This window comes from Brienomyrus brachyistius, chromosome 2 (assembly GCF_023856365.1).
Source record: "Brienomyrus brachyistius isolate T26 chromosome 2, BBRACH_0.4, whole genome shotgun sequence".
In the NCBI taxonomy this organism is placed as follows: domain Eukaryota; kingdom Metazoa; phylum Chordata; class Actinopteri; order Osteoglossiformes; family Mormyridae; genus Brienomyrus; species Brienomyrus brachyistius.
Genome location: NC_064534.1, coordinates 18,932,561 through 19,004,288, shown reverse-complemented (window position 1 = coordinate 19,004,288; position 71,728 = coordinate 18,932,561). Strand labels below are relative to the sequence as shown.

The 71,728-nt window shown below is 43.8% G+C and overlaps 4 protein-coding genes and 1 long non-coding RNA gene across 6 annotated transcripts; 2 read left to right on the top strand and 3 right to left on the bottom strand.

The window, feature by feature from the left end:
- Positions 1-14,794: 14,794 nt before the first annotated feature.
- Positions 14,795-16,824, bottom strand: LOC125716299 (uncharacterized). Its single transcript, XR_007384311.1, has 3 exons — positions 16,720-16,824; positions 16,343-16,420; positions 14,795-15,507 (listed from the first exon to the last, which is right to left on the bottom strand). It is a non-coding gene; the product is annotated as an uncharacterized LOC125716299 (long non-coding RNA).
- Positions 16,825-25,811: 8,987 nt separating this feature from the next.
- Positions 25,812-28,782, top strand: LOC125716250 (xenotropic and polytropic retrovirus receptor 1 homolog). The gene is made up of 4 exons (XM_048988374.1): positions 25,812-25,937; positions 26,290-26,341; positions 28,160-28,255; positions 28,356-28,782. The coding sequence occupies exons 1-4, from the start codon at positions 25,869-25,871 to the stop codon at positions 28,574-28,576; spliced, it is 438 nt and encodes a 145-aa protein (XP_048844331.1). The 5' UTR covers positions 25,812-25,868; the 3' UTR covers positions 28,577-28,782.
- A 1,656-nt stretch (positions 28,783-30,438) lies between these two features.
- Positions 30,439-35,031, top strand: LOC125718716 (xenotropic and polytropic retrovirus receptor 1 homolog). The gene is made up of 11 exons (XM_048992717.1): positions 30,439-30,444; positions 31,036-31,117; positions 31,588-31,775; positions 32,044-32,223; positions 32,508-32,676; positions 32,796-32,990; positions 33,343-33,518; positions 33,936-34,069; positions 34,169-34,375; positions 34,562-34,596; positions 34,675-35,031. Exons 1-11 carry the CDS (start codon positions 30,439-30,441, stop codon positions 34,725-34,727), a joined length of 1,425 nt encoding a protein of 474 aa, XP_048848674.1. The 3' UTR covers positions 34,728-35,031.
- A 1,290-nt stretch (positions 35,032-36,321) lies between these two features.
- On the bottom strand, positions 36,322-62,141 carry LOC125716106 (nucleus accumbens-associated protein 2). The gene is made up of 6 exons (XM_048988327.1): positions 61,896-62,141; positions 46,486-47,369; positions 44,502-44,678; positions 43,934-44,039; positions 41,822-41,919; positions 36,322-41,729 (listed from the first exon to the last, which is right to left on the bottom strand). The coding sequence occupies exons 2-6, from the start codon at positions 47,318-47,320 to the stop codon at positions 41,203-41,205; spliced, it is 1,743 nt and encodes a 580-aa protein (XP_048844284.1). The 5' UTR covers positions 47,321-47,369; positions 61,896-62,141; the 3' UTR covers positions 36,322-41,202.
- A 1,522-nt stretch (positions 62,142-63,663) lies between these two features.
- LOC125716259 (transmembrane protein 250) lies at positions 63,664-66,056 on the bottom strand. Of its 2 annotated transcripts, none has more exons than XM_048988385.1 (2): positions 65,653-66,056; positions 63,664-65,018 (listed from the first exon to the last, which is right to left on the bottom strand). In XM_048988385.1, exon 2 carries the CDS (start codon positions 64,820-64,822, stop codon positions 64,403-64,405), a length of 420 nt encoding a protein of 139 aa, XP_048844342.1. In that variant the 5' UTR covers positions 64,823-65,018; positions 65,653-66,056; the 3' UTR covers positions 63,664-64,402. The 2 variants fall into 2 exon arrangements, with proteins under 2 accessions (XP_048844342.1, XP_048844351.1); XM_048988394.1 differs by lacking the exon at positions 65,653-66,056 and adding an exon at positions 65,266-65,646.
- Positions 66,057-71,728: the final 5,672 nt, after the last annotated feature.

The following is a 71,728-nucleotide window of genomic DNA, read 5'->3' as shown; positions in this document are numbered from 1 at the left end:
CGAGTTCTTCAGAATGGGAAATTCACAATGCATTAGCACCGTAGCGGATTTCTTCAATCTCTGAATTTCCTACATCATTCTTACCTGCTCAGCACTGTTTGCCTCCTCATTTACCAAACATCAGCCTATCCAGAGACTAATAGCTTCGTTTAAATGTCTGATTAAGCCGATGCCCCATTCTTTCTTACAAAACATTTAGTCCATTCCTCCCAAAACTCACTCCACCCCCCAGAGAGCAGAGCTTCGTCCACATCCCTTCTGAAAAGGAAAATCCCGTATGCAAATAAAGGCTTTGGTGGATGGTGGGGACCGGGGACTGGTCAGGTGACTCAGGTTAATGCTGATGCTGGTTCCCTCCACCTTCCCCGTTCCCATCCACCCATATAAATAGGTGTGTCCTGGCCTTTCTTGACCCTCTATCAACACTGAGCAGACTCATACAGTAATAGCCACAATCCTATTATGATGTCACCGCTGGGCTGGATAATGAGAGAAAACAGAAACAGGGCAAGAAATGGTAATATGACTTTATGGGGCAGCATGGTTTCTAACACTAAAGTCTATTAGTAATGTCTAATATAATAGTGAGCATCATCACGTTGTATGGACGTGTGTGACTTTAAAGCCTTAAAGTCCTTTTTCTGAGTTAATTGTATTTGACCACTGCAAAGTGAACCTATCGCATTGTACAGCGTCCCGTGTCCCACACAATGCAGCGTGTTAGACGCAGGCAGTGCAACCCGACGCGGTGCACGGCCCTGGTGTGTAATAACCGCACACGCTGTGGGGCAGTCAGATCCCCTCTGCGCGCTTTTGTATGGCTAAAGAGCAGAGTGACACAGCAGGAGTGACCCGATTAATGCTAATTAATGCTAATCAGGGAAATAATATGATATGTAAGAAATCCCCATATATGATAATTTGTCATAGCAATTGCAAAAAGAGCCAGACCAGACTAATAGATGTTTATTTAAGGAACTGGCATAATATTGTGTATTTACTGAGATGTGACAGAAAGCATTTTTGTCCGGCAGATAAAATTGTACTGCAGTTAAAGAAAAGTGTGGTAAATATGACATCACTTAAAATGGGAGGCAGGGATGGACGACATTGGTATCAGCTGATAAAAGCTTAAAAAGTTCATGATCAGCATCGACAGATTTGAGAACGTTTGCCGATGAGCCTGGCCGATAATGTGATGTTTTAACTCTGCGCACATGACAGTATCTGAAACAAATAAAATTGCAGTTTGCAATGCTTGTGAAGCATCAGTGATGGGGGGGGGGTAAAAATATACGTTCTTACAATGCTGATTTCATTATGCATTCTAAGAGTCATCATCCCAAACAGCACGAAGACTTTCTGAAAGGGTGGAAAGATGAGATACCAGCCACCAGCAGCCCCTACGCCAGTCATTTGACAAAGCTGAAATATATAGCAGCGACTTTATTGGCATTTGAAAATCCAGGTATTTTAAATATATTGCTTTTACAGTATATAATACACTCCTGGAAAATTAAAATTAAGAGGCCACTGTATATTTTTAAACAAATAAGCTTTTTTAAATCCTAGTTTAATCCTGGTTCTTCTGGCAGTAGGCTATGCTGAGCAGCAGGCTGATTTCAGGTTCAAAATTTCTAAGACAGCAGTACACAAAAATAAAGTGAAGCAGGAGACACTGGGAACGACCAGAAACCAGGTAAAAGGCAGAAGCGACATTCTAATGCCAGAGATGACCGTTAACTTACCTGGCAGTGCCTCATAAATCGGAGGATGACATCAACTGCCCTTCAGAAGGAATTAAGTGGTGTGAGGTGCACTGCTAGGACAGTTCATATCAGGCTCCTATAAGCAGGACTGAAGTCCCATAAAGCAAGGAAGAAGCCCTTCGTTAATGAGAAACAAAGAAGAACCAGGCTACAACCAGACACACGCCCATACATTGAGAATTGAGTGAAACAAAAAATTGTGCTGTGGTCTCAGTTTTTTTCCAGAGCTGTAGATAAATAAATAATGCCATGAATTAACATGCACTAGAGAATTTATATTGCACGTCCACATAAGCAAAACCAGCTAAGGCAAGATATGTATAAAATGCATCATTAATTAAATGATGTACATGTCATGTCACTATCAAGTAATTATATTGTTACAAATTGATATAAATATCCATCCTTTCATTTTCAGTTTATTTAGTCAGTGTTAATTGTCTGCATTGACTTGTTCCAGGCATCTTTTATTCCTGCTGAACTCTCTATATTGATGTGTTGCGTTTTGCTCTGCCCCAGTTACCTGGAGTCTCTATGGTATGACTTTCGATTTGGAGTTCTTCGTAGTGCTGTCCTGTCCTCACACTCATTTTCTGCAAAAGCTGTAGCATGTTTTCAGCAATGCCAACTGTTTGCGAGACCCGGAAATCAATAAAACAGAGGTGGTCTTATGCATAAATGCCCGCTGTGTGTGCAGGTTTTCACTGCATCTCCCTAATTAGATTACTGATTGGCTGAAGAGTCGCCACACCTGGGTTTGAACAGCTGACCAGAAAGTTATCCCAAAAGCCTGTAAACACACGAGCCCTTTGCGGATAAGATTGGCCACCCCTGCAGTTAGGGACAGGACTATCTTTGTAACCTTTCTGCATGTGACATGCCCTTCTTCTGGTGATTCCTGTGGCATGCAGTCTGACCTGCGTATTACTGTCTGTCTTTTTATTATCCATTCAGGGTTGTTAGAAACAAGTCATTTTAATCACATGATTTTTATTTCAAACCTTTTGTTAGCTCATGGTTAGGCAGTGCATTTTACTGGGAGATTGGGAGAATCTCCACCAGCTTTGGTTAAAGGTTAAAATTTCCATGCTGAGCCAGAGGGCAAAAAACATCCACCCTGCAGAGGATGCTGAGTAGAGGGTATGCGGTGGAGCTCAGTGAAGAGTCAAACCTGCCACCCTCGTTACAAGAGCTACACTGATTATCCTGAGCTGGTACAGTTTACAAAAATGCAGGTTAAAACCCCCAGGTGGGTTCACTGTTGGTACACATGCACTGTATAAATGGGGAGAATGGTTTCCATTCAGACGTAACGTCTGCCAAATGGAATATTCCTGTGTTTTTAATGGAAACAAACAGCAGTCCCCATTGCATACAAATTGGCTTGGCCATTCGTGGCTTTCGCTTTCCAAAATGATGCTATTATTTACAACCAAATGTACTGCAACCTTGCTCTCTGACCAAAAGACAACAGGATCTCTGATGAATGACAAACACATTTAAACTGTGAGCTTATCTATTCTCATTGGAATAGTTTCATTGGAACAAAAGTATAAAAATATACACAGTATATCTCTTTAGCTAAATTTTGGACTGGCTGCTTATAAAGCGGAAAAAAATAATATTCTAAATGTATTTGAGGAAGTTGAAATTCTTTTGATGGATGTTCTTGCTGTTGCCGGTTTCGCAATATACTTCACAATTCCTATTGTCTATTCTTTGAGAACCTTTTTTAAATCCTATTCCTCTGAGTACTGTGCATATTTTTTTGTGGCTTAACCCAGTTCTTTGGGGTCAAATTGCTTTAGATTTATTGAAATGCACTGGAATGTCAAAGTCGAAGGCTGACTGTGGGTCATCTGTGCATGCTGATTCTTTGCCAGACGATGTTCCTCCCATCCATGATGATGGTTTCTGCACCCTGAAGTCAGCCTATCCCAGCTTGTTATAGGTGCACGTCCTCCAGTTCCATTTGGCTACCGCAATGCACTGCCTGCTGTATGCCATTCACCCCTTGGTACCATCACAGGGTCAACGTAATGCTAGTTTGGAAGACTGAACTTTCCCAGCCAATTCCTTCTTGGTCGGGAAACCAAACCATAAAACATGGAGCCCAAATTAATGTCACCGCCTTCCTGTTCTTATTGACATCATTCTCCTTACTGACTGTCTGTCTCCTATGATTCACCTTCCTACTCTAGAAATCAGGTCACCTGCCCACAGTTGCTGGCCCTAAGCTGTCATTTGGGGCCTTGGCATAAAAAAATTCCTCCAGGTATAGGCCTACATTATGGTCTGTTATGGTCCATTGGGGACAGGGGGGTGGGGGTGATGGTTGGAGTGGCACCAAACAGGGCTTTAGATATCTCCACTCAGGGCCCAGCACTCCTTCTCATGTGATGTGCACAGTGGAAATGAAAGCGTTTCCGTGGAGAAGTGAATCCCAGAACTTATCTTCTGCTTCTTCTTGGTAGGCACAGAGGAATTGTGAAAAGCGTAGACTTTGAATTAATTCTGGCAAAGAAAAAGCATTAGAGCGATAAACAGCATAAGGAGAAACACACAAATTAAATACTAATTATATGAGATGTATAATCACCAATGACAAGGGGAAGGAGCAGACGAGCCCCTCTGGTAATCTGATTAAAATATTTTGAGATAAAGTGACACTGGAGCACTCCTGTGAGATAAAATTAATGACTTCTGCTTTGTCCAGAAATAGAATGGAAAACGTTGAACTTCACACACTTAAAATTTTGCAGGCACAGCTATAGAGCGTGTTTGCTAAACATATATATATATATATATATAAATACATACATACATACATACATACACACACACACACACACACACACACACACACACACACACACACATATATATATATATATATACATATACATATACATACAGTATATACACATATACACACACACACACAACTAAAAAATTAAAATATATTATTCTAATCTGTATTTTTAAATCCTAGTTTAATCCTTGTTCTACTAGCAGAAGGCTACGCTGAGCAGCAGGTTGCTTCCAGGCTCAATGTTTCAAAGACAGCAGTACACAAGAACATGGTGAAGCAGGAGACACTGGCAATAACCAAAAACCAGTCAGATAGAGGGCAGAAGCAACTTTATAATGCCAGAGATCACTGTTAACTTATCTGGCAGTGCCTTGAAGGATAACCTGAAGTGACCTTCAACAAGGTGTGCAGTGCACTGCTAGGAGAATTCACAACAGAAGCAGGACTGAAGACCCATAAAGCAAGGATGTATATTTTACACAGGTGCATACCCATACATTGAGAAATTGAGCCGTGGTCTCTTAAATTTTTCCATAACTGAAGAAATAAATTAGCTTCACAGCTAAAAAGAGGTGAAAGGTGCAACTGGAAGCTGAACCACATGCTACCTGATGGCCACATGAAGTGTCTACTGACAGTTATCCTTTCCAAATGCTGTGTGACTAAGTACAAAATCTATCTGTTTGATGGCTCAGTTTGGCAATTGAAATAGAATTACTGCAGAAGCAACTGGAACTTTCTAAATCATATTTTCTGATTCATGTTAATGTTTTTTTAACCCCCATGGGAATATCCAGGCCAAAAACTGGGGAACATCAGTGCTGTGAATAAAAGAAGAAGCCATTCAGCAGTATGATTGAAATAAGCTACCAACAACCACACTTACCTGGCTAATGAAGATAACCAATCCAGCCAAAGGACGTCTGCCCCGTAATTCATGAAAATGGAAGGCAATGTGTGTGCAAGAGAATAACTGTCACGCCCGGCTCGTACGATCCTCGTGTGTGCCACGCCCCCTGATTATCCACGTGTGCTTGCCTGATCGTACCCAGCCGTGTCTAGTTATTTTGATCAGTCCTGTCTATTTAAGTCCAAGTCTTGCATGTATCCCTGGTCCGTCATTGATGTTCGTCGACGTCTGATGTATCCTGGTCCCTGTCGTCTGAATAAATCCCCAGTTTACAAGCAATGGACCAGGACCCTTCTCATATTGATATATTTATTTTAAGAAAATTGTGGGATTATTATTGCTTTTGAATGCAGAAAAAAAAATGTAAGACAAAAAAAAAATGCACTTTTTTTTTTATCATGGCTCTATAAAGGTGAGACCCCCCAGACAGTCCATATTTTTGCTCCCTACTGGATACTGGAAAGGAGCAGAAATGTGGGCTGTCTGGCAGGGAGCTGGGAGGGAGAAAAAACATGGACCATATGGGGGTCCCTAAGGACCAGGTTGGGAAACACTGATTTAGTTAATGCAAAAACTCATCTTTAAAATGGATGCAATGGTCAAAATTGATTAAGTCTTAATCATCATGCTGAACAAGCCAAGTAGTGAATACATCACAATCCATTACCTTTACATAAATCCCATACTTAATTCCAGCATATACCTCCCTTTTAGCAAGCATGTCCACTCTTTTCTGTTTTCGGTAATGTTAGCGTGCCCAGGGGGGGTGGGCAGCCAGTCGACCTTGGACCCCCAGATGTTTTTTTTCTCCCTACTTGAGAGTTTTTGGTTCCTCTCCTCTGTTGTCTCTCCATCTTTCTTCATTAATTTTCTTTACTTCCTTTTTTTCCCCGTTCTGTCGTTCCCTCTACTTCTGTTTCATGTATCACAACACAACCTTGTAAAGCACTTTGGGACAACTCTGTTGTGAAAGGTGCTATATTAAAATAAATTGAACTGAATTGACATAAACAAGCATTGCTGTGGCGTCCATCTCCCACACCAAATAATATCACTTCTAAGATGACTGCAGAAATATTGCACACGTCTATACTTTTTCTCCTATCTACTGTACAATGAACATGGTTACATATTTTATTTCTGGAGCAAAACAAGATCAGGTTTACAATAGCAGAGTAACAGGTGTAAAAGATGAATATTGATGGCAGGCATATTTTCCCAGTTTACTTCCACTAATTTCCTATCCAGAAGCTTATTGTTCTAACCATGCAGTCTCACATTTTCTCACTTTGTTGCATTTTACTAGCACAAGAAAAATAAACGAGGGACGCCGCCAAGCGAAGCAGAGGGATTTCGCAAGGATTTTCATTTCAGCAAATCAAAAGCCGGAAACAAAGCGCTAAGTGCTACAGACATCCTTTGTTTCGAACCTTTCAACACGCTGCACACAAAACGAGCAGAGCTGGCAATCATGTGGAGAAGGAGGCGTGCTGCTCGCTACCGAGCGAGGGCTCGTCACTCAATAACAGCGTGATTTCTTCAGCACATGGAGCAGCAGCAAATCCGTCGGCTTGCCCACTTTTTACCTCGTGCTAAATTAAGCTGTTTAAATTTTCATTTGGAATGGGCATTTGCCACACAGATCATATATGTTTTCAATACCAAAATTATCTGTAAAGAAATTGCACATCACATGCTATACAGTATGTTGGATCCATGTAAGTATCCATCCATCCATCCATCCATCCATCCATCCATTTTATAAAACCGCTTGCCCTATTCAGGGTCACGGGGGGTCCGGAGCCTATCCCGGAGGATATGGATGCAAGGCGGTGTTGAAATATTAACAGTAATTTTATTAGTTTTACAATACTCCTAAAATACAATTATCATCAAACAGTAGGGCACCAGAAAATCTTCAAAATAGCATAAGAAGAACACAATTATACTTTTTATCTTAGAGCCATTCATCTATATACTTCATATACTGTAAACATCATCACCATCACACATAATTCTAAATATAACTTAGTGTTGCCCTTGACAACAACCTCAGCCAGTCTCTGTACAGCTGTGTAGGACAACCCTGGCTTGTGTTTGGTAAAACAACTAACTGTGAATTGCACAAAAAAAATATTACAATAAAAAGTATGCATTATATTCATTTCGTAGCCTGATAAAATCAGAATACCAAATATAAGATGTCAGGTTCTTCCAGATTAAATTAACCAAATTAACTGGTTACACTAGTTACAGGCTCTAAATTGTAGTTTACTGGACCTCATACCTACAACAAAGTCTCTGTCTGTAACTAGAAAACACACATAAAGTATGTTCATCATTATCCAGTCAAGAAGTGTAATCTGGACTCATATTTTAATATCCATCCATCCCAAAACTTCTGTCTTCATTTATCATGTTAAAAATACGGCACTCAGCAGCTGGCCGTCTCCTTATAATCCCAAAATACCCATGACATGCATCGGTCTGGATTCAGACGACATCATAGCACTGAAGCAGCGCTTGTCAAAGTAATGAATGCTAAGTATCACTCCCTTCACTTTGGCAATATCTCTCTGTATAGCACTGATAAGGACAAACAATGCCCATATTTGAATGCGTGAACCTGGATAGCTACTGAACAGATGTGGATATCTCAGTAAAATCTTCAGTGCTACAAATGACAGACTGTTATCTCCATTCGAATAATATTCAGAGTATAAAGAAATCTGTATACAATACAGAAAATCTAACCCATGCATTCATTATCTCAAGGACATTACTTAAGGACAGTTTATAAATAATGTGCTTTACTTTTAATGCATTAAAAAGGCTTGTGCCAGGGTATTCTACGAATGTTATTCTCCCAGAATTTCATTCAGACACTGCTACTTATCATGTTGTTCCATTAATGTTGATCATAGGTGACTTTAATGTGCAACACATCAACTAGCTACATAGCTGAAAGACAATGCAGAATGTTATTGGACTTGCAAGCTACCTGAGAAGGCAACCAACTGTAACAACTCCAACCCAGCAAGTGCAGACCAAGTCCTGATTCTGACTGCTGTTTTATCAATCAACACTCACCAATCCAAACACCTAACCCTACAGGTAAGTCTTCTAGTCCTCTTAAAGGAGGAGTGATGAGGAAAGGAAGCTGAGAAACAAAGGCTATTTCTCAATAAACGTGCTCCCACCCTCATAGAATATGTATAGACCAACACACAGCTTGGTGGTCTATTTAAATACTACCCAACATTCCTGCGTTCCATCATTAGCAAGGTTATGTAAGTGAAAATGAAAAGTTATGAGGTCCCAGACTGAACTGGTCAGATTCAGACCAGGTCATGGCAGATCTTCATGAGCCGATCCCAGTACCATGGAGAGATCAGAGACACTTTCTACAGAATGTAACACTGTGGCCAGAGTACCACGGATAGCCACTCAAAGTGGCTGTCTGGAAAAGTTGGAATTCTCCAACAGAAGCATCATTGTCCTGTTAGGCCAATCCGCAATGCCTCAGGACAAAAAAACTCAGATCTCTTCTCCACCATCTCTCATGAACTGGAATGTACCTCAATAGTGGCGACAGCCCTGTATGCTCCATTAAGATCCTCCGCAAGCGAAGCAGTGACAGTCCGTTCACAAGGTGACCTCCACAAAATAGATACACCACACCTTGCCAGCATCTCACAACATATCAGGAGACAAGCACAGGAGAAGGTAGCGAATGAGCTCCATGATGTGCTCCAACTTACAGGGCCTGAGTTTATAGTACTGTGTTGTAAGTATCTCTGAACTGGATGAACAGCCCACATAGTCACTGGCGTCTGCTAAATTACACACAGAAGTAGGCTCTGAAAATAACTGGTGTGAATGAATGCAGCGCCCACATACTTAATATACTGTATGTTTCGATATCTGTAGCCTGCCCTGCAAGCTGCTATCACTGTGACCTTATAGGGAAAATATACATGGCCATGCGGACCTTTGTCACCTTCCCACATGGGCCAGGCCCATCCACTCACCAAAACACACTCTATGGACCAAAGGGTCCCATGGTCTCCCATCCATATGTGGAACAATTTCCAAGAGCAAATCATTGGCGACACAATGTGCAGACACATGGTAAATTCACCATCCCAGTCAATCATAAGACTGCAGTCAACCAGAAGATTGACTGGGTTGTTTTCTCCAACTTATACGTCAACTTGACTTTACTGCTGTTACTAATTGCAGCCAACAGAAAAACAAAACTTTACAAGGACTGCAAATAAAAGGATTGCAAAGTTAATAAGATGTATAAATAATTGCTACATATTAAACATAGCAGGTGGGATATTCATTAGGGAAATAATGTTGCAGTATTTGCATTTTTAAATCTAAGAGGCAACAAAAACTCATATATGTGACTAAATTAAAATGAGTGCATCTAAAGGCACTCAGTGTCATTTAATGGTTTTAATGGTTACATTAGTTCCATGCATCTCCCCCAAATATGTTTCATGTTGATTTCCCCAAATAGCTGCTTACAGAGACACAAAAACACGTACTCTGAATCTTCCCATTTTACTAGGGTATAAAAACTGAATCTGCACATTCGTATTGGTCTGCCCTTCCCTTTAAGGTGGCATTGGTGACCATGGCTTTAAACCCAGACCAGGTACAGATGTCTGTCTTGGATACGCTTCCATCTTTAAAAGCTTTAACTTAACTTTAACTTAAAAGGAGACGAGGATATTTGAATGGTCAGAACATACAAATAATACAACTATGTCACGACAAAACGGTCCTATTTCCAAATGTAAAAAAGGTCTTTCTCTGGTCAGAGTAGGCTAATATTCAATTAAAATCAAGACCTTTAAATAGATCCACACATACAATAAGCAAACTGCCCGACAAACACTAGGCTGGTGGCTCGTGTGATTAGAATGGCCCTTGATGGTCAAACAGCTGGCATGGAACCTTGTGGCTCTGGGATTATGAAGAATTAATCCCGTGTTCCCACCGGTACCATAAGCTCTACACTACTCACCCTAATATGCTTCCATATGGCTTGGTCTTACTGGAGAGCAGTAAATTGGGCAAAGGACTAATGAGCCCACTATAAAACTACACTGACTAACATCACCAAATCTGCATTTTCTATGCTGTGCTGGACGCACGCTTGCTCACTGTAGCTGAGAGAAGTCCAGAAGGTGCACAAAGGGTCGTGTCCCATTGAGGAAGTCGGGGAAATGCACAGCGGGCTGGAGTAACATAATCCGACATTCTGGACCCAGGGCTCTGGAGAGTGCGTGGGATGCTGGGCCATTTGCCAGGCAGTGCCCTCCCGCTGACAGCCGTTCTGCATCAAAAATACCTTTCGTCCTGCTTCTAGTGTATCTCAGTGAATTGTGTCAATGTCTGGAGAGAAGCCACCTGCCGTGTCTACGCCTCCGGCAGACGCAGCCTGCCGCGTACACATAAACCCCCCCGCCCCGCCTCGCCCCGCCCCGCCCTGCCCCACCCTGCCCCGCCCTGCCCCACCCCTGCCCCAGCCATTCTTACTGACAATAGTGTAAGCAGAGCTGATGTAGAGATGAGCTGGATCCTGCAGCTGCCATGCGAGTCAGGGTTTATTCCTACTCCGATGACCCCCCCCCGAGCTGGTCTACCTGGCTGGTGGGATGGAGCAGACCATCGTGACGTAGGGGTGGCGGCCCCCAGGTGGGTGGATGTTCTGCTGCAGATGGGGATTACCCTAATGAGGGCGGATCAGCCGGTGCTGGGGGCTGTTACACGGACTCCTGTAAGAAATGCCATAAGTGGACACAGAAACTGTCTCCCCCCCGCCGGTCTCCTAAACACAGACCAAGGAGGGTGGAGATACATTCTGATCCTGCAGTACTGCAGGACAGAAAAAGGCCCAAATGAAAATGACCAGGCAGGCATAATTCCACCCACACAAAACTGCCAATTTCCCTGTCCAAGAACAGCATGCCAGCACCCAGCTGAGGAGCTACCGATGTTTAGTCACAAGTTCATTCAAGTATAGCCTTCTAGGATATATAATGTATTACAGTTAATTTCCTATATAATCACTGTGAGCCTTGGGCACACGCATTACTGCATGACGCTGCTGCTAAAAATTGATCCTGACGCTGCCCAGATGGCTCCTCTAATAACAGATGAAGAGAGAGGGCTGAAATTTCAGGAGGCCACAAGTGCCAAGCGCTAAATAATGGATGCGCGCGATGCGATTGGCCGGTGAGCCGGCGAAGGTGTTCGCGCCTGGGTGGTCGCCCCCACCCCCCAAACCCGGAGTGTGTCACAGTTAGCAGGGAGCCATCCCCCCAGGGGGTGGGGGGGGGGGCACACGTCACACAAAAGCACAGCTTAATCCATTTGATACCCCCAGCACAGTCCGCAGTGGGTGAGAGAGAGGAAGCCATGCTTCTTATGCTGGGAGGCCGCCATGAAATTTAACCATCTGATTCATGGCCGGGATCCACGCCAGAAGGTTTGTAAAATTCACAAAGCAAGCGGATACTTCTGGGGAGACAGACGGACCAAAAAAAAACAAAAAAAAAACTAAAAAGTGGGACCAACCAAGCTCCTGAATTCCTGAAGGCTGAGAAGGACGTAGTTAAGGGTTGGATGGAGAAAATCGTGCCAAAACGCAGAGCGAGCCAACCTCACCTCGGTTTGCTAAATAAAGCATCGCACAGTCAATCAGTCACATCATCTGCACAAACATATGCGACGTCGGAGATACCGTATAAATAAAATGCGTATGCAAAACAGCCAGTTGTCTCAAAATAAACAGCATGGGAGAGCTGCTCTGTGCCTTAAATGCAATTCAAAGACAATTTTATTTCTGAAGGACAACAGCATGATAGAGCAAAGGATGTACAGGATCACTGTATATGTATACCAGAGCTGCGGATCAGCTGTGGGGGAGGGGTGGCTGAGGAAAACACAACCCTCTGAACTTTAGAAACTCGGAATTACATTGCAAGCGGATTCAAAGCCTCTGTGTGCTCTGTGATCCTCACACACAAACCCACATCCACACACAGAGGTTTGTAATTATATCTTTGTGGGGACTCTCCATTCATTTCTATTGGGGAGACTCTAATCCCAACATGACGACCTTAACCCCTACCCAGCCCTAACCTTAACCATAAGTTAACCAAGTTTTTTGATTTCATCCACAAATCCATTTTCAGGTCCCCACAATGTCAACAAAACAGGTTTTTATTACATTGTAGGGGACATTTGGTACCCACAATGAAATATAAACCTAATCCACACACACACACACACACAAACACACACACACACAGAAATACACACACACATGCACACAAACACACACACACAGAAATACACACACACACACACACAGAAATACACACACGCACACATACACACACACACACACACACACGCACTGAAATACACACACACATGCACACAAACACACACACACACACGCCATTCACACACGGAGCACACCAGGTCATTTTTCAGACTAAGCTGGTTCGATATCTTTCTAACCCTGGAACACTAGGTGTATTTGTTATATGGAAACCCATGCCCCAAAACATATTTAAAAATTAAAATTTTCCACCCCTTAGGAAAAGAATGATGGAGTGCTTGGAAAGGCAGGTACACAACGACAGCTATGCTGGATGCCAGGAGGCATAAAGAAATATTTGCCAATGTGCAATAAAACATGAAGCATTTATTTTGAAAGTAAAGATTTACGTATGCTTATTTTAGAAGGCCGATACATGATGGATAGATACATCACATAAATGCCAGTCGATCACATGACACATACACACACTTTACAGATGTGGCCCATCAACACTGCAAGAGTTTTGGAGGAAACCTACACTGGGACAACAGACACAGCTGGCAACAGGGACAAAACCCACAAGCCCGGAGGCGAGAGAGCACCATGCCTCCCACTGAGCTATCAGCTGTGTAATGAAGAATAAAAGAGGCCAGAAAAGAGCCGAATATCTGGAGAATAAAGAAAATATCTTTGTAAAAGATCTTACGATTTGTTGGAAGTCTAAGATACAGTTGCTAGTTGTTAAACGACTTTCTGTCATTAAAGGGTTACAGTTTCCCTTTCTTTTACAAAAGGGGGATAAATTGACTATCCATGGTGCTCAAAAATTTAAAAACAATACTGTACCTGGTGCTTCAGAATAAACTGAGCTGTCAAACTTATTTTTATAAATGAAGCTGTTCTAGGTTCATCAGGTTGCAGTAACAAGCGACAATTCCCTTTGCAACCAATACATCTCCTGGGACACGGAAGCAGAACAATACCCCACTGAACAGCATGCCCACCCCAAGACCATCACCTCTGTACAGCCCGAGGGGCCATCTCTCAAGTCACGGTGACGAACATGAGAAATAATCAACAAAGCAAGAGTAAGAGAGCACCTTGACATAGCTTTATTGATGTTCAGGATTAAGAACAATCTGACAGCCTAATGCACATTTCTCCCAGGACTCTGTAGCGTCTGGAGTTAGCAAAAGGCCCAGCACTTTCTCGGTTGAAAGGTTCAGTTTCAATCTAGCTATTTTTCATTCAAGCTGAATGCTTTTATAGGGGCTGAATTACTTCTCAGAAATTCCCAAAGTGCTCAATCTTGCATCTCCCACGACGATCAGGTGGGTAGGTTTTTTTTTATCCAGAAAATAAATACTGCAGAAGTAGATGCGAAAGCCCCATGGCTAATTTATACACCATTCTACTCATCTCCGTATCCTTACTGACCTTGGAGAAACTGGCATCGCCATCAGAGCCACAGAAATAAACCCAGCCTTCTCAATCCGAATTTGTTCACACAACATTTATAAAGGTAACATTCTGTCTTAGAACACTAACAAAAAAATAAGAATCTGACAAAGTGTGGGTGTTTTGACAAGGAAAGGCACCATGATGTCTCTGTTCATCCTTTACAGGTAACCCTCAGCGCTCTGGCTTGGTATGACAGTCTGTAGCGGTGATGACTCACCGTACCCATGGAGAAACCCATACTGAATATGAGGTTCCCTGAGAGCTTGGGAGGAGCCCCAAGGTTTAGGCAGAAAGGGTTAGAAAGAGGAAGACATATGATATCCAGGGCATATGGTTGGTCAGACCTTTATGAAACTGCAATAAAACGGTACCAAATTCACTGGCCCACTCAGAATAAACAGACGATGTTGGATAAACAGATTCCTTGTCCTGCTTTTCAACTTATTCAACTCAGTAGACATTTGCTGACCAGGAAAATGTGTCACACAGAATGAAATGAGCTTACTTATTGAAGGTATCATAATGTTCTCTCCCAGAACCAACGAGACACCCATAAAATGGGTCTTGAGCTGAACTACCCAAAACTGGCCGGCTGGTGATAATATATCATCCAGTTCCTAAATCTTAAACTTCTGCAAAATGTGCTTTAGCACAGAACTCTTAGGTTGGCGTGGTGACACTTCCTATGAATGCCAAGTCTATAAGAATCTATTAATACATTTATAATACATTATAGTGCATTCATAAAGCCTTATAAACATGACTATATTACAAAAAGGCATAACACATTATAAGCATGTTTATTTAGCATTATGAATGCTTCATCAAGCTCTCTAATGCACTATAGGTACTTTAAAATGGAGTACAAATCATCCTTAATACATTCTTATACAGTACTGACCATAGTAACATATAGTTATGTTATGACTACTGACCATAGTTATGAAGGTATCTATAATGCATTATAGATGAGAGCTTTTAGTAAAGTGTTACTGGAAATATGGTGTCTCATTGTAGCAGCACCAGTGATACTGTTTTTCCCTCATCGAGCCATATGTGCCGCAGGAGTGCAGGATGTGAGCCTCGGGATCTGAGAATCCAGTGGCCAGCCCCCTGGTGACATCATTGCAGTGAGCCTTCTCAGCGCCAGGGGCCCCTGCTTCAGCACCACGGAGAGCACAGGCCCTCCCTCTCAAACCCTCAGCTGCTGTAATGGGCGAATCATATGACATCACGTATTGGGTGGGGGGAGGAGTTACCCTACACAAAACTGACCTTTGGGGGCGTCACGAACATTTAAGCCGACTGTGTCATGGAGGACTGATCTAGGGATGACAAGTGCGACAAGTACTTAACACGCCACTATAATAAATAAATACATCCATCCACTAATCACCCACTTTAGGCACATTTGTCTTTGTAGTAACAAAAATTCACAACAGAGCTGTAGTGCTTAGAAAACCATTTGCAGGGGCCATGCAGACTCTAAACATTTTTGCATATATTACAGATTGAATCAATTTATGTTTAAGCTACACTACGCAAGCTAAAGGTTAAATGCCAAAACAGGTATAATAAGCTGCTATTTTCAGCACAAAGACATTTTGTTACTTATATAAAAGCTCATTATTAATGTTCATCTAGCACAGAATAACAATCTGCAGTAGACAAAGAGCTTGATTCTCCGGATTTGAAACCTTCTGGCAATCCTCCAGTTCTTCAACCAAACTGGAAGTTTATTTTATTTGTTAGGTATCGAATTCCACACTTATTTAGGGTAAGAAAGTCAGTTCTCTATGACAATACATTCACACACACAAAAAAAAAATAGAATGTTGTGTAATACAGAATCTCGAATTCTCTCTGGAGAATTTCGAGTTGTCATGGAAGCATTTAGTGGTGGTTAGAGATGGCTGGTCTAACAGAAGCATGGCTTCACAGCTTTCGGCAGCTACCACATGCTGGGTGGAGAATGTTTCTCCAGAAGGGACATTTCACAGTGAAGTAGTGGAGTGGGAGGGAAATAAGGTCAGACTACTAACCTGAACGGGACCTGCAGTGGAAAGCAGGAGGCTGGCCAGGACAAGCTGTGGTCTACAGTCATACAGCAGTACAGCCATCTGGAAGCATTACACCATATTGACATGCAGGGCTCAGCCAAGCAAGACATAAGGGTGCTTACTCTAAACTGAGCGCAGGAACGATGTATGCTGCCAAACACTACAACATGCACATTTTTTTTATTATTATTTTACTGAAGGATACGGTAAACAAAATATGTTCAGGTTTTATATACAGTCAAAGTGGAGCCTCACACAAGCCTGAGAACAACTGAGATACTGTCCCCTGCAAATACCAACAAACAAACAGCTAAAAACAGTGAGAATACACACACAGAAAAGCTGGCTCGCTTTCGCACCTCACTGCCTTCGCTTTTGCTGTTAAACTCCGCTTGTATTTCATATCTCTGGATCGCCAGTGCTGTCACTGCGCTCAATTCTTACTTCCCGACTGAATGACCTCTATGCCTCGACCTTGACACCAGACCAAAAGTAGCTACTAGAGGCATATGCTATAAGAGAGGGAAAACAGCAGGTGTATTAAAGGCATTGCTGATATTTCGGCACCGGACAACATAAAAGAACTCATTGGCTCTAAGTCAACCGCTCTGGCATCGGCTAGTGACAGTGTCCCGTCTTGGTCAAGATATCCGGCAGACTGCTGTGATGGAGGCTGTGGCCGGTGCATCGCCTGGGGAGACACTGCCAGAGACTGCTGAGGGATCAGAGCGCACCCCAGGGAGCCAAACTCCAGGGCCTTAACCCGGCAAATAATTACCTCTCCCTCGTGCGCATGTTTTGTTTCATAACCTGGCAGTTCAAAAGGATCAGCGACGGCTGGTCCCTGCATTATTTAGAACCTGTTAGCCTAGCTAAACAAGTATTTGAAGAAGCTCATTCATTTAAACATTTAACTATGTATTAAAATATGATCCCTGTTCCATCTATTGTTGGCATTCTGTTTCCAAGACATTTTGTTTACTGTACGGTAATGAAAAATTTGCATAAATTACCAAAATGATGACATAATTATCAATCCATATAAATATACAGCCTTAGAAAAAAATTAAGAGACCATTTTTTGTTTGCATATTTCTGAGTTATGGGTGCGTGTCTGTGAGTGCTATTTTTTATTTTTTTTGCAAACTACAGCCTGGTTCTTCTCTGTTTCTCATTAATGAAGGTCTTCTTCCTTGCTTTATGGGATTTTTCAGTCCTGCTTAAAGGAGCCTGTTATGAACTTCTTCTAGCAGTGCCCCTCACACCTGCACTTAATGTTTCCCATTCCTTTTGAAGGTCACTTGATGTCATCCTCCGATTCATGAGAAACTGTCGGACAAGTTGACAGTCATCTCTGGCATTAAAATGTCGCTTCTGCCCTTTATCTAGCTGGTTTTTGGTCATTCCCAGTGTTTCCTGTTTCACCTTATTCTTGTGTACTGCTGTCTTAGAAAATTTTTACCTGGAAGCAACCTGCTGCTCAGCATAGCCTTCTGCCAGCAGAACCACAATTAAACCAGGATTAAAAAATGCAGATTTGTTTAATAATATAGAGCTACTTCTTCAATTTTTCCATGGCTGTATATGCAAACAGTATAGATACACAACACACACACAGGTATTTTGAGCAGGTATGTGACTGGAAGAGACACAGAATACAAATCAACATTCTAAAGTTGCTAACGCAACAGCGATGCCTGACACCATGGCCAGATTACATATTTGTGATTTTAGTATTTTGTGATTTTTGAGTTTCGCGACAAGCAAGAAAAGATCAACTTTTCCTTTATAGAATTTAGATTAAAAAAATCTAATGGACATTGGTTTGGTGATGTGAATAGTAACAGAAATAAATCTCTAGGAAAAACCATCAATATGATGAGCATCACATTGGACAGCAAGCTGGTCCAGTGCTTACAAAGGCTTATCAAACGCTTAGAGAAACTAGATGTACTTAATAGAGCAGGCTTTCAAGATGATCAGTGTCTTTGAAGGCTTCTGTGATCTCGCTTACAAGAGCTCACCTTTCAGAGTGTCTTAGGAAGCTTTACCGTGCTTCTTACACCTAGGCTACCCTGAAAAGCTCGATGGCATTCAGGTGCTCCTTTACACTACGCTGGGAGCACAGCCTTCTGGGAATCGAATTCAGCTAGCCGCTCGATGCCTAAGTGGTTAACGACCCGAGTCGCGACAGGTGTTATGCTGAGTTTTAAAAGCTATGTCATCAACAAGGGCTATATTTATGGTGAGAGTATTAAAACAGGCTGAATAACCGAAAAGGTAAAAACTTCAGAAAATATAATGATCTAAATGAAAAAAAAAACAGTGCAATCTAAAAGAGGGTCCCCCAGTTCTGGTCCTGGGCTGCCAGCTGGCAATACAGATTTCCCTGCTCAAACACACCTTATTCAGCTCACCAGCTAACTCCCCGGAGCTGAATCTTCAAAGCGGGGGTTGCTCTGTTGCCCCCAGACCTGCTTGACCCCTTACTCTGCAGAAGGAAGGAAGTGTATGATTGACGCTGCGCAGCAACAATTATGGCATGGACCAGTAGTGAAAGAGGCTTAAGGAAAAGCTATATGTCAAGGAATATATGTCAAGGAATATATAATAAAAGACTGATTAAATTAACCTTTAAATACAGGAACTTTGTAGAATAAACCTTAAATTTAACGATTTCATCTTATGATCTAGCATGTAATTTGACACCCGTGATGGACGATACATGACCTGGGCTTAAATGTAAAAGTATAAGAGACATGGGAACGGACCGTGAACAGCGTTGCAGATACACACGCGTCCCTGTGAATAGCATGACCCCCCCCCCCCCTCCCCGCCACGACCTCCCCTGAGAGAGCAGCATCAGCAGAGTGAGCATCAGCAGAGCAGCCGGCCACCCGGTGCACACCTCCGCGGAGAGCCTCCCCAGGCAGGGGGGTGATAGGGGACGCATTGCGGCTGGTGCACGTTGATGGATGTTCAGGCCGCATACCGAGAGGGCAAGCTTTGGGGGGGGGGGGGCGGGCGCTGTTTGCTCTATGAGAGGACGCCCCCCCCCCCATGTGCCACTGGCAGCAAGGATGACGCTGCATTCATCGTTCCAGTGAGCATCTCCTCCATGGAGGCTGGTGATCACACGGGTTAAATCCCACAGCTGTCATTGGCAAAACATCTCTACATGTAATAGAAGGCAGGACAACAGGAGGGCCGCACTGACCGGGGGGGGGCACAGCACCCTCACTTGCAGATTTAAAAAAATGGGACAGTGGCTGGACTGGATCCAAAAGTGTAACCTTTCGGGATGACCGGTCTCCTGCAGTCAGGCATGTCTGGGCAGCTCACCGGTCACCAGTCCACGGAAACAATATTAACACACACTGGGCGGCTGAGGCTGAGTCCAGTGACACAGCAGCCCCCCCAGAGGATACACTGAGGCACTCAGTGTGACAAAGGACTGAATTATCATGAAGTGAACCTACATCATCGACATAACCGGTCACACCAACGATCCGTCAGAGCGTCTTTGGGGGCTACAACAAATCATTCAGCTGGAGTTTAATGGTAATTAACCTCATGTTACATATAACATATAAGAAATTATTAAGCCGTTAGCCAGCCTCATGCGAAATACTATGATGCCTTGCTTGTCCTCTCCATCTTCTCTAAAGACATTTGTGACATTGAAATCACAGATCTATTAAAAACCTAACAGCTCGTAAGTATTCCTTCGTCAGCTTCCCTCTCTGATGGACCCAGTTTTCGTAATTCCTGCGTCTCTGGAATATGACTGTTCCAAAAATGGAATCTCCAGTGTAAGATGTTGATGGGATTTTTACAGCATTTTTATGAATAAGGCATGACTATGATTTACACCGCTTCTCTTCACACCAAGGAAAGTGTTTTATAATGTTATTTAAATTGGAATTCTTGGCAAACATCCTCCGATTTATTGTACTACGAAACCTTGACATGGCTGACATCTGGCATGCTGTACTTTCGACCACAGGCCCTCAAAATGCTTAAAATCTGCCGGCAAATAATAGAGGATTCTTCTGCAGTAAACATCACATTTGAACCTGTTGTTTACTTTACTGCAAGTTCTTAGTTTCTTAATTTTCGACCATTTTGCCAAGTATAGGTACGTGTACTGTATGTCTATTTGCATTCAATCGACAGAAGGGAAAAATCAGGTGCATTTCTTAAATTTGAATAGCAGCTTCTCTACATATTCTCCTTTAAGTACGGGCCTAAACTCATTCAGTGCTAATGTCCATTTTAGATGCAAGAAATCAGCAGCGACATCTTGCTGCAAACCCCAGTCCACTAAAGGATCTGCTTGCTGCTGTTACCATATGGTCTGTTTGTTATCAAGCTGGACTCAAAACAGCACAGCTGTTGGAGACTGAGAGACAAAAGGCAGATTCTCCCATCCTTCATATATTTCCATGGCCCGTCACCTTCCTGCACGGACAAAGGACCGAAATCCACTGCAGCATAAATGCAATGAGTGCCGATATGCTGGAGCAGCCACCGAAAGTCGGCAACCCAGCGTACATAGTCGTGATTTACTCTTATATACACAGTTTATCCAGGGTTGCCAATTTTGGCCTGATTGCTGGTGTGAGATTTTCAATTTCAGACAAATCTGCACTTGCATTTACATGTATGTAACAGTGTCATTACCTTGTAAAGAGTCTGTAAGGTTTGCCAGATACCCAAACACTTTTGATGTAGCTAAGGTTTATAATGGAATACTGCCGTAAGATTTCTTGTGTGAGCGTGAGAGTCTGACAGCGTGAGTGTCAGGCCAGACGTGTGAGAGTTGGCGACCCTAATTATTACTCTTTTTTACGACTCTGAATGCTTGGTCATGACACCGCAAATATTGTGCTGTTAATGGGACCTTGAACCTTCATCATTTGAAAAGTTAACACCTAATTGTCATGGCAATTAGACTCTACCTATTAAGTAGTGAAAATTTAATTACTGAAAAATTTGCTCTGAAAACTGCTGTCAAACATGCTTTATATGCATTTTAAAAAGGAATCACTCAGAACTGCTCCGCTGAGCAGAGGGGTAGAGAAAAGGGGGCATGGGGATGTTAGGATGAGTCCAAGAGCCCCCTGAATTACAAGGACCCTAAAAACCTTGGAAACGTAATTGGGTTGGTGTGAGTTTGGGGCCCCATATGATATGCTTTCATGGGGCCCCAAATATCAAATGGCACCCCTCCAATGCCCCATGTACTGTAGGAGCATTAGGACAAACCTCTTCATGGTGCTCAAGCCTCCTGCGATCAGTTTCCCCATCGCAAGATTCACAGATCTGTTCATTACTAGTGCTGTAGTATTGAGGCCGCGGAGAGCACCACAGTGTACAAATGAGTCTGATCCCAAATGCATTTGAGTCGTCTTAGAAATTCAGTAAAGGCGACGGTGCTGCCCAGCTAAACAGAAAAACTGAATTATTTTCATACCAAACAAGAACGTTTTAGCTACAAATGATGAAAGCTAGTAAACATTTTTTGAAAATTCACGTGTCAGAGCGACGCCAAAATCCATCAGCGCAGTAAAATGTTTCATAATGCTGTTAGGGTGGGTCATTATCTCCCTCTTGTGGCTACTAATGCACACTGCGGCTGCCCATGTAACAATGTAACAAAAATCTTCATGATATTAAGCAGGGGTGCCCAACTCCAGTCCTGGGGGGCCAGAGCCCTGCACATTTTTTGGTTTCCCCTCATTTAACACACCTGATTCAACTCCGTGAGCTAATTACCACATAGTTCTTTAACTGAATCGTTTGTGGTGGAACAGGGAAAGCTACACAGGGTTTTGCCCCCCCAGGACTGGAGTTGGGCACCCCTGGTATAAAATCAAAAATGAAACATATACGTGTTCATTTAAGATCAGAGGGATTACAACCCATAAATAAAATAAAAATGACTCAATACAGCTCTCACTGACCAGGTGTCCTAGTTTAAGTATAATTACACATCAGCATCACTTTTTACAATCAACAAGAACAATAAGAGTCGTCGAAATATCGAAAGGAAAATATTTATCCTGTCACAAACTACAATGTTACAATTAGGTAATTGTGCAAAATTCAAGTACGTAATAATTTACATTAACACTGTAAATGAAAGTTTTTAAGTAATTTTCGGTGCCGTATGTGTAAAATATGTAGAAACGGTACTTTGTATCCCCTGGCGGATCTGGAGTTTACTGTGTGTGTGTCCTTCACAAGCTGCACCTGCCTTGCTGCCCAAAACAAACATCGGAAACCAACTCAGCACACCTGGTCATAAACAGGAACAATATATAATAATCCATCCATCCATCCATCCATCCATTTTCCAAACCTCTTATCCTACTGGGTCGCGGGGGGTCCGGAGCCTATCCCGGAAGCAATGGGCACGAGGCATATACAATAATTGTCATTTTAAATTAAAAAAATTGCAGAAATAAATATATAAAAAAATGGAAGACAAGGAAGTAAGACGGACGCGTATTATAACACAGTGTTTGGTGTTATTCATTTACAGCTAAATATAGATGTAAAACGTAACCAAAGCAAAAGGCGATTTGCCTATTGGCTGTATCGACATGCTCTTTTGTTAAGACCTGTAAATATAGCGAAAATTAATACTTTGTTCTTATACTCGAACCAAATTCGAACCACTTAATTTAGAGTAGCCTCGTGCCCATTGCTTCCGGGATAGGCTCCGGACCCCCCGCGACCCAGTAGGATAAGCGGTTTGGAAAATGGATGGATAATTTAGCGTAAGTAGAAGGTCTAGAGAAAACTTTAACAGGGCCCATAAAGCTTCATGACAGCTATCATACAGGCGTGGATGTTAAGAGCAGCGTGTGATTCTGCTGTTTCTCCTTACATGGTTGCAGCCGACGCTCTCCGCTTTGAGGCGGAGGCCCTGAAGGGAGCAGAAGGAACCGCGAACCGTGCTGCAAGGACTCCCCCTCGAAAACGAATGACCTGGATCTATGATCTATGAATAGCTGGCCAAAATGTCCCCGTTTTTAAAACCCCGAGCACACGTTCTGTGGGTCGCTCTTGTGCATCTCTGTATCGAAAGTATGGATTTCTGCCGTTTCCCATTCTGTGTGAAAAATAAGTCAAATAACCTTCCTTCGACAACAAGCAGATGGGTTTAAGTATTGCGCACACCAAAATATTACACTTATCTCCAAACCCCCCTAAAGTTGGCCTAAAAGATACCCCTGGGATGTACATTGTGCTGCCATGTTTAATGTCCAGTTGACCCTTTAGAGGGGGCAGTGTGAATGATATTAATAAAATATAACAATTGTGAGTGATCCCAGGGTAACAAGGTCGGTGCCTGTCCATCCCTGTCCTATTTGTTCAGCAGGTGTCGCTAGTCGTCCTGTTCCCCCTGTCATTGTCATTGTTTTCCATATTACCAGGGCTGCTGCATAGCTCAGTGGGTTGGGCATATAGTGCCTAAGCAGTAATTCTGCAATCATGGGTTCAAAGCCAGCCTTACCTGTTTTTTCTAGTGTTTCAGTTATTTATCCTAATTATCTCTGGTTTAATTCTGGTCTGTTGTGGTCCTAGTCTCTCCTAGTGTTCACCATCAGTTGTGTGTCAGTATTCCTACTGTTTATTTCTGGGTATGTAGTTATTTGTTTTTGGTATTAAGTTCCCTTGTTCCTGTGCATGTTAATTGTTTAAGTTTCCCCACTTGTGTCCTGTTTCCCTGTACTGTGCTTATTGGTTAATTATCTTAATGATTCACACCTGCTTTTTGTTAGTCCTCGTTTTTTCTGTGCATTTAAGTGCCCGGCTTTGTCTTGCTCGTCGGTCTGCTGTTGTGAATGTCATTGAGTGTTTGGTTCTCTAGTCCCTGTGGTTTTCTTGCTTGGTTTCTTGTGTGTCTTTTGTCTTATTGTTTTAGTTAATTCAATATTGTTCCCTGTTTGTTTCCTGCCCCCTCATGGTCCTTTTAGTTTGAGGTTTTCCCCAGCGTATTATTTCCCCTAATGAACCCCTTTGTCTTGGAACCATTAGTGGATCGTCGCTATTTTTTCCCCACCTGCCTCATAACAAACAAATCTTCCTTTTCACTGGGCACGACTCATTCACAATCAGTACAACGAGCATGGTGTTAAGCACAAGGCTGGCCAGATCTTGTCGGCAGATCTCAGATCTGTGAAGCGGCACCTCAAGGGCTAGACAGCAAATGATGGATTTTGGTGTGGAAGAATGATCCCCATGCACATATACATACACACACTGCTCCGAGCTGCTGTACTGTAGCTCCATATTTTGTGCTGGTAATTATCTGTGTTCCTCCAATATTGCTTGTTCAATATCTTACTTGCTTCGCTATTTATTTGCTTGCTCACTATTACTGTTTTAGTTAATGGGCTTCCTAATAATTATTGGAGTGATAATTATTCAAGGAAATATTCTGTGTAATTTAGGAACACACCATGAAGCTGCTTCCTACGTACGCTGGACATCTATAGCACTTTTAAATTGCAGCTATAGAGGGTTCCCTATGCAGCAGCATTTTGCTGATGAATTTGGTCCCTTTTCACGTGTCACAACGATAATCAAAAAATATGTGCTGCTGGAAAACTGTTAATCAAAATGGTTAATTTAAACATTTCATACAGCTGTGGAAAAAAATGTAACCACTTTGTATTTTTAAACAAATCTGCAATTTTAAATGCTGGTTTAATTGTGGTTCTACTGGCAGAAGGCTATTCTGAGCAGCTGGCTGGCTCCAGGTTCAAAATTTCTAGTAGTACACGAGAACAATATAAAACAGGAGATACCCGGAATGACTAGAAACCAGCCAGGTAAAAGGTAGAAGGCAAGTACTTTCTGATCCTTCAGTAGCATTAATTCATAGGGTCTTATTCTTTGAATCATGTTAAGGAATTGCTCAATGTTGACATTTACTTCCATTAGACGTTTTTATATCTGGATGCAGGGGTGCTGGAGGGGCATGGATACCCTGACAGGTCTTCACTCTATCTGAAAGGGACGGGCATGATAGCGCAGGTCTTTGTTAGGAGCAATAATTATTGCACAAGGACGATTGTGCGAAGGATGCTATAAAGAAAAAAACTTTTGTGCTTTGGCAAAGGGAGTTCACCCTTTGAAAGGTATCCTTTGATACCGCTGATTCCGAACGAGACCGGTTTCCATTTTCAGCATCTAATTCTTTAAGTTCGGACCCATGAAGACCCGAGGATTGCCTATTAGTTGGTGGCCTTTAGTCTGTCAATTGCTGCTTGACTCTTTAAATTATTAAAGGCTTTGTGATTCTTTGCGCGCAAACAGCGTGAAAGACATCATGTCTCTCTCTCTTGTTCTCATTCTTCCCCTCCCTCCATTCAACTCATTCTGCTCCTGCTTTGAGAGATACTCAGGTACGACCATTTTTTACTGGGAACCACCAGTGAGGGTGAGTGTGGCGGTTCCAAGCACTCCATCCCGATTTCCAGCACTGGCACCCATGAAATTCTCGGATCACCTGCAGACGTGCATGACCCCAGAATGGAGGAAACAATATATTACCTATTGGGTGAGCAAGTATTTGGTTTCTCTTGGTGGATGCTGGTCGTTAATGCCTGCAAAAAAAAGTATCAGGGCACTGAGTGCTTGCAAAGGTTTTAAAATTTAATTAATTGGATGTGCAAATTCCTTTACAAATGTGATGGTTTTATTCATGACAATGACAATGAAGAAATGATAATTAAGCAGTTTGACCGATGCAGAGGCAAGGTGAAAGTATGCATCTGAAAGCCTATGAGGTGCTCAACATCTTCAGGTAAAGGTCAGGGGGTAAACTCTGTGGTAACAGAGGTGTCACTGTGACAAAACGAGTGTTCGGTACTGCGGGACAGTTTACCTGAGAGTATCATCTCTGCTTCCAGACCTTGAAGTCCATGCTATATGCAGGAATGAGGAAGAGATTCACAGATGAAGGTAAGGCGTGAAGGTATGATAGTGTCGTGCTAAATTCCTAATAAACCGTGAACTTGACAATGCATGATTTAGCACATCTGACATGAGTTAAACTGCAGTCAGTCTGCACGCATCCTTCCAATACATACCGATGCAAACTGCCTTCCTGCTTTCTGTTCTGATAGGATGGTCCGAGAAGGTTATGTTCTGAAACAGCACAACATAAGGCATTTATTATAAAGTTCTGCAAACAGAATGTTTATGTCTGTGTGCATTAATAATCTGTGAGTTTTCAAACATGGTTTTATTAGTAGGCATCCGAGTAGCAAAGTAAACACGAAACTGCAGTTTTATGGTGCTGGTCATCGCTGTCGGTGGCATGAATTAACGACGGATCGGAAGAATAAAAGAAAGGGCATTTATTGCCGGAAAGAGGAGCTGTACGCTGCCTCCAGCAGCACCGTGGTGCCTGCATCACCCCCACCTGAACCCGCCCGCCGGTCACACGATGCAGAAGCAGCGTGTGGTGCTTTTGTCCGCATTGACAATGGACAGAGGAAGATGGATTCAGATAATCTTTCCTAGCTCGTTATAAATGCCGCTTAAATCATCATTCTGTGGTGTAGATAAAGGCCAGTAAGCAGCTCTCTGCTGATAGCCGCCCCCCCCAGGGAGACGGCAAAGTAATTCAATACATGCCTTTGGGGTCTGTGTGGCATTGCCATACTGTACATTCAGTACAACTTCATGTTCTCACCGTTTGAAGGACTGGGAGAGCACTTTAAAAGTCGGTTTTAATTAAACGTTATGCTGCGCAGTGCTACAGAGGATCTACAATGACCCGAAGAGCGTTGTGAAGTGTGGCCTTTATAAACAAAGACAGCCTGAATAACGTGTGCCTGTGCTGTTAATTAATTAATGACAACCGAAGTTTCCAAAACTCACTCAGTCCATGGGATATGTTTTTGAGAAAATCAGTGACTTTTGGAAAATTAATGAAGGTTCTTCGTTGGATTACCTGATTACATGAGCACGGAGCGAGTTTTGGTTCCCAATACTGTAACGTATGATGAGAAAGCTTGACTTTAGGTCATTGGTGGTCTCATCTCAAAAAGATAATGTGGATGTCAGAATTGTAGTAAATAAGTATAAGTTTAGGACAGAACGGGCCTCACTCCTAGTGATGTAGCATGATTATTAGAGTGCCAGACCTCAAAAAAGATTCAATAGTATGACAAGAAGAGGTGGAACTTTGCTCGATATGATCTTATTCAACGTCTCTGTTGAATGAATTATAGAATTGTAGCAAAACCCTTTAGTAGGGCCCAAGAACTGTCTGGCACACCTCAGTGAGCTTCATCCCTCCTAATGGCGGCTTGGTGTCTGGAAAATGGCCAGTGCTTTCCCCTTACACGTAGTCAAGAGGCTTGGCATTTTCAGACAATATGCTGAATATTAAATTGCTGTTCCTGGGCAGCTCAAAGATTATCTGCATTTAAAGCAGCTGTTCTCGCACAGGTTTAGAACAGATCCAAGACTTACTGATGAAATAAAAAGGACTCTTCTAACCTCTATGCAACAGCAATAGAAATTTTCATCAAGGAAAATTATATCTGATAATCGCTTTCCAGAAATAAAGCATTGTAGAAGACGTTACTTAAAATCATTCAAGCATAATATAATCCCATTTGAAATGTTTAGCTTTCTCCAGGAGCTTCCTCAGTGATCTTTTACAGGCCTTAGGAATGGCGTGTCTGTCTATTTTGCTGTGAAGACACCAGGAAAGACTTTTGTTTAAAATGTAAATAAGTGCAAATGTCTGTTTTCCATAATCTGCAGATCCTCATAATTGCGAAAGGCATTTGAGATCTGTGCAGGAGGTCTTCTTCCAGACGTGTAGCAAGGAACTGGTCAAGGTGAACCGCTTCTACTCAGGTGAGAAGACAGCAAGTTAACTTGAAGGTCACTTTGAGAGGAACTCACAGCGTCTTCTCTGGGGTGCTCTGAGAAGACATTCTACCGCTTTACATTTCAGAGAAGTTCTCAGAAGCCCAGGGGAGACTGACCATGCTGAGATTGGCTGTAGGAGACTATCAGGAGAAGGAAAAAGCAGAGCAACAAGCCCCTGTGTGGAAGCTGAGAAGGTTCCTCAAAGCCTTAAAGGCAGATGATGAACAGCAGACCAAGAGGGGCCTTAGTTTAGCTGTGAGGGAGTTTTACTACAGTTTGATGCTCTTGCAGAACTATCAGGTATGAAGGAGTTTTGCAAAGCACACGGGGATTCAAGATTCTGTATTGACCGTGTTCAGCTGGTGCAGTGGAATGCTTACTCGCTCAGCCAGACTCAGTTAAGTTAGGAGACTAAACAACACAGTTCTAAACCATACAGGCACAGCAAAACAATACAGAGCATTGGAAAACAACATAAAAGAATATAGATGCTGAATTACAATACAGAAGAGTACAAAACAATGCAAAAAAAGAAAAAAAACAATACAAAACAGCACAATGTGGATGATTGGTGGTCAGTGGCTAAAAAAGTGCAGTAACAGACCTATGAAGTGCCTGCGTCTGTTACAGGGAACATTCCTACTTGCAACATGTTGACAATATGGGCCACATAAATGCAGCCATCCATCTTCCAACCAGTCACCCTGGTCAGGGTCATGGGGGAGATCCGGAGCCTGTCCCAATCAGCATGGGGCACAAGGCTGGGGTGCACCTTGTACAGGATGCCAGTCCATCGCAGGGCATATACACTACAGGCAATTTAGGAACATTAAATTGCTTAACTGCATGCCTTTGGACCATGGGAGGAAACTCAAATGACATGGAGAGAAGCAGCAGACACACACACACACACACACATTCAGATTAGGTACATATCCATATTAATGTGGTGACTCTCCATTCAATTCTATGGGGAAAAACTAATTCCAACTATGACAACCTTAACCCCTACCCATGGGTTGACCAAAAGAGGTTGTCCCCACAATGTCAAAATAAAAAGTTTTTATCACATTGTGGGAACATTATGTAATATATACATAATCACCACACACATGCACGCACGCACACTCGCACATGTAGGGTATACCTATCCTTATGGGGCCCACTCATTTGCTTCTATGGGAAAAATGCTAATGCTAACTATGAGAACCTTAACCCCCACCCTGCCCTAACCATAACCATAAGTAACCAAGCAAAATACAAGAGTTTTTGCATTTTTAGTTTTTTCATAGCAGTCTGAAATAGAGTTTTCCCTTATGGGGACCGGTTTTTTCATATTTATATTTATCACGTTATGGGGACATTGTGTCCCCATAAGGATAGGTATACTCGCTTGCATGCGCGCACACACATATACACACACAGAGCAGAGGCAGGATTCTCCTAAACCTATGTGCTTTAATTTACAATGTCACTCCTGCTGCATGAATGTTTTCATTATAATATTATTTAAATATTGTTTAAAAACAGACTGAATTTTATATGAACAGAATGTTAAAATCATCAATAGTAAAATGACAGTTTCAGTCTTTTCAACGATATTTGCATGTACTCTCATGTCAGTCAGCAAGATTTTGTGTTTGATCATGTCATCTTTGAGTTAGGACCTGAACTACACGGGCTTCTGCAAGATCATGAAGAAGCACGATGCGAGGTTTGCTTCAAGGCTAGGTGTTAAGTGGAAGAAGGAGAACCTGGATAAATCGCTCCTCCACAGCAGTAGGAGAACGTGTGAGTTCATCGCTGAGGTGGAGGTAGGCAAGGGAGCATCACGAAAGGAGTGGCGCCATCACACGACATGGAGCAGCCCACAACACTGACACTCTCAGAACACTGACACTCTCACAACACTGACACTCTCAGAACACTGACACTCTCACAACACTGACATTCTCAGAACACTGACACTCTCACAACACTGACACTCTCACAACACTGACACTCTCACAACACTGACACTCTCACAACACTGACACTCTCAGTCTGCTTTCACCCCCATTCGCCTTGAGTCTTATTCCTTTCTCTCTACCAAGTCATTAATGTGCCAGTTGGTGGGTGGAGACAGACAGAAAGTCGCTGGGAAACTTCAGCTGCCACCAATAGGAGTAATGAAGGTGAGGCTGTGAATATGATACATTCAATATCTTTTAAAGCACAGAATGAAGATTTTATACTGTAGGTACATTTAGAAGAAATTAAGTAGCTTACAGAGGGTTATAGCAACATGGACTCAAATTCTTTTGTATTAAAATCTCTATATCTATTTCCAATTAGCCTGTTCCAAGAATATTTGTGTTACGATCGCTGGCTAAAGCGGGTGATCGCATGGGCAGGCAGACGGGCAGGAAGCAGGCAAGGCAGGCGAAAGTCGGGGAAAACGGGGATTTATTAAAGGGATCGGGGAAACGAAGAGCAGGACACATCAGACATTGACTGACATCAAAGCCGGACAAAGAACTAAGGCAAGACATGGAGTGAAATAGGCAAGACAACAGGGTACAGCTGGGTACAATCAGGGAAGCACACGTGGATAATCAGGGGGGCGTGGCACACACGAGGATCGGACGAGCCGGGCATGACAATTTGTAACTAAAGTTTGTAAAGACTCAAATTACTCACCTTAAAGACAGGTCTGGAAGTAAATTCAGCTGAGTTGAGATGCCCAGTCATGATATGCCAGCTTCTATGATGAGTTCTTTCTCCAGCCTGTCCCTGAATGGACCACATTTCGGTTGGGGGTGACCTGTGGTGTCCTATTGGCTTTACTGGCTCTCATTGCACTGAGAGGTGAGGTGTTTGCATGCTCTTCCCCAAGTCACTGTCCCCAACGAAGGAAATGACACAAAGTTTAAATCCATGGAGTCAATGACAAGAAATGTCGATGCGGGAAAGTACAGAGAGCCGGTCAGGACGTAATGATAAAAATGATATATTTTGTGGACCACGTTTTAATACATCATGGGAACAAATCAGTAATGCATGGCCATGATTTGACCAAAATGAAGGAATGAATTAATAAAACGTGGCCATCATGTTATTAAAATGAGGGAATGAATTGGTAAAAAATGTTACCAATATAATACATTGTGCGAACGAATTAGTAAAATGTGGCCACGATATATATAAATCTTATCTTTATGTCAGAGTCATGGCTCCGTAGAAAAGTATGAAAGGAAGAGCGAGAGATATGGAAGAATGTTATTAATCCAAATCTTTCCCGCTGGTGGTGGAACCCCCTCCCCTCCTTCCGATATCAGTGACACAGGTCCAAGAGTGGGAGCCGCTACGACCTCTGCTGCGACTCTACAGGGGGGGGTTTCTGCTTATCGAGTTCCTCTTTCTGTTGGGGGTCAATGTTTACGGTTGGAAGAAAGCCGGAGTCAACTACGTCCTCATCTTCGAGCTGGACCGCCGAGATAATTTATCACACTCCCACTTTTTCGAAGTAAGGATGAGTATGACACCCATTCAGAGATGCGAGCGGTTTTATTGAGGATACATTAGCAAGCAAATCATGCTCTCAGACAGGCAGTACAAAAACGAAAAAAGCAAAGTATCACGACTGATATCAATCTAATCACAATGTAAATCTGAACAGATGTTCTTTGTCTCATCGAAGCTAGACTTTGTTATGAATTAGGAATGCCCACTATGACCCTGAGATAACCGGTGACTGGATGGATGGTGAGAGACACCGCTGTCCTGTGTTTTAGGTGGCAGGGGGTTTAGCCGTGTGCTGGTGCACCAGCATCCTGGCCTGTCTCTATGCCCCTCTCCTGCCCGTGCCTTTGCAGCTACAGCCCCTCCTCTTCTACTGCCTGCCCCTGCTGCTGCTGCTCGGCCCCATGCCCACCTTGCATGCCCGGGCTCGGCGCTGGCTCCTCTCCGTGCTGGTGAGGATGTGCCCGGGCCGGGGACCTTGGCTCATGGATGTCAAAGCTGAGGCTAAGCAGCCTGGCCTTGGATACACTCACACGCAGGCAGCAGACAACCTCAGTTAACACAACTGACCGTGTGACTGGGCATTTCTATAAAACTGTAGAAGGTGAAAGAAATTGTGTGAATATTGCAGTTAGAGAGACCACATTTCCGGGGCGAATGGTTTAATCCAGATCTCAGTTCTCTAGGCTCTTCTGAGCATCTCATTCATCTCTGCATCCATTCTGTCTCTCCACAGTACAAGGTCCTCACCACTCCGTTCCACTCAGTAGGGTTTCCTGACTTCTGGCTTGCCGACCAACTGAACAGCCTCGCACCACTTTTCCTGGATCTGTGGAGCCTCGTCTGGTTCTACGCGTGTGAGGTGGACTGGAAGGACCTGGCCGGCATGTACACACCGCCTGTAGGTGAGAGACACCTCAGAATGGCTCGTCGGGGCTGAGGTATAAAGGCAGATGAGGCAGCATGGGTGATTGGCGGGCCGTTCTGCTCTGTTCTCCTCTGCCTATCTGTGTGAGTGCTCCAGGAAGCCTGGACTGCGAGAGGACCTCCAAGGACCTGAGCTGCCTGATACAGTGCTTCCCGCCCTGGCTTCGCTTTGCACAGTGTCTAAGGAACTTCTGGGACAGCGGGAACACCAAGCCCCACCTTCTGAATGCCGCCAAATACTCGGTGGTCTTCCTCACGATCACCTTTGCCGGCCTCTACAGCATGGCGTTAGGTGACTTCCCTGGCCTGAAATCACGCGGCTCGGGGAGAGGGAGAAGAGATGATCCCAAAGAGGGCGTAACTCCACAAAGGAGGAGCTGCAGTCTTACTGTTCACTACAATATAGGCTAAAATCATAAAGATTAAAATGCAGAATACGTTATATCTAGTCAGAATCGGTTTAATGTAATAACTGATACAGCAGTACAAAGTGCAATGACTGAAAGTTGAATAGAATAGACAAGTACTAAAAAGAATTAAAAGAAAAAAAAGACAGCTTTTAAAATATGCATACACATTTTATTACAAGGATATATGGAGTGATCTTCATGGTTTCTATCTCTGCACCTGTTTGCATCTTCCAGAGTATCCCAGTCAGGCAGCGGGACTGACTCTCTACCTGTACCTCTGGGCTGCTTCTGCCTGCTGCAGCGTGCTGGTGGCCATCACCTGGGATTTACAGATAGACTGGGGGCTCCTCCAAGGGCCCGACTTTCTGAGAGAGGAGGCTGTGTATTCTAAACGGGTAGCCAAGTTTCTGTAATGTTTTTTGCTAACAGTACCGTAATTCGTAAAAATGTGTTTGTGTGTGTTACTGCAATCCCAAAGGAAAGTCAAAAGTATTTCTGGAATTGCATTAAAGCGTCAAATGTCTTTTATGAATCGAAATTAGCATAGAATCAGTATTTGCTCTGTAAACTTGATGTTTCACTGAGACAGTCAGGTCAATTGGCCAATATGGTATGAGAGGCTGGCATAAAGACGGCCTCTGTTAATACATTCCAGATTTAAACCCTAATGTATAATCATCTTTGTTGCATTTTTTATGAACTGCTTTCAGTTATTATGGCTCATACAGCATGAATGGTAACTGAAAGATAGCTCCATATAGAAGTGACATCCCCCCACTACACACTGCATGCCACGTTTATAGCCCCCCGGGTGCTTGGGGTTACAGGCTTACTACTACTGTGCAATACTGGCGGACGTGTTACTGAGGCTGGCCTGGGGGGTCAACATCATCCTAGTGCAGATGCGGGATGCAGGCTCAGCTACTGCCACGGGTATCCTAGCCCCACTGGAGGTTATTCGGTGAGAAGAGCAATGCCGGCCGTTTACGCCTTACAAGGCCTCTCTTCATGGAGTACGGACAAAACTGACGGGTTTGGTTTGGCTTCTCTGCCCTTTCAGCCGGTTCATCTGGAACTTCCTCAGATTAGAGAAGGAGCATCTGACCAACTGCAGCCTGTTCCGAGCAGTCAGAGACATCCCAGTACGGCCCCCCACCCACAACGGACACTTCCTGGAAAAGATCGTGGAGCAGGAAAATAATGGAAAAGCCTGTCAAAAACCACATTCTGCAAAGACTAAATCCAACTCCACTCTTAAGTGGACAAGGTAATGCTCTAGAGCAGGACAATTTATCAGTCTCAAATTTTTAGAGATCACTGGTTTTACACTAGTGTTCTGGTTATTCATGTTTTACTGTCAACCATAATAAGCTAAAGATGAAATTTTCTTGTGCAAGCCTATTGATTCTAGGACAGCTAAACTTAAATTTGCATTCCTTTCTCACTGTTTCAGAACAGCAGCAACAGAGACAAAACTTTCAATGGAGGGTATAGAAACCGAGTTAAATTTAACCTGAGGAGGTTAAATAGAATATCTCAGATCCTGAAAGTCTCCTTGCATTGCAGGAATGAACCTTCTCTACGATCAATATGTGGACTTTGAAACAACGGAACTGTGATCATCCTGACCACCACCCTCGTGTTCAAAATTAGCAGCAATGTGTAATATATTTATGATATTCGTAAGTCTCGAATATCAAAAACACTTAATATAATTCTACGAATTGGTCATGCTACATAGAGTACAAAGAATATGGTAGTCATTGATAAAATATGGACTTGTAACAGCCCTGAATGCAGAAGACAATAACATAACTCAAAAAATATATACACAGAATTTCAAATAATTCACTTTGGAGCTTCACACTGAACACATACAAAAAAGGTGAATAATCATAAATAAAACAAGGATTTCATAGGTCAGTATAGGGGTTTTATTATAAAGCATACAGCTGTTTGTATTTTGTTTTATAATAAAATGCTGTTACTCTTAAACTGCACAATGTCACACCAAAATGAATGAACGTCGATGGACATAAGAAATTCAGGTGAGATTTGTAACATCTGCAACGGATTTGATTTCTTTCGTATTCAATTTTTTTTGTTGTGTTGTTAAAAAGCAGATTAGTGTTTTGTTTTGAAAAACTTCTGATTTCTAGGTATTCAGACTGTCATTTCATATCGCATGAATATGAGTGAGTTATTGGGCTGAAAATGCTGGAGTCCAGTATTGTACAGTATGCGTTCATTACTCTGCAGTGCTCTGAAGGGGACCAGATGTCCTGGCTGCCCACTGCATTTCAGTGCCAAACAGCTATTGGCTTTGCTTTGTGAACTACACGCCAAGAAGTGACTTCAAGATGCAGGCTTCTTTAAAAAAAAGTGTCGGGATTCCAGACCCTTTGTGAGTGCTGGGATCTTCACACTGTCAGAAACCGCATGATAGCTAGTATGGCGAAAGGGACGGTCTGTCCTTCCGACGTGCTGAGTGGGTCTGCGATGGCGAAGGCTTCCTGCCTCTTTCCCTCTCCCGATTGTCAAAGCTCTGCCTACCTCCCTTTTCGGTGCTGATGTTTACGTCGCTGTATCATTCCCAAGGGTAAAAAGAACCGTAATCGGACACAAGGTGGTCTCCAGGTGTGACAGCTTCGAGTGACACTGACCTGTCTTAGTGCAAATGCAGCTGGCATGCAAAATATCATAAGACTGAACAAAACAAGGGCTCAGAGCCCAGTGCTGAAGGAAACAGACTCGCACAGCAGTTTCCCTGCAGAGCAGACCTGTCCCAAATGTCACGCTTGCCTTTTTTTACGAATCCGACGCCGAGGCAGTAGGTCTTCCCAGTGTCCAGCTTAACAGGCGACATTCATGTGCACATGCCTCAATTGGTCACAAATTTCCCTCCAGAGTTTAACATAAGAAAATTTGTGAGTCACAGGGATAAAGGGTTTTGGAAAATGAATCCACAAACTTGGCATCGGATTAAGAGACACAGTCAACAGGTCTGTGGGTCAATATGGTTTCAGTGACATAGGGTTTGGCAAGGCAACTAACTCTGATAAATTCCTCCAAACTCCATAAAATGGAACATCTTGATGAACATACACACCTACCCTAATACTATTGCCTTCTGCTGTACGTGTAGCAGAATATTTCACTACCTATGAACCCCCACTAGGTGGCGGCCAAAATAAAAACAGGTCTATAAAAGCATTCAAGATCATTGTCAATTTTATTTTATAAAGCTACAAATTAGCCTTAAAACAAATGACATATTGGGTTTGTCAGCTTAAACATTCCTAGAGTTTCTGTCTCAGTTTTAATTCTGTACCTCTAAAAAATATTACAGACACGTGCAATGGCTGCAAATAGTGAAGTTAAATGCAGAGAGCCAGGCAAAAATTACTGATAGTATATCATTTATAAAATACAACTGGGGAGAAAGAAACAGTCATTCAAGCAGACTTGGGGTCAAATGCATTTCAGTTTAAATGCTACTATATAAAAATATGTTGGACTTCATTCATCTTTCGTATCAGACTCAATTCAGAATATACAATATTTAGCTCTCAAATCGGACAGCTTCATGGGGACATTCTTTTCATATATGGATATAAGGCTGAGCATCTAGGGGACAGCATAGTATGTACAAGCAATTTTAATTAAGGGTGAAACTGTATAAATGTAACATTTTGCAAATACTCAATTTACAATGTACTTACAATTTAAACAAGTCAGGTAATTTATGATGTTTTATATTCCGACAAAACTGGTTGCATTTCCGTTCAGAACCCCAAGTCTGGCTATAAACCATAGATTGTACATTACATTGCATAAGCGTATATTTACCAGTTGGCCATAAATTTGCATTGCATGTAATTTCTTTTTCTCAAGTTCTCAAATAAAAAAAAAAGTGCACATTGAAGCTGAATCAGATTCCCTCAAAGTATAAAATCAGCTTTTCCTAAAAGCTGCTAGCCCAGATCCCCACAGTCTACACGACAATACCACGCTTCCTGGTACGGTGTGTTTTTCTGACGCAGTAAACGTGTACAAAAATGCTCATGCAACAAGTAACAATCCCACGGTTACAGTCACGTTCATCGTTTTTTGGTTCATCCTTAGTTACTTTTCATCACGGTGTGCAGAAGTGTCAGCCTCCCCCCTCAGCCCCCCCCATTCCCAAAGCAGAACGTCTCTGTTCTCACTTTCTCTCTGGTATCCTCTGGTACACGAGCTTTCCCAGGAAAGCATGGAAAATTGCATAACCATCTCAAGCCACCACTGCAAATGATTTCTGTGAAACAGACATGGATACAGTCGGGAACATATGCACAGTACATTTTAAAAGTAACACCATGAAGAAAAAAAAAAACAAAAAACTTTGCAATCTTCTGCTTATTTATCTAGCTGTGTGTTTTGTTTTTGGGTCTCTTTCCTGGGTCTGCTATAAGCATCTGCAAACCAGAGGCACGGTTAAAAAGCAAAGCACAAAGCAGACGGACATACAGTGCGAAACGCAGGCTTCTCAAACACTTTCATAAGAAGATATTTAAGGCACTCTCTACTCCCGCCCACACGTAGCTCCTACCAGCCCCCTCCATTACAGGAGAAGCAACGAACAGGAGAATTTGCCGTGTTAATACACTACTATAGGCAACTACGAAAAATAAACACTCGTAATGACTTTTTCCCCCATATAAGGAAACGACGCGATTGGGTTGGAGATGTCTTAAGAGATATCAAAAGGCCAGTTCAACTTTGATATGGTTACTGTAACGGTCATCATGCCTCGCGTTTGACCCTGTAATTCAGAACTGAAGCACATCACTTCCAAACCATCCACATTTAAACAACTCTATATAATATGATTCAAGTTACTTGAAAAAGTTATTACAATAAATATGATATAACCATCCATATGCTTATAATTAGTGCTTGCCGTTTCTCCTTCCATATAAAAGGGTAGCTGCACACAGACTTCATATTATAATCCATGTATTTGATTCATTCATAGTCACAAAAATAAATTACCAAAATAACAGGATCCCTAAGCAAGGTTTCTACCAGCTGGAGTAATTATTTTACAGACCCTGCTGACCACTGGCCAAATATGTCGTTATTACAGTAGTTCTTTGCAGAATTACAGTTCCTTCATTAACACAGGGGTCAGGTAACAATGATGAAGGCTAAGAATAAAAAGCGATAACCTAGGATGAAGGCTGTAACAGTTTTCAATGTCACTAATTCACTACTCTGGCCATCAATGTAACCGAATGGGGCCTTCGAGTCCAGAGGAAACTGGGTCAGCCCACAGCCGCGAACAATCACGCAGGACCCCGGTAAGAAGGCAGCCGCTGACTCTGCGATTCACTTCAAGGCTCCGCTTGAAGCATGAGAGAAATTTTGCTACTTGTTTGAAAGGCATGAAAATGAACCAATCAGATGGAGTCGTCTATGAAATGCCCATCGAGAAAGCAGGCACTAGTTTCGGTGCCAGAGTCCAATGGCTTTGGAAGACGTCTTTAAGGGCCTCCCCGGGACTCGCACGACCACTCATGTGGACGCTGCTGCTCTCCTAAACCAATCACTAACTAGTCATTAACTAAGCATTACCCAGTGTTCACCATGTGATCATCACTCATATTTCCTCATCAGAAGATGAGCATCGTGTCCTCAGATCAAAACCCATCCCCCCCCCCCCCCCCCCGAACAGACCCATACTCACATTCAAATTAGACTGTATCGGTTCACAGCAACTCTTGTAAACTTTATCCCCTCAGCTCCATAGTGCAATCAAAACCCTGCTTTCCATTCCACAGGAACCAGACCCCCCCCCCCATTCCGCTTTTGCCTATTTGGGCAAAACCAAACACTTAACACATCTGTGAAACACAGCTAATTGCATATTCTACCTATGGCACGCATATTCAAAATATACGAACATAAGTGCATATGATTGAACATCGTGAATCTTTAAAAACATTCTTAGAATAGAAAACTTTTTTTGTACGGGTTACATTTTCTGTGTACTCCTCCAACAATGGTGTTTATCTTAAACCTTGAAGTGAAGGGACGTCTGGGAATGTTACCCCCCTCTTTGTGATGGAATACCATGAATGTAAATTTGAAACACCCCGACCCCCCAAACATCTTGCCAGTGGTAAACAAAGGCAAACGGACAAGGGGCGTGTCCATAAAAATATGCGAGCCGATGAATTTGCAATGTCGGGTGCCCTCTGAGTAGCACTAGAGAAACCTCGGCGAGGAATGTGGGCGGGAAGACGGACAGAGCCGGAGAGGGGTACAAGCGGAATGGAGGTCCTGGTATTACAGAAGGCCGGCGTGCCATTTCACAAAATGACAGGAGGCCGAGTGCAACGCAAAGTGCTGATGTAATACATCACGGGCGTCACCCATGTGACTGCTGCAACTGCTCGATATAAGATCCGAAAATCCATAGAAGACCAAAACAACCTCTCAAAAAACAGAGGGGAAAAGAAAGCTGTCCAATCACACCAGCTAAGCCCGAACCCATGACCTGTGCAGGCGTGTGAAGAAGCAAGTTAGAGGGCAAAAAAAAACTAAACAAAAGCAAAAATGAAAAAGCAAGTGAAATGTCAGGAAAGGTCAAATCGCTGCGTGTTACTTTTTTTTTAAGGTGGCCAAAGCATCTCCAGTCTCCTCATCCTCTCGTAGTGCAAGAGCAGTAAACCAGCAGGATTCTCACGTTTCTAAGCCTATTCAGGTCAGTTCACGAATGAAACCGCGGCGGAAGGGATGAACACAAGGTGGGCTCCTTACTGTGAGCTGATCTGTCCAAGTCACCGGAAGGCGGAGCTCACTGCGGGCTCCTTGCGCTCTACAGGCCAGCACCCGTAACCCACCCAGCATCGTAACAGAAAATGGCATTTGTTTACAAGAGCGACTATTTATCTCCAAGCAACTGAAGCATGTTTTTTTTTTTGTGTTTTGTATTCATGGCAGAGCCTGGTTTTGCTTGTCTTATTGGGCTGCATGCAGGTGTATTTGGTGCGTTTACCCCCCTTCTGTCCTGCACTGCCAGCCGGGGCGAGCGGAAGGCTCGTGAGGATGTCCCCCAGCAGGGGGCGCAAGTGATACATATCCTCCCCGCCCACAATACCTCCCCCCCATAGCTTGTGGATCTTGTTCCTTTTTCGACCTCCAGACGCCTGGCTGGACACGACCACTTTGAGAAGTGTTCAGGCGTGTCGGGGGACTTGAAACAGGACAAAGAGGAAAGAAGCCCTTTTGCTACAACAAGTCCAGAAGGTTCTTAATCTGAAGCCAGGAAATCATTTCACTTCCCACTCTTCTGTACATGACAGTGTGTACAAACACGTTTTACAGGCCAGTCATGCTTCATATAGACACTAGACACATTTCCTAATGCAAATTTCCGCAACTGGCCGTCATTGAACTCTACAATGCCGAACAAAAGTGCCGTTTTCCACGGAGATATGTCTTGTCGCTCTTAAAAATGAACACTTCACCATGTCATTTTATCCCTTTCCCAATGAATTCAAAATTTCTATACATGTAGAAAGTTTGATTTTAAAAATAAGGGGAAGAAAAATCACCCTTTTTGTCACTGACTGTCATTTTCTGATCTTGCTTTTCAGAAAAGCAAAGGACTAACATCATGAATGGATACATTCATGTGAATCTTTTGTTTATTAAGTGTACTTAAACACAAGGAAATAATACTTTTTTTTTTTTTTAAATAGAGTTCTATACTGAACGTGATTCTGGAGATAATGAGCAGTTAATCTCTGTTTAGGTAACTACTAACTGGGTTAAACACAGGAAACTAAACTGCTCACTATTTTCACAGAGAAGCTTGCATTCGAATCTCAGTCACCTCTGTGAAGTTCAGAAGGACTGCGTGAGTGTGGGTGTATGTATGTACATGTGGAGGTGCGTGCATTTATATTCTAGGTCTCAGCGGCCTCTCCTGCTCCCCCTACAGGCGTGTAACACATGTGCATGCAAAGAATACACAGTCATTTAATGCAGCGTGTTTGGGTGTGGTGCAGAGTCTCCTTCTGAGAGGCAGCTGATCAGATGCTGGTCTCACTGGCCGTTTATCTGCAGGTCCTCCCCTGTATGCTCCTTCTGCTGCTCCTCAGGTGTCGGGGACTGGCAGCCATCCCCTTCTGGGTCATCACCTGGAGTAAGGGGGACGCTCCCCTCCAAGCTGTGTAGAGGCGCTTCCTCTTCCTCTGGCTCCTCCTCTGCCGGGGGCCCTTCCAGCTCAGGCTCCGCCCCCTCCATGCTGGGCCCCGGGCTGGCCCCGCCCAGCTGCAGGGGAGTCCGCAACGTCTCTTTGCGTTCGGTGTAGGACCGCTGCTCGAAGCTCAGATTGGCTGGAGTCAGCGGCTTGAAGTCAGACTCGAAGGGTAAGGAGAGACTTGCCCCCGCCATGCCATGGCCGCCTCCCACGGCCGGCCCACCGCGGTACACCTCCATGCCGTCAGGGAGCATAGATTTGATCTTGGGCAGCCAGCGTTTCCGTACCCGCCTTGCGTTGGTGCACATGTCCGCCGCAATGACGTTCATCTCGCTCTCCTTGAAGTTCGGAGCGAAGTTCTGACAGTACACTGGGGGGGGGGGGAGGGGCAGCATATTTCAGAGTGCATTTCGGCATCAGAACGATGAACGGCGGTGGAGCGTGAACACAGGAGAGACTCACGTTTGACGGCGTTCAGCACGCGGCTGTCCAGCGGCTTACGGCTGGGGTCACTGGTAGACGAACGGATCCCTGTCCCACAGCTGTTGGCCAGTGTGTTTCTGGTGGGGGAGACATTGCCGTGACGATACCACCATTACTGTAATGTACTTAAAGCAATATTAACAAAATAAATGCAAAAAAAATACAATTAGGACGCAAAGAAACATCATTTCTGGGCAAAACTCCCCTTTTTAAATATTGAATTTTGCTTAATAATGTACTGTCACAGTTTAAAAAATACGAGTAATTAACAAACAAAAATCAGGAGTCAGCACAAGATATTTGTTATTATTTTATTTGATAAAAATTTTAAAGTTTATACCAAACATCCCCCTTTTATCAGGTCCTCTTTTGTACCCCCTTTTGTGCTTCTTAAAACCAACCCAAACTGGTTACCTCAATGGCACAGACTGTTCTGCCCCAGTACAGATTCTAGTCAATAGTTTTCTATTGCCACAAATCACAGGGGAAACTGGAGACAGCACCCCTTGGAGTTTAAATCCTGAACTACAAACCTGTTCTTAAGAGGAATACTAATTATCGATGTTTAATGCATCTCATGTGCACCAGTACATTACATTTACTTAGCTAGTTATGCTTTTATCCAAAGCAACATATGATTGAGAGATTTGGGTCAGCCAGTCCCTGGTGCAATTGTGGGTTAAAGGGCTAGTTCATGGGCCCGTTCGTGATATTACTCTGTTGACCACGAGATACACTATATTGCCAAAAGTATTGGGACACCTGCCTTTACACACACATGAACTTTCTGACATTCCATTCTTAATACATAGGTTTAAATATAGAGTTGGCCCACCCTTTGCAGTTATGACAGCTTCAACTCATCTGGGAAGGCTGGTTTAGGAGTGTGTTTATGGGACTTTTTGACCATTCTTTCAAGAGAGCATTTGTGAGGTCAGGCACTGATGTTAGACGAGAAGGCCTGGCTCTCAGTCTCTAATTCATCCCGAAGGTGTTCTGTTGGGTTGAGGTCAGAGCTCTCTGCAGGCCAGTCAAGTTCCTCCACACCAGACTCGTTCATCCATGTCCTTATGGACCTTGCTTTGTGTACTGGTGCGCAGTCATGTTGGAACAGGACGGGTCCATCCTCAAACTGTTCCCACAGAGTTGGGAGCATCAAATTGTCCAAAATGGCTTTGAATGCTGCTGCATTAAGAGTTCCATTCACTGGAACTAAGGGGCCAAGCCAAACCCCTGAAAAACAACCCACACCATAATCTCCCCTCCACCAAAATTTACACTTGGCACAATGCAGTCAGGCAAGTACCGTTATCTTGGCAACCGCCAAACCCAGACTCATACATCAGATTGCCAGACAGAGAACCTTGATTCGTCACTCTAGAACACATCTCCACTGCTCTAGAGTCCAGTGGCGGCATGGTTTACACCACTGCATCTAACCATTGCATTTGGTGATGTACAGCTTGGATGCAGCTGCTCGGCCATGTAAACCCATTGCATGAAGTTCTCTACACACTGTTCTTGAGTTAATCTGAAGGCCACATGAAGTTCAGAGGTCTGTAGCTATGGACTCTGCAGGCAGTTGGCATCTTCTGCACACTTGGGCATGTGTTGTCCGCGCTCTGTGATTTTACGTGACCATCCACTTCATGGCAGAGTTGCCGTTGTTCCCAGTTGCTTCCACTCTCTTATAATACCACTAACAGTTGACCGCGGAATATTTAGTAGTGAGGATATTTCACAAATGGACTTATTGCACAGGTAGCATCCTCTCATAGTACCACGCTTGAATGAGCTCCTGAGAGCGACCCACTCTTTCACAAATGTTTGTAGAAGCAGCCTGCATACCTAGGTGCTTGATTTTATAGACCTGCGGCTATGGAAGTGCTTGGAACACCTCAATTCAATGATTTGGAGGGGTGTCCCAATACTTTTGGCAATGAACTGGTGACACAATTAAACTATGTTTAAAACCCCTGTATCAGTAATTTGGAAATAATTTGGGGCAGTAAGGGTGCCTGCAGTTAGTAGAGGTGCCCCCCATCCATACCCCCATACCCCCCCCCCCCCCCCACCCCTGATGGCACCGACCTGTCAAAGAATGTAGCCAGAAGACGACGCAGTAGCACCTTGTGCTTGATCCCTGCGCAGAGGTGGCAGTTCATCAGTTGCCCCCGCGTCATGAACACGCCGGTGCCTGGGATGGGGGTGGCATCACACGCACTGTGTCAGCGAGGGCTCTGGGCAGCCTGGCCCAGCCCGTACACCAGCCACACCTACCCAGTCCGACCGCCTTACTAATAATGCAGCTCCTAACCGTCTGCGTCTACATGACTGGAGTAACCAGTCGACTCATCCGCAGCTGCTATTTGCAGGGGGGAGATCTGTGAAAACGGAGCTGGGAGGGGGCCTGAAAAAGAGCCGGATATCCGGGCCCCTCATTTTCATTATGTTCAGAACTTTTCCTGGGGGTGGGGGGTATTCAGGCGTACGAAATGTTCCGTTTGCTTTCACCTCCACTCTGCTAATTAACACCTCCCCCCCCCCATTCCCGGTAGCCCAGGCTTCGCACTGCAGTAAAACGCGCCGCCTGCACCTCCCCGGCAGGCCGCTGTTTGTCACTGTCCCGCTCCGCGCCTCCCCGGGGCCTGCAGCATACCTCCCACCAGCTCCAGCTTCTCCCCGGGATCGCCCTCCGAATACAGCTTTGGGTGGCAGCGGTAGCCGATCTGGCTGATGAGGCTGGCGGGTAGAGCCACCAGGTCACGGCGAATCAGTACGCAGGAGCGGCCCTCGGGCGGCAGGGGCACGGCCGCCGCGTCCTGCTTGTCCGTGACTGCGGAGGGCACAAGATGGAGCACTCTGTCAGACCTGAATTTTTTTTTTACTTTTCTGGCAAAGCCCTACAAAACAAGCACTACAATAAAAAAAGCATTCTGTCCAAGTGAATAAAGCAAGTGTTACAATTGTATAAAATTCATAGTGAGCTAACAAAAAAAAAGCAAAAAGCTAGCATGTAATAGCAAAAAATGTATTTTTTTTTAAAGGCACCAGGAAAATATCAATAACCAAAATCATAATGTTATTGTTCTCCTGTTCTTTGTTCCTATTCAAATGTATCATTTTTCAAACCTTATTTTATAACAAACAGGAAATATGTTAATAATGTCTTTTAATGTATGGATCATAACAATATGACAGGACTCCCACTTTTCATTTCTACTCAAATGCGTCATCCTTTCAACTCTTGTTTTATAACAAACAGGAAGTACTTCACTAATGTCCAAAGGGGCACATAATGAGAACAGGACAAAGTAAACTGGCTTACGCCAGCATCTCTCTTACAGTATGAGGTATGCAGACTTGAGGGTAAGACCAAGCTGATAATCAGACAGTCCATGTCTGTAGGCTTCTGCCATATAAATTAAGGAAGCAACTAGAGAGATTCGGCCATGGACAGTCATTCTTTGTTGTCTGTCATGCCTATACCAGCCATCGCAGAACCCTTTCCGAGCTAGTCTGTAACTGTCATTGTCACAAACATCAGCATCGTTGAAATGTGATGAATGCCAACAATATAAGATACAGCCTTAGGGTCTGTCAGCGGGAAAAATACAGCTCTGCTTAAAAAATTTTCATAGTCTGACTGCAAGGGTCCCCCCCCCAATATTTTATATTCCTATTTATATTTCTCATTATTTTCATGAACTGTTTCTGTGTTAAAAAACATAATGCAATGTTTTAAAATGTATCTAGCACAGTTCACTTTTCCAGGTACTCAGACCCGCTTGCACACTGCCTGGTGACACCCACCTGGCCGGTCGCTTTAGCGGACAGCAGTAAAACACGACACTGACACTATAGCATCTGAGTTATAAGCACCCCCAGTTCGAGAGGCTTCGCTCAGAACTCTGAATCGGACCATGTCCGCTACGACAATAAATTGTGAATATCAATCTGCCCCAGCGACTCGTAATATACCTTCACTTTCTGCTGAGTGACTGGAAAAAAAATCATTTTTAATTTACCTCCATATAAAAAAGGCCGCCTCATTCACTATATAGTATATTAGAACTGCGTATAAAATATTTAAAGATTTAGAGCATTAGATATAATGAAAGCACCAAAATGATGTCCAGGATGTGAGAACTTCAAAAAAAGCTCATTAAAAAATATTCATATCATCAGTTTATCATTGGGTTTATGATAAATATCAGGGCTGCTCGTAGTTCATTATTACAAGCCTATCGAAGTCATTTAATAAAAAAATAAAACTTTGTCTCATGCTGGTTATTTTTTTTTACATCCTAATCAAAAAAAGGACCCAAATTCCACTGGTAGCATCAATAAAACTGTGCAGTTTCCTGAAAATGCAGATAAGGTCAGGATTGGACTGAGGTTAAAAATAGTCCGTAGACTTTGGGGGTCCCCATGACCCCACCGTAAATTTTGTGGGTAGGCGGGGGTGAGGTACATTTGAGGTACATTTTGTCAAGCAAGGGGGAGGGGGTTCCCTATAATGAATTTTGATGAGCCATGTACCCTTAGCCCCCTGACAAAATGCCCAGTACTGTATGTCAGATGGCCAGTCTTGCTCTGTATAACATGCACACTTCTTGCCGTAATAAGAGGCCCATACTTACTGATGTAGGGATTACCAGAGCGAACGTAACCCTGCCCATAAACATCCTCCGCGATGCTGTCGTATGACTCTTCCTCAAACTCCTCATCCTCATTCTGGTAGGAGGTGGGGCTGTCAGTGGTGGGCAGACTGGACGCCCCGGGACTGGAGCGCTCCCCAGTGGTGAGCTGGTAGGGCTGCATGCCTGGGAAGATGACACTGCCGCCGGCCCCTGTGAAGAACAGCGAGCTGCCCCGCCCCAGCCGTACCCCCGCTGTCGCCGCCTCCCCCGCTGCCCGCTTCTGCCCTACGCCGGGAACAGAAAGCGGGGGTTCACACCCTTCCTGCTTAATCCTCCCTCTGGCGCCTGGCACGGACATGGACCAGCAGGGCGGGCCCAGTGCCGCAGCCGGGTTGTTGCTGGGGCTCTGGGGCTCGGAGCCCGTGTCCTCCATGGCGGCGGTCTGCGAGTCGCAGTGCGGCGAGTTGGCCTTGAACATGAGGTCCATGCCCCGTTCCACGATGTGCTGGATCTGCAGGTAGCCCGCCGTGTACATGACCACCAGCTGCTCGCTGGCCGCCATGGTCAGCTTGCCCGTGTAGCAGAAGGACAGCAGCTGCTGGAAGCAGGCGGGCGCCACCGACGACGGCAGCTCGAACTGCGCCTTGGAGCTGCCGCTGAAGAGGTCGCGGAAGTAGAGGCTGCTGGCGGCCAGAACGGCGCGGTGCGCCTTGAAGGCCTGCCCGTTCACCACGATGGACACGTCGCAGTGCTGGCCCTGCAGCCGCTGCTCGTTCAGGCAGCCCAGCACCGTGCTGCCGAAGTTGGGGATCTCCAGATGCAGCAGCTGGGACATGGTGATAGTGTTGGGGGTTCACTGGGGATGGGGCCAGCTTAGGGGGCGTCTGCAGGAGAGAGGGCAGGGGGGCAGGTGAGACCAGGGCGCATAAAAATGTGAAGTGCCGCTGTCACCTGCCGTGGCAACGTCACGGGCAAAGTGTGTGGCGATGCCAGCCAGCCTGGTTTAATGGGTCTGCAGATGTTTCTTCTCCCAGCCTCACTAGTTTGGTCTTTGCTTCTAAGTCATGTGAGTTTTGGTGTTGAGCAACGACGCACGACGATTCATCAGGGCTCTCTGGCTCCGCCTGGCTCCCCTAATGCCCCAACCTGTCACCCACCATTCCCGGGAAAGCGGGAGAACGGGAAAAGCGGGGAGAAGAGGTGGAGTATGGCGGGTATCCCGAATCTGCCACTTACCCCTCTCAGGCTGAAATCGACAAGCAACAAGTGCTGCAGCTGGAGGGAGCATATCAATGATGAAAGGCATGGGGGGGGAGCGGGGGGGGCTGCATGTGATCAATGCAGCATCTATATGTCGCAGAGAGAGGGAGGGATGGAGAGAGGGGGTGGAGAAAAGGCTACAGTTACAGACAAAGACAGGGAGAAACCAGGAGGGTGGGGCTCCAGACAGAGGAGAGGAAAAAAAAAAGTCATTTAAGGACAGAAACAGCGGTTTAAGGACATATTGGAAAGTCAGAACAGTGGGAGGAGCAGGAGGAAGAGGAGCAGGAGGAAGAGGAGGAGAGGTCATGCCTCAGGACACCTTTCACATGAAGAAGAAAGGAGATGACACAAGACGGACATCCTCGCAAATAAACACCATCAAAATAATGTGCAATAATTGCTTTTCTGAGACTATGCATATGTAGTGCATTAAGTGCTGATGGCTGCCTGCTCTATGTAGGTCAACCTGTGCTGCTTTGTCGCCGCGTACATATGCACACGGTCAGTGCGGCTCTGCCTCGCTTCTGAGTGCTCGGCATGCATTTCTCTAAAGACAACCTCTGCCCGATGCCCAAATCCGCGATATCCCAAAGCCGCTCTCGCAGCGGCAGCTTCCCAGATCACAGTCACTCTCTCGGCCGACTCAGAGGTGGATTTAACGGGATGTAACGAGTAGCTCATGGTGGGGAGAGAGAGGGGATGCGGAGGAGATGCGAGAAGAGACCAGGAAAGCAGAAAACGTGTAGGACATTTTTTGATGGATGTCTGACTCTCTCCATGACAGTCTTACAATTGGCAAAACTTTTTTATTTGCAAAGTAACGCTTTGGCAAAACTTATACACGGCTCTTCGCGGTAATAAATATGAGCGTTGGTTGCGTGCGGTGACATTTGAGAACGTGTCATAATTACAGCGGGTTTCTGAGCAAATGTGTTGATGCAGCGACACGCGTGAAGACCGGAGGCAGAAAGAGAGAATCTTCAAACGCGCAAAGGTGTGAGGGGAGAGATCCTTCTACCACAGCAGATCCTGCAGATGCCGAGGGGAAAAACACACAGCTGAATATTTAAGGCTTGCTACAAAAAAAAAAAAATACTCAGGAGATTGAAAACCTATGTCTGTACAGTCATGTAAGATTTTCAAAACAACAAAATGTCACACGTCAAAAAAATAAAAAATAAAAAATAAAATCAAGCTCTATCTGTTCCACATTCATCGCCGGTCAAAACAGGAATAAGAGAAAGTGATAAAAAAAAGACTGATCATATTAGCTAAAGGTGCCTCCATGCAGATTCCTCAACCAGATCAGATCAGACACAGTGGAAACTGCTCTATGCTCCAGCATAATAATATTTCTCCTGAGGACCAAAACGACCCATGTGCCCTCAGGAGCCTCGCTCTCCGAGAAGCCCCCCCCACCCCAACACCGTCATCCTCACCCTCCCCCCCCCCCCCCCCCCATACCACTTTCCCGAGGCTGCTGTCTGGCTGCCAATTAATGCACAGAGCTGCATTGCAGTACCCTCCACAGCCAGGCATGCTGGGTACAGAGTCTACAGACATGAACGTACGTGCCGGCAGGGGGGGTGCGGAATATGTCGAGTCAGGCAGACAGGACACCACGCTAAATATAGACTTTGTACATCTCTGATAACAAAATAAGAGACTGGCTGCCTCCCCGACTCTGATTCGCGGGGGCCGGGTGCCCTTTACTCGTTCTTGTTCAGATCACTGAATCATTGCAATAACTGACACGAGCGATATGGAGGGGGGGGGGCAGGGTAGGGGTGGGGAGGGGGAAGGCGGGTCACGAGGGTCCACTGGACCGAAGCTGCCAGCTCCGAGATATCAGAGTGCCGGAAATCGGTGGCGGTGCAGGGCGGGATGCTGACAGGGCGGTGAACGGCAGGGACAAGGGCGCGTCTCTCTCTGTCTCCTCGACATATTTAAGTAAAACAAGCGGACCGCTGAGCTGCGGCTACCGCCTGTGCTGTATTCAAATGCCACAACAAAAAATAAAAAATAAATAAGTATAATGAAAACAATCCCGCGGTAGGGCTCCCTGGAAACAGAGCTGCCAATCAGGACTCTGAATCTGCCCCGTTGCAGGGGCCCGATTCTGACTGGGATGCTCGGGGGAGAGAGCCCAGCTGCAATAATCGGGTCCAGCACTGCCTCATCATCACCATCATCATCATCATCATCATCAGCATCATATCAGCTAACTGAACACGCAGTTCATCCTAAACACTCATCATGCACCAAACCCCAAATCAATGTGTCTGTAACTTCATTCCCCACTGAGTGTGGAGCAGAACGTCGACCACAAAGCACTGCAGTGAGCGTATGGCCTTCACACGGCTCGTGCTGGACATGCGAGTCTGAGCATGGCATTCATCCCGGACCAAAGGACAAGGTCAGATAACCTTCAACTCATCCTCTAAGGTCCAATAACAGTGCTCACCTGTAAAAAGAAGTGCTGTACCTGATACTCCGAAATGAAAAATTCATTTTCTGTAAGCAGCAGACAGCAGGCCACTCCTGGCCCGTGCCCCGCGCTGAAACCCTACACGGCCACACCTCAAGGTGAACGCGTTCCTCCGTCCTGCAAAGTCCCGGCCCTCGCCGGCTCCTTGCATGGAGGTGCCGAGTACCCCATCAGACCCGAGAGGGACTGGCTTCCACCAGCTTCTGCAGCATTACCATGAGGCCCATCTGAGAAGCATGCCGTTACTGCTGAGAGTGAGGACACGTGCCGAAGGGCTCGCCTGAAACCAAGGTGCTGGAGCTGCTCCTGGCACAGGAGGGTTCGAGGGCGGTGGAGATGTCCTGCACGGTCAGCCGTGCCATCCAGCTGACGTGATCGAACACGCAAACACGCTAAAGCCTTCGTCATGGCTGCTCGATAACCCCTGAACGGCTCTGAAGGGCAGAGATGGCAAGGAGAGCACAAGGAAATCGAGGTTTAGGGTAACGCACACGGCAGAGAGGAATGACTTTATATGAGCATCTCGGTTTAATATTAACAAGAAATACAGAGATGGGGTCTACATAATTAAAACGAGGATGAAAAAGATTGCGGATAAAACCGGCCGTGTGAGGCTTGATCCAGTCCACCAGCCACACAGCTTGGGGATGGAACAGGGACATTTCGAGGTCCAGGAGTGGAAATGGGTCTAACAAGGATCAAAGGCGGGGGGGGCAATGTGGGAGAACAAGATGGCTATCAGGTTTTGGGGAGGGCTGGAGAATGCCACATGGGGGGTGCACGTGCATGATCTGACCCCCCATCTGACAATCTCTAACAGTGATGAAGACGATCCACTGCTATGTAGCACTGTACGACTCCGACTGCAGCAGAATGTGTGTCGAAAAAGCTGAGCAGGACTTTCGAACTCCCCTCCCCTAAAAGAAGGACTGAATTACTGAGCCTTAAAGCACAGACGTGGGGGGGGGGGGGGGGGGGGGGGGCAAATGCAGACGGCAACAGCCACTGGTGACAAAACAAGGTTATTTGTTGACAATGAGATTGGGAGTGGTGGGGGCAGGAGCAGGTGCTGGAGCCGGCACAGCTAGGCGGGCGATACCGGCATCGTCTCTCTTAGACAGACGCTTCATCGAGGGAATCACACGTGAGGAGGTACACGCTACCCATTCATAGCTAATGAGCATGTCCTCCAGCCCCCGTCTGCAGGAGAACCCAAGAACTACTGTTGGCTTCACAGCCCCACAGTAACATGCCGGTGTGGTTAACCAGTTATCGAACTACTAGCTCGCTGCCCAGCATTAATGGTGAACTGTTTCAAAGCCAATAACTACACCAAAAGTCTATCCATGTGCTGACAGCACATTTATCGTTCTACATTCCCACAGTCGAAGCCCCTTCACAATCTGGGTACAATGCTGTTGCCCATCAGACAGACGATGTTAGTGGCCCCATTTTTACTCACGTGTCCCGCCCGTATGGTGTGTGGGAAAACGCGGGACTACTTCCCTACGTGGGTGAGGGGCTTGTTTGGACTGTACAGCAACACGGCCAATAAAACGGACATTTATAAAACTGCGGTGTTCCTCTGCCATTGAGTCGTTACCTTTTAAGGACGAGATGTCGAGATCCTGTATGAGTCAGCAGTATTATACAGAGAACGAGGGAGAGAGTGTTGGAGAAGGGGGGCGAGAGAGAGAGAGAGGGAGCGAGAGAGGAGAGGGAAGAGCGGGCGACAGCCAGGAAAAACAGGAAGTTAAGACAAAGACGAAGTCAGAGAATGTGAAGGTGAATGTGCTTATACTGAGCTTTGGTGATGCTGCCCTGCAGCTTATCTGGCAGAGTTTGGGTCCCCGTGAGCCTGTGACTGCACTCTGCTCGCAGCCAGTAAGTCATAGCAACACCGTGAGCGGACAGCGCACATCTCACACGGCGTCAATCACCCCCAGAGTGCGTCGCAAAAGCGTTACACAAAAAGAGGGACGCCACAGAGCCCCGCAAAGACGAAGCGAGAAAGGCCAGAGGCACAGCACCACAAGCCATGACGCACCTGGCCAGGGACGGGTGCATGCATGCACTCGCATGAAAGCGGCACCTCTCCACCGCAGCCTGGGCACAAGTTCCGCAGCCCAGAGAGAGAGCTGAAAACACCTCCCCTGAATTCCGGGCTTTTTCCACTGCCTTGGCACCATACCAGCGTCCTGGCACAAAGCTGACACACTTAGTACACACAGGGTTCGGGTAACACTAAACGCAGCCCCTCGCCCCCCATTCACAGTTACATACCACACATACAGTCTGCATGCACTGATTCACTCCCCAAACAAAGAGAAGGTAAATGCAGCCAGCAGAACACTGCGACGGAAACGACGGTGTTCCCTCTGTGACCGGCAGTATAAAGAGCCGAGGGGCTGCTCCCTGCTGTTTACAAAACCAAAGTTTCCCTGGACTAGTTATTTTTGGCCCTGTTTGGAACATACAATGTAGCTGAGGTAGGGGCAGTAACAGCACAGAACATCGTTTTGTATCAATATGCTTATTATTCACCTGTCTTAATATCAAAGCTGTGCGTCAATGCTTATTGATGTGAATCAGTGCATGTCATCAATATTTACAAACAAAGACGCCATTGTCTGCCAGTGGAGGGCTTGCGACAGCCTCGTTGCAAACGCATTAGCTAATGTAATTCAAGAAACCAAAGTTTCCAGCTCTTTCGAATTGGATCAGCCCGCATTGTATCGTATCGAATTGTGTTACATTTCAAGGTACTGTACACCCGATGTATCATATTATTGTTTTGGTGTCCATACATATCGTATCATCATTAAATGTATTAAGATTATATTGTGCACTTCTGGTATTTAGCTGAACAGGCTTTTTCAAGTGAATCGTTGTCAACCGTTCTGGGTATAAATTTAAGAGTCAGACTGCGGAATGAAGCTCGATTTAACCAGACACAACATGGCTGACATTTATTTTCACAACAAGCTTTTCTGTGTATAGCTAGTTGTTGCCGTTAAATAATGACCACATGATAACTCTGTCTCATTCAGGGGCGTAAGGACAAAACTCCTTCACAAATAAGATCAATGTAACACTTTATGTGATTATCAGTTCAACTCCCTCCATTTACCAAACAGGGATTAACATTATATCCCTGCATTCGTGCATGAAGATTTCAAGTCTTTCAGCTCAATAGCAAACAAAGCCATCCTTCCACCCATTTGCTTAACTGGGAATCATGGCAACAACCACTCCTTCAGAGCAATTCCAAAGCAGTTACTTTGCCATACAGATTATTGTTCATATTGGACGGGAATAAAGCAAATGTATATCGATAACATATTTCATGGCGATTAACAGACAGACACCTTCTGACGATCAACAACCTGATATATTTCACATATTCATTATAGCTTATAACTTGATTTAAAGTCAGGATGGAAAATACTACCATTGTTTTACAATTCAATCTCCATTCTACATCTGCTTAATACTACAGTAGGTCAATCTGCAGGATATGTCTTTGTCTCTTTGTCATTGATTAAGGTGACAGTCAAACCATAATTTCAACAGGGTTAATTATTTCACCTTTGTTTTACAACCCTATGTAATTGGATACTTTATAATAGGAAGCTGCGTTGTATAGTTCAGCTGATTTATAACTAATAAAATGAGTTATCAAACCATGACAACATAAACGCCCAGGTTTTTTCCCCCCTCTTTGTTTCACTAGATGCCTCACCAAACTGGTGAATACAAAGGCACTTGTGTTCATGTGATACACAACACCCATTCCTGCCCTCAAGGGGTTAATGGAGAATCTCTCTCCCCTTTCCAAGTTCAGCCTATCATGTAAAGAGCATACAGGCACGCATGCGCACACACACACACACACACACAAACACAAGTTTGTAATTATATCTTCGTGGGGACTCTCCATTCATTTCTATAGAGAAAACTCTAATTATAACATGACAACCTTAACCCCTACCCAACCTGAACCTTAACCATAAGTAACCAAACAAAGTACGAGACTTTCAACATTTTTAATTTTAATAAAAACATATAAATGTAATACAAACATAATCCACACACACACACGCACACACACCTAAATAGAAGGAATTGGCTTCATCCGAGCCATAATGTACTATATGATACTACCAGGCATATTGCCAAGGGCCAAGCATATTAACCAGAAATTAACCAAAAAGAGGGAAGCATTCAGATAAAATACATTTAAGTCGTACAAATCATTTGTCCAAGCACACTTAGAAAAGATCTCCTGTCCACTGCCCTTTATTTAATGTCTCTTTTGTAACGGTTTCATGCGGGTCTGCTGGAGTTTGCGAGGAATGCAATTACTTTTCATAGTAGCATGTCTTGTACTGGCTCCTGAAAGCATGCGCCCACACAGAGAGATTCCTCACCACGCTGGCTGAGAGTGGCTCAGATTCTCCCCATATACACGCATTCTGCAGTGCCGTGCCTGCAACGGCAGCCCCACGGCAAACAGACGCAACCGGGACCCAGCTTCAAGCGGGATGCTACGCATTAAAATGCTTGATCATCTTACATCTGACTATAAGAGGAGGGCAAGCGTAGATACATTACGGGTATGCGGTTATTTGTGCTAAAACGTCACTGCCTGTTGGCGGATACCAGCCGATCAATAAGGTCACCCAAACGGATGCCTGTGGAGCTGAGTTTTCACCACAGTTCCCGTACTCAGACCTTCAGCACCACGGCCCAGCAGCAAACACAAGACCCTTGGGTGAAACGATGGCATGTTGCTCTTCTGCATCACGTCCCAACTTTGTTGACACCCCTGAAGATTTCCACACACTCCCAAACATGGACCCAGCCTCGATAAACGTCACGATCCCTTCCCTACAGGCTAACTTCCCGACTTATATACACATTTAATAAAATGCCATAATGGCCAAGATTCAATGAGGCATGAAATATTCAAGCTGTGTTTAAGGGAAGAGCAGAAGCAGCCGGCCACGTTTCCGGCCACATTTATCCTTTATACTTTCTCTCTTACACAATGTATTGCTTTTCCGGAGAGACCTGAACTGTTTGTTGGCTTAGCGGAGATGGTTTGCAATTTAGCCCACGTATCCTGGATATTTACGGACACGGCTCACATGAAATATGCTCCGTCTCCCGAGGGTACAGCAGCGGGACCCCATGAGGAACTCGTCACGAGCCCAGATTTTCAACCAGCGCCAGAAGTCCGTAAGTTTACTGAATATGCAGCACTAGATGGTCACTAAACTAATATTAATAGCAGCTCTGACAATCATTAGAATGCACAAAACATCATTTTTGATTTTAACTTTAAAATTGTATTTTTATACAACAGAATATACAACCATTTTTTATTGCTGCAGTTTCTATCTATCTATCTATCTATCTATTCAAAAAGGGTTAACAAGTAACGCTGTGTTTTACTAAACGTGTGTAATATTTTCTGTAATAAATGCTCCCCATAGAAGTCTGGGCCTCAGCCAATTAAGAACTGCAGACACCGGTACTGGGTATGAAATGGTTGTTGTAATTACACTTAAAAGAAGCTAAACTAACTGATATGCTATGACAAATTGGACAAATTGCTAGTTGTAAATAAAATCATTATATAGCTACTTAGCAGAGGCTTTCATGCTGAGTAAAAGCTTTCCATTTTCCACTTTAAATGGCTGGCTAACACTTTCATTTGAATGCTACACTCTCACGCTGTACTGTATTTAATGTAGCCTACATTGGAGAGGTTTTATATTAATGGTAATATGTTTTTAAATTATCAATTAAATGAGTTTTCTCTTTCAATGTGTGTGGCTTTAATATATGCACAAGAGGATGCAAATTTTGTTCATCCAGCTAAATATAAGCAACACTAACAACACTAACAGACTAAAGGTAGCACGAATAAACTAAGAGAAATGAGCGTGGTTAACAGCACACTGCCCACTGCCATGAAATCATTTTCAATAACCATGAATTTAATAACCATGCTGCTGTTATACACAGCATGATGCTTTTCAAATAGTTTCTGATATCCAGGTTTCCAGTTGAAGTTGCCAGTTCAAGCCATTGACACTAATAAAACCACCGTATGTTTAAACTTACATTCAACTCCAACTTACCCAAAACACAGCTAGGCCGATTGGTGCAGACATACCAGTCTCTCTAGCAATTGTTCGTTCTAGGAACATTTACCGAACATTACCATGAAGGCAGGGAATGTCCAGTTTTCCTGATGTTCCCAGAATGTTTTCCCACTGCTACAACTCAGATTAACATAAACGCAAATTTAGGGCATGTTAGAGCAGCGGGTAAGATTGCCGCTTTACACATCAAAAATCATGTGTTCAAGGTGGACGGTATTTTTGCACTTTTTAAAAATAATATTTCATTATAAAATAATATTTTTCATTAATTGCATTAAAAGGGTGTTCAGGTTATAATGCTATCGAGCTGACATTGACAGAACCATTGTTAAAATGTAGAAATAACATTCCATTAATGTTACAGTAAGAACATTCTCTGCCAACTACGAGAATATCGTCACATAACATTGGCTAAAGTTCTGGGAATGTTCCCTGTCAGTTGGAAAAGCACTCCATGTCTTTTGGCTGAGACCTACATTCACTTCAAGACCTTGGTCTTGGTATACAAACAAAACTGGCATCACACCAGTATCACCCAAACTTTCATGGAGACCTAAACTGTTAAAGGTCATGTCAGGCCTCACACCGGCCTTTCAAAGTACAGTGTGTTTCTTTAGACGTATAAGCTCTGTGAATATGGTGTAACCGAATTCCCCTAACACACTGGCCCACACAATCCCTCCCACTGTTCGGGGAAATCATGAATGCACCCAATTTGATTCCTGTTTCTCTAAACAGTAGTATTTTACGGTAGTATACACACTTTAATGATTGTGATATATTATTAATGGTACGGCCTTCTTACGTACTAGAAGGAATGTAGGCATTCTTTCTCTTTGCAGCTACTTTTAACGCCCAGTGCCAAAAAGAGATGCCTAACACAGTGAAAAATTATGGCAGTTCCAAATGCAGACTTCTCGCACATCTCAAAACTAACCAAAAAACCACCAAACCCACACTCTGCGCGGAGTCGATAGCCCCTTCAGCTCACTCACCGTGAGCATTATAACTGACCCCAATAAGATGCCATGAGAAAAAAAAAAAAGGTATTGTATGATCTCATTCTCAGAAATCCATACAGGGCTTGTGAGGACATACAGTCGGCTGACAGAGAGGGTTCTGAGTCGCTTTCATGTACACACTGAGCTTTATTTTATTCTGTTCATGTTTGGTGTGACAGCTGTGCAGAATTTCGCTGTGGCGAGGCAGCAGTGAATAGCGGCCTTGTAAGCTTATGGATACCAGCCACACAGCTACTGGCTGCACACTAGAAGCTAATTGGCTCTCCCCTCAATCCAAGCCTGCCATCCGTCCCCAATAAGATCTGCTCAATCCACACCGACAAGGCACCAGGGACACAGGCACGTATTTGCACAAAACACACACCCCCTGACTTATAGAAATCATTCTCTAACTCATAAGACATAGTCAAGTAAATTATAGACCATCAGCTGAAAATGCCTGACCTTATACCACTGAGTGATTTTCTTCTTAAACTCAAGCAGTATGTGAAATGCATTAAATGTGAAATGACCCATCTCTGAGTACCAGGCACAAAAACACCATGATTTTGACATACATTTCAATGCTAAAATGATCTCATAGGTAAAAAACTTTATGACTGTCCTTGAGGTTGCTGATTTAATAAAGAAAGTCTTTACACCCTTGTCCAGTCATTCAGAATTCATCCATTCCATCGCAAGTGAGTCATTACACCCTGCGAAAATTAATCACCTTTAAAAAAAAAAAAGTCAGTTCTCAGGAAACTGGCTAACAGGGAAGAAAGTTCACTCTTATATAAAATTATAATAGCACAATAAATAACTTGGGTTAGGCAAAAAGCATTCTTTGTTTTTAAAAAAGGGTTCTTTTAGATCATCTTGCAAATGTAACTAAAATGAAGTAAGTTATTCAAACAATCATATTTTTGTTAGTAGGTTCAGGGGAAAAAAGGACTCCGGATGAAAATCTTTGTCTTATTTATTCATGTCAATCTTACATGATTTCACAACGGGAATTTTGCAATGAAGTTCTGTTTACACAATTATTCATTTGCTTACAGAGTAGAGTTTAAACTATATATCCCAGCTGCCACGTTTGTCTCTGTGGTTACTCAGAAAAGCATTTCGGCCATTAAATGAAAAAATATGTTAGCCTACAGACCTTTAATTACGTTTTTTTTATTATCATGTTTAAGTAGCTGCCAACAAACTAAACTAGCAGTTGCGCTGAATTAAAGAACTTAAATCACTGTGAGCGTTAAGAAACAAAACCTACAGGAAAGTGGAAATTCCAGAAACAAAAGGCCACCTGATGTTAGCCCTCTGGCATCCTATGAATCATTTCATAAAGTTGTTCAACAGAAATTATCTGTATTGAATTTCCAAAACAAATACAGCGTGTATGTCCTATAATAAATGCAACTTCCTGGCTATCAGGCGAAACTCCTAAGGCTGCTGAGGCAAGACTAAACCATGTGGCTGTGTATTACTTTCAAAGGCGTTTGTATGTGTGTGTGTGTGTGTGTGTGTGTGTGTGTGCAAATATAACACACACACACCTGCACTTATATCTTTGTGGGGACCATCCATCTATTCATTTCTATAGGCAAACGCCATAACACACAACAATGACACAACCCCCACCCAGCCCTAACCTTATCCATAAGTAATCAAACGACATACAAGTCTTTTGCCATTTTCAGTTTTTTGATTGCAGTCATAGATTTTTATGAAATAAACAACGTCACCTTATTACATTTGGTCCCCACAATGTAACGCATACCTGGACCACACGCACACACACACATATAAAACTTCATCTCTCCCCATAAAAATGCCCTGTCAGGTTATATCGCCAGCATAAAATTCTTACGCTATCAAATACTTGGAAATCTTAAGGTTCCTCAGTAGCTATGTCCTATCTTTGTTTAAATCGTATCTAACATTTTGATGCCAGCATAGAACAAGCAAGGGAGAGAGAAAGAGAGAGAGAGAGAGAGAGAGAGAGAGAGAGAAACATTTATGTATATAACCAGCTACGTCCTGCACGAGTCCAGTATTTCGAAACACAAATATACGATATGATTACGCAGGTTGCACTTTATGTTCTTTGCAATTGCCTGGGGACTCTGAAGCTCGCAACTGTTTTTTTGTTTTTTTTTTGAAGAGTATAAAATGCTGGCTGAAAGGCGTACTGCAGCATAAACAGAATCACAATTTCAAGACCATGCATGATGTCACATGTCACAGCCTCCTGAGGGACAAACTGAAAGAGGAATGCTTAAGCTTATCAGGCTGTCAATCAGCATTCATCCTTAGTAGCCCCTCACTCCTTCCCTTAATATTCTTCCCAGCTCTGCCATCCAATTTCAGACAACACAGGTCATCCACCCCCTTTGGCCAAACATTTCTGCACAGTGGAGTCCAGGACACTTTCCTACTTCCTGGGAATTGTTGGGCTCTGCTCTCAAAAAACATATAGATTGCTGTTCTGTCGACAAAAATCACAACAGAGGTTTAAAAGGTCAAGGAACGGGGCATGTACCACATGCTTGCGATAAAAGAAGACTCGCGGGACGCCTTCGGTGCTTCTGCTCAGGATGTGTGTTTTTTAACTGACCCAAATGCTAGCTGGCAACAGGAAGAAACTCGCTGGGGCCGCAGGTCGATTTGCTATGCAAAGCATGCCCATGTAGCGCCAGGCAAATTGACGAATCTCTTCAAGGGCTTCCTGTACTTATCACTTCCTCAGTCTTAAGCTGGGATACACCAGCAGTAAGAAGGCAGAGAAAAACACCGTGCGTGAGAGAGAGGTGGCAAGAGTATGGAGAGAGAGACAGGAGGGGCAAACGAGGGAGGGAGAGACTCAGAGCAACAGTGATCCGCTTATGATTCAGAGAAAACAGAAGCAGGACTGGTGTGGCACAAGCAACAATGCTAGATTCTTTTTATTATTAATTCTTAAGCTAGTATCTACCCAAACCACGAGTCTAACCAAGTAAACACACAATTTGCAGATAATAATTTCGTAGAAATAACCGTGAGCTTCTTAATACAGTATTTCAGAATTTAAAGCACAATTTGTAATAATTTCCTCATTAAAAAAAAAATAAACAGTTTGGCAATCAATGACTATTAAAATCCCAGGATAATGTCTTAGGGTAAGGTAGGGAAAGGTTAATGTTAAGAGAGCTCTGCACGCCATATAAACCTCCAGCGTCTAGGTTACGTTTCATCATAGGGAAGAGAAAAAAAAAGTTATAAAACAAATATCTGGGGAAATTTGGTCAGGTTGTGTTGGGGCCTGTCTGCAGTCTGACACCAAAGATAAATAGACATGAATGTTACAAAAATATTGATGATAAAACAGAGAGGCACAGAACATTAGTTTTCTGTTGCCTTTTATACGCATTGATACCAAGCAAGGTGAAATTTGGGGCGTTTAGGAAATAAGTCACAATGCCATTAAGGCACTCGCATTTTGGCAAGTGGCCGGCCCGAAATGTCGCAAGGTAATAAGTTCAATAATATGCCAGTTACGGTCAATTTATAAAAGATTACGATTTCATCTACAAACTTTTCGTTTTAAAAAGCGCAACATCTGGATTTCTTAGCGCTGATGGCACATTTTTACTGAGTGTATTTTTAGCAGGAGACTTTGAAATCCACTGGACACCTGGTCAACATCCCAGTTCATCATACCTAGACTCGATTATTCACGTATAACAGTCCGTATTACCGCGATTAGCTGAACATCCAAGACTGAATATGTTCTCGACCCTATCATCTCTTTACGTTAATTAACGCTATTGGATTTCTCATCTATTATGCTTGACATGACCGATAAAAGACGATACGTAACCGCGTAGGATACAGTGTAAAAAAAATGAAGCACCTACAGCGCTAATCTTAGAGACGTGCATAACTTTTCCTAAATGATTTTTATTGGTTTTCTCCCGTCGGGGGGCTTCGAGAGAGTCCTTGGCAGGCTTCTGTGTTCTCTGACGTGGGGTCTTATGGGCGATTTTAATTGTAGCCCACGTGAAATTAAATCTATCAGACGCACGTAGGACACCGCCGGGGGAGAAAGGGGCAGCGACAGCGCTGCATACCGGGAGAGCGCGTTAAGGATCCCATCCCATCCCACCATTATACAGTTAAATCCTCAAGGCCAACTCCGCATTCACATTCCTGCACATGCTTTTTTTAAATGTCGCAAATAAAGTTCGTCTATCAAATCAATGTCACGGGGTGGAGGAATAGTGGCAGAAGAAAAGAGCAACGCTGGCAAAAGAGATTTAATAAGCGTGAAATCTTACGCCGATCATTAGAACGGGCGACCTAGAAATGTGCGATTTATCCGTCTGCAGGTAACTGTTTCTAAAGCATATACTTCTAATTAATGTAAGAATTTCGCGAATGCCATGAATATTTTAAAGCCTCGAGGTGTAACGATCTAGCCTGGCAAAATAAAGGGAAAATTACCGGCTGCGTCTCTCCTCCATAAAAGCGCCACCGTCCACTTCTTGAGGCTGCGATATTTGTCGGGCTGTAAAGTTACAGGGCGCAGATACGGTCGGCTCAGGCCCCTGGCGTCCGCTGCCTCGCCGCACTCGCTCACTCGATCGCCCCCTTTCTCCGGCTGCCTCCTCGCCCGTCCAGGAAGGGAGTGTGTGGCTCGCATGGACGCCGATTGAACTGCACTCTCACTGACATCATTCAGTCGGAGTTTTTAAAGACACAGACGAATCGTTTCAAGTAAAAGCGCCCATGCGCAAATACACATCACTCGGTCGTTCTAACTGCGGATATATGCAAGGCTTTTACAAAATATTACAACAGACATAACTTAAAACTGTACCTGTCTCAGGATCTGTCCACGCAAGTCATATAAATACCAATATGAATTTTAATGGAAATATAAATATTTATATTTATTGTAATTGTGTTATGGGACCAATCAAATCTACCGTGCAGAAACTTCATACATAGGTATAATTTCGCAGGCCGTTCATATTTCCCAAGACAAATTGTCTGTGTTTTTTTTTTCCTAATTTTTGTCGAAGTATGTTCTTTTTTAAATAATTGTAAAAGAAAATGCTTTATAGGCATTGCCACTTTGCTTTAGATTTTGAAAAACCCCATGCATACGTTTTAGATGGCTGTGATTAGGCGACCTTGTAGGAAAGGACAAGGTAGTTAACACTACATTTTGGAGCATTTGTTTCTATGCTGTCTCATTGAGAAGAGCTGTAGCAAAGGTGCAGAGAGGTTGTTTTGTTTTAGCACCTGATAAGGAAACCCCCAGGGAGACTCTCCTTGGTGGTAATTCAGGCATGCCCCACTGGGCGGAGATGATGATGTGGGCTACCCAGAACCAGAGATTGCGTTTCTTGACTGGGAGCACCTAGAAATATCCAAGGAGCGGCGGAACGTGTCATCATGGAAAAGGGTTTGATAGTTTCCACCTGACATGTTCTCAAGTATGAGCTCTCAGCTGCATTACAGGAATAGAAAATTGACAGGTGGGTGGATTTTGATGTGATGTAACTTATCCCGTCAAATTACTACACATAATGATAATTTATTGCCTATGTGCTCCCAAGCAATTAAAATAAAATTGTTTTCAGGGACACGTATCACTGGAAACACCTGATTTGGAAGCAATGATTTGACAGAAATTAATGCAAATATAGTACAATAGGTGATGGTATATATAGGAAAGGTTTCATTCTGGATGTGGCTATTCTCTTGTCCTCCACACAGGACTGCCCTGTTTAAACAGACATGCAGCTTGGTTCAGCGTGTACACATTTTATATTTAAATGCCAAACATAGGAAAATTGTATTTTTGTTACGCCTTCCATTTTGTTGTATATTAGTATCAATGTAATGAATGTCAAAGAGCAACACGAAAAGCAGTGTTTCCTAACCTACCAACTATGTTGGTTTCCAGCCAGCTGTGACTGACTACAGATCCATCCAGCTGTAATCAAGACTGATACAATTAAGATACCAACATGTGGCACGATTCACATGACATGACAAAATATGTCATTTGAACCAAAGTGAAATATATATTTATATAATCATAATAATTAATATCCCTGACCAGAATGAGCGCAGTTGAAAGATGCAATATTATTATTATTATTATTATTATTATTATTATTATTATTGGACATGCAGCCTACATGGCATCCAGGGTGAACCACAGCAAGGCACAAGTAACTGAACAGTAATCAAGCAACAGTTACACAAAAGACACAAATTTAATCACTGGTCATGTTGGCATCACATATTTTTATACATTTCAAACAGGATGAGAACACTGTAGATACATATTGTATAAGGATATGTACTGGCAGTGACACATGATATGTGCTGAGCACACTGGCATTGCCTCCTCCCAAAGCGCAGCTACACACTGGCACTGCCTCCTCCCGAAGCGCAGCTACACACTGGCGCATTTTCAGAGCAAAACAACAACCTATTAGGCATGACCAGTCAACCAACAGGCTTAAGAGATGCGCATGGTGGAACAATGGAGGCACTGTTTCACTCTGGCTGGATGACAAATCCAAGGGAAAACATACTCCCATGATACCAATGCAAAGGTCATATTCCTCAATTTTGGTTTAAAGTATCGGAAATATAGTCCGCCTTCCTTTAAAAGGCACACAACTCCAGCTGAGAGAGGGATCGTATGATGGTTAGTGTTGATTATTTCATGACTCAAATGTGAATCACATCAAACTACATTTATCCCAGTCCACCGTTTTACATACTGACATTACTCTTTGTCTTTACACTTTGTTGAAAAGTTATCCTGAAGACTAATGGAGAGAATTTCTTTCCCCCTCCTGTTGCCATCCACACGCACCCACATCAAAAGCGGTCAGTCTATGAATAATGTTAAGCCAGACATGAGAAGAAACATTTAGAGTGACGATGAAACAAAGTGATATGAGGTTCTGAGACTATCCCAGGTCCTACATATCAACGAAGACCATGAAACACCAGCCCAGGCCACCGACGAGGAACATGGTGACGTGGATGCTGTAGATGAAGAACTCATTCAGGAGACTGAAGTCCAGCCGACGGCGTCCCAGCAGCAGCAGAATTACGGACAGTTTGTACTGGAACCGCAGAAATACCCTCACACTGAAGTACTGCAGGCAGAAGAGGGCGGACAGGGCCACCCAGAGCAGCGAAGTGAAAAGACTGCAGCCGAAGTACAGGAGGAAGCGGATGAATCCATATATCCAACGCGACTTCAGGTACAGGTCGAAGTTATTGTACTTGGTGCGCACGAGCTGCGCCGTACGCACAGGCCCGCAGGCGGAGTGCATGCAGGTGGTGTGGGGGCCATGGAAGGAACGCACCCGCCGCGGGATGGGGATCACAGGCATTAGCGGGCGAGGCGAGCTGCGGTCCACAGGGAGTCCCAGCCGCAGTCCCCGTCATCCACTCCAGGAGCACTTTCCAGCATCATCTGCTGACTCGCAGCGGGCAAGGGAATCGCCGTGCCGGATCTCAGCAGAAGTGACTCGCTACATCAGCTGCACTTCATCATCCGCAGGTACCTCCAAGGCAGCAGGGGGGAGTCTGCACACAGTGGTATAATGGCATCTTGGTCTCATTAAAGTAATCACATCACTTTGATACATCTAACATAACATTATACTTAACACTGTTAATTCGTCGTTTGAACTATTAATAAAAGCAATAGCACTACATACAGTATTAAGCAATGACAATAAATCGCATGTAAAGACATGATTTACGAACATCGATTAGAACGCTTTATGCAAGCTTAACATGTATACAATGAATAACTATATTCTCTAATTACCTCAATCTATAGTAAGATCTGTTAATTATTAATGCTAGTCCTGCTACTGGAAAATGAATTGCAAATCCGTATACTGCAAAAATACTGAAAAATACCAGGCGAAGCATAGTGAAGAGTTCAACCTGGACATGTATTTCGTTTGTAGTATTGTTAATCACCTGTCGTTCATTTTAAACGCAGTAAATTAAATGGCTGACGAGGATAAGCGAATAGAAGATGGATGAATGGAAATGTACATGGTTAACTAGTGAGGTCGCATTATACTGTTCTGAAAACATAAATGAATATATAACACTTTATTGTCCTTAAAAGCCTGCCAATATGATTTGTGGAACCTTAATAACAATACATAAATAAAATCATTAAAAGAAGACAGCTATACTGTACCGACGCATGCTGAACGGGAAGATAAAATTTAGCTAGCTGAATTGCCATGGACTGTAGTTAGAATCATCTGTGATCTTGATGTGCCACAAAGCGAATCCTCAAAAAGCATCACCATCGCACAGAAAATCGCTGTCCAAGCTGGTTAATGACAGCTGTTTAGCTGTTATAAACTACCACAGCTCCGCTGAGATCAGAAAAGAATGCAATCACGTAGGCCGGCTAAACGGTTTTTGTAAAAAATTGGTAAAAAATATCTTAAAAAAAAAACTGGCGTATCATGGGGCAAGATTACAAACTAAATATCTACGGACTGACTCTAACAGTAAATATTCTCCGCTGATTTGTTCCCTTGGTCATACATTTAAAATTTTCATTTCACTGCTTCCTGTTTGCACAGCAGTTTACGGCACGTCGTAAGACCCCTCGGTGCAGCTTACCGGCTTACCACTGTTGTCATAACAACCACTGTGACTTTTAAACGTGAGCGTATTCAGACACATTAGCAACAACATCAACGATAATAATAAAAATAATAATAGTTTTTTTGTATACTAAAATTTAAAAGTGAATATTCTGCCCTGACTTGAGAACTACTTTTTTTTGCATTCACCAAGTATTCACATCAATGGGTTTTTTAACCACATATTGGATTTAATGTTATATTTTCTCTTCGTGGCATTAAATGGCCTGCAGGTTTTCATTTGAGAGTTCATTGACTGCCAAGCCCTTGAGTTGATTATTAGTACACACCTGAGGTGCGATGTATATTAAATATGTTGTATATTGTATGTATATTGTTTCTTTACAAAATTACCTTTTTTACGCATGTTTCATGTAAGGGCCCAGTCTGTATGCCCCAAGCCCAGTTGGGCCAGCCTGTGCTGCAGTCTTCGTTCAGTGGGTGACAGCCAAACCAAACCGTCTGCATATAAAAGGAATGCATTTTCTCTGTTGTGCAGGGTGGGTCCAGGGCCTGCAATGGAACTGCTAACTACAGGACTTTCTAAGGTAATCTTTCATGCCAGATTGAATGATTGAACCTTTTAGAAGCACATAAAGCAACATTTTTTGTTGTTGTTTTGATGAAAGTTTCTTAATTAAACTCTGCAGGGTAAAATTACGATCTGGAGTGCTCTGGCAGAAAGCCAATCTGATTTTTTTTTCTAAAGGAAATGTTCATTAAAGAGATCAGAGTTCCTTAGAAAGAGATTAGTGTTCTTAGAAATGCCTTGCTCATTTTGTGATCAAATTCAACTGTACTTTTAAATTCTTAATTCTTGTCAGAGAAGAATCTAGATTTCCATTTATTTTGGTCAAATTTCTTTATGTAAATTTACTGATTTTTTCCCCCATACACATTCCTTTCTATCTAACCTTCTCTTTTCTGTCTTTGTTAGCAGCTGTACCTCCTACAGTTCAAGCTATGTAATCCATCTGAAGAGCTAAGCTGGTTTGGGCTTGACCAATACTTCAATGGAAGAGCAACTAGGGATGCCTTTATGGCATCCCATTCTAAGTTCATATGACACAAAAATGGAGTTGGTCCCCACTATGCAGCTGTCACTCTTCTGGGAAGGCTTTTAGAGTGTGTCTATGGAACTTTTTGCCCATTCATCCAGAAAAGTATTTGTGAGGTCAGGCAATGAGGTTGGACATGAAAGTGTGGCTCGCAGTCTGTTCTAGTTCATTCCAAAGATGTTCGATGTGGATGAGATCAGGGCTCTGTGTGGGCTAGTCAAGTTCTTCCACACCAAACTCGCCCAACCACAATCATACTGGAACAGAAAAGGGGTTTCACTTTGAAATAAAAGCACTTGTAGTTGAATGTGGAATATCTAGCAGGGAAGAAATTTCATGAACTGAGTCATTGCAATGGTGGCATCCTATGACGGTACCATGCTTAAATTCACCGAGCTTTTCAGAATGACCCATTCTTTCACATCTGTTTGTAAATCTGACTGTATGGCTAGGTGCTTGATTTTATATACATGTAGCAATGCGTCTGAATGAAACACCTGAATTCAATGGTTATTCATTCAATGATTAAGAGATATTGTCCATATAGTGTATATCAGAGCTGTGTATAGAGAGAGTCACATCAACTGCAATGGACCATTTTTTACAGCAATGGTGGATTGCAGAAACTCTTAATAGTTCCCGGAAGTTAGCATTAAATACATTAGAGTTGCAGCAAAATAGACCACTTTAAAAGAGTGAGAAGTTTTAAAAAAAAGTCAGATTGTGTGTTATTAGCACCTCAGTATCAAATTACCATGTGCGTGAGACTGCATATACAGTGTATGTTTATGTGTATGTATATACACTCACCGGCCACTTTATTAGGTACACATTGGATCCCCTTTTGCCTTCAGAACTGTCTTAACCCTTCGTGGCATAGATTCAACAAGGTACTGGAAACATTCCTCAGAGATATTGGTCCATATTGACATGATAGCATCACGCAGTTGCTGCAAATTTGTCGGCTGCACATCCATGATGCGAATCTCCCGTTCCGCCACATCCCAAAGGTCCTCTATTGGATTCAGATCTGGTGACTGGAGGCCATTTGAGTACAGTGAACTCATTGCCATGTTCAAGAAACCAGTCTGAGATGATTCGAGCTTTTTGACATGGTACATTATCCTGCTGGAAGTAGCCATCAGAAGATGGGTACACTGTGGTCATAAAGGGATGGACATGGTCAGCAACGATACTCATGTAGGCTGTGGCATTGCAACGATGATCAATTAGTACTAAGGGGCCCAAAGTGTGCCAAGAAAATGTCCCTCACACCATTACACCACCACCACCAGCCTGAACTGTTGATACAAGGCAGGATGGATCCATGCTTTCATGTTGTTGATGCAAAATTCTGAGCCTACCATCTGAATGCAGCAGAAATCGAGACTCATCAGACCAGACAACATTTTTCCAATCTTCTATTGTCCAGTTTCGGTGAGCCTGTGCGAATTGTACCCTCAGTTTCTTGTTCTTTGCTGACAGGAGTGGCACCTGGTGTGGTCTTCTGCTGCTGTAGCCCATCTGCCTTTGACGTGTTGTGCATTCGGAGATGCTCTTCTGAATACCTTGGTTGTAACGAGTGGTTATTTGAGTTACTGTTGCCTTTCTATCAGCTCGAACCACTCTGGCCATTCTCCTCTGACCTCTGGCATCAACAAGGCATTTTCGCCCACAGAACTGCCGCTCACTGGATGTTTTCCCTTTTTCGGACCATTCTCTGTAAACCCTAGAAAAGGGTTTTGCGTGACAATCCCAGAAGATCAGCAGTTTCTGCAATACTCAGACCAGCCCGTCTGGCACCAATAACCATGCCACGTTCAAAGTCACTTAAATCACCTTTCTTCCCCATTCTGAAACTCGGTTTGAACTGCAGCGGTTCGTTTTGACCATGTTAACATGCCTAAATGCATTGAGTTGCCACCATGTGTTTGGCTGATCAGTAATTTGCGTCAACGAGCAGTTGGACAGGTGTGCCTAATAAAGTGGCCGGTGAGTGTATATGTACTTATATATGTAATTTTTTTGCTAGTTACGTTATTTCTTTAGTACACCTTTGCCGTATGTGTTTTTCTGTTGTCTTTTGTGCTGTATGCGCTTTTTTTACCTGAGGTGCTGCAGTGGGTGGCAGTGTTACCTCACACCTCCGGGGTTGGAGATTTGAATCCCATCCCTGCTCTCTGTGTGCGTGGGGCTTTCATGTTCTCCCCATGCTGTTCGGGGTTTCCTCCCCCGGTCCGCAGACATGCTGTTAGATTAATTGGTTTCTCTAAATTCCCCACAGTGTGTCTATATATTTCCTACCCATTCAAGGTGTAGCCTTCTCTTCTTCTCCATGCTGCCTGGGACAGGCTCCAGGCTCACATGAACCTGACTAGGAAAAGTAGCTATGGAAGATGCATGGATGGACAGATTGGTGTTGTGGTTTAAAAAAATTTAATTTTATGTACTACCTGTTATGTTCGCTGATTGCGGGTAAGGCGCACAGACAGGCAGGCTGGCAAGGATCAGGCAGGCAGGCAGAACACGGGGTAACTAGGGGTTTATTAAAAGGACTCGGGGCAGGAAACATCAGACGCTGACTAACACCAATGACAGACACTGAACTGAGGCAAGACACGGACTGAAATAGACCTAACAACAGGGTACAGCTGGGTACAATCAGGGAAGCACACGTGGATAATCAGGGGGGCGTGGCACACACGAGGATCGTACGAGCCGGGCGTGACACTACCTTATAGGATAAGTATTATTAAACAAAGAATATAGATAAGCATAACTTAAATTTTCATTTTATCCATTCTTACTCTTGACTGGCTGTTGCTGGGGGAAGTGGAGTCATCGATGATTTTGGTTGTCCTGTTCCTGCAGTGTGTGGTATAGATGTTCTGCAGGGAGGGCAGAGCTGACCAGGGACAGTGCCTTGCAAGGTGGATCACTCTCTGTAGTGTTTTGCGGTTCTGTAGGGTGCAGTTGCCATACCAGGATGAAATATTTGATAAAATTAAACTTTCTAATGCACCATTATAACAATTCTGGGAAAACTTTGAATTTTCTCAGCTGCCTCGGGTGGCGGGCGTGGATGTGGTGTGACCATGTCAGGTCCATGGAGAGGTGTACTCTGAGGTACTCAAAGTTATTCCCCCTCTCCACTGGTTTCTGGTTGATGCTGAGAGGGGAGTAGCTCTTCTGTTTCATCCTTCTGAAGTCCTTTGTTTTGTTAATGCTTGATTGAGAGGCTGCTAACCCTCAAACCAGGATGACAGGTGGTCGATGTTCTCCAGGTAGTCCGGCTTGTTATTGTTAGAGTTGAGGCCCAGCAGCGCTATGTCATCTGCCAACTTGACAATGCTGAGTTGGAGCTGCGAAATAGTAACACAGCCGTGCGTGTACAGGGGGTACAGGACGCAACCTTGTGGTGCTTCGATGTTGCTGGTTAGGCTGCTTGGATGAGCGGTGACCCACTCTCACCACATGGGGTCTGTTTGAGAGAAAGCCCAGAACATAGTTGCAGAGGGAGGCATTCAGTCCAAGGTCTCTGAGTTTGGAGGCCAGTCTATGGGGACAATTGTGTTGAAAGCTGACCTGTAATCAGTGAACAGCATTCTCACATCGCTCCTTTTGTAGTTCTCGAGATGGGTGATGGTGGAGTGAAGGTCACGCAAAATGGAACTGTTTGTTAGGCTCATTCAGTTATCCTTTTCAATAAATGGATCCCAGCAATGTTATTAAGGAGGAAGTATTCTATTTTGACAAAAAAAAATGTTGCCTTTACTATGAAAGGTCAGTAACTGATTTTCTTTTCATTAGACCATTTTAGTCGCAAAATGTTGTCATTTTGAAGCAATGATGTAGCATCATTTCATATCACTGTCAAAATCATCTTAGACTCCTGTCAACATTCCGATAGTTAGCAGTAAGCTGACCTGTGTGTATGTAGCTGTTAGAGGAGCCTGGATCTGAGGAATGCACTGCAAGTGACCTCTGCCTCCCCACAGGTTAAGAGAAAAGTCACAGGAAAAGCTGACAGCTAAGTCAGGTAATATTTATTGGCCCTGTAGTTTGCTTATACAGTACAGGATCACGCTGAGCTTGGAGCCTATAAGAAGGGCGCAAGGCAGGGGATGTTCATTACAGGGCACTGACACACTCAATTGTGTCAGACAATTTAGAAAAGCCTGCTCACTCAGCTGCATGTTATTATACTGTGTCGTGCCTTTCGGTGAAGCACGAACCAGGGAAACACGGAAAGGATCCGCATGATCAGGGAATGAGGGATTTATTAGGAAAGCACACTCAGGAACATGAGACGTTACAACATTAATGACCAGACTGGGGTAACATACTTTAATGCAGACTTGAATACACAGGACTAATGACAGCAACTCTAAACAGTCGATCAAACGTGGATTCCACACGAGGTTAATGAGGGGGCCTGGCACACGGGAGGATTGGACGAGCAGGGCGTGACAGACTGTAGGAGAAACCCATGCAAACTCCATACGTACACACATAAACACACATACACTCACAAAGGTTTGTATTCATACCTTTTGCT

Excerpts from the sequence above, each read along its gene's own strand:
- LOC125716250 (XM_048988374.1), top strand. The coding sequence starts at position 25,869 with ATGAAATTCTCGGATCACCTGCAGACGTGCATGACCCCAGAATGGAGG. Across the intron at positions 26,342-28,159 it reads GAAGAGATTCACAGATGAAG|ATCCTCATAATTGCGAAAGG; the intron begins GTAAGGCGTGAA and ends CATAATCTGCAG. Across the intron at positions 28,256-28,355 it reads GGTGAACCGCTTCTACTCAG|AGAAGTTCTCAGAAGCCCAG; the intron begins GTGAGAAGACAG and ends TTTACATTTCAG.
- LOC125718716 (XM_048992717.1), top strand. Across the intron at positions 31,118-31,587 it reads GGCTCTCATTGCACTGAGAG|TGACACAGGTCCAAGAGTGG; the intron begins GTGAGGTGTTTG and ends TTCCGATATCAG. Across the intron at positions 34,376-34,561 it reads TCCACTCTTAAGTGGACAAG|AACAGCAGCAACAGAGACAA; the intron begins GTAATGCTCTAG and ends TCACTGTTTCAG.
- LOC125716106 (XM_048988327.1), bottom strand. The coding sequence starts at position 47,320 with ATGTCCCAGCTGCTGCATCTGGAGATCCCCAACTTCGGCAGCACGGTG. Across the intron at positions 41,920-43,933 it reads CTGGCTACATTCTTTGACAG|AAACACACTGGCCAACAGCT; the intron begins GTCGGTGCCATC and ends CTCCCCCACCAG. Across the intron at positions 41,730-41,821 it reads CGTGCTGAACGCCGTCAAAC|TGTACTGTCAGAACTTCGCT; the intron begins GTGAGTCTCTCC and ends CCCCCCCCCCAG.
- LOC125716259 (XM_048988385.1), bottom strand. The coding sequence starts at position 64,822 with ATGCCTGTGATCCCCATCCCGCGGCGGGTGCGTTCCTTCCATGGCCCC.